The 64,862-nt window shown below is 59.1% G+C and overlaps 4 protein-coding genes and 1 pseudogene across 4 annotated transcripts; 4 read left to right on the forward strand and 1 right to left on the reverse strand.

The window, feature by feature from the left end:
* Positions 1–1,443: 1,443 nt before the first annotated feature.
* Positions 1,444–6,681, forward strand: QRICH2 (glutamine rich 2). Its single transcript, XM_054171102.1, has 12 exons — positions 1,444–1,749; positions 1,919–2,110; positions 2,365–2,487; positions 2,713–2,787; positions 3,021–3,185; positions 3,342–3,460; positions 4,408–4,473; positions 4,733–4,834; positions 5,629–5,776; positions 5,913–6,000; positions 6,121–6,228; positions 6,599–6,681. Exons 1-12 carry the CDS (start codon positions 1,537–1,539, stop codon positions 6,679–6,681), a joined length of 1,482 nt encoding a protein of 493 aa, XP_054027077.1. The 5' UTR covers positions 1,444–1,536.
* Positions 6,682–10,462: 3,781 nt separating this feature from the next.
* On the reverse strand, positions 10,463–15,984 carry UBALD2 (UBA like domain containing 2). Its single transcript, XM_009898040.2, is given in 4 exon segments — positions 10,463–10,522; positions 10,524–10,784; positions 15,091–15,153; positions 15,809–15,984. Coding segments are annotated over 4 exon segments (504 nt in total). The 5' UTR covers positions 15,929–15,984.
* A 4,123-nt stretch (positions 15,985–20,107) lies between these two features.
* On the forward strand, positions 20,108–42,726 carry RNF157 (ring finger protein 157). The gene is made up of 20 exons (XM_054170725.1): positions 20,108–20,359; positions 25,748–25,866; positions 29,626–29,714; positions 30,268–30,414; positions 30,918–31,035; positions 31,141–31,207; positions 31,329–31,372; positions 31,773–31,820; positions 32,081–32,152; positions 32,971–33,130; positions 33,895–34,007; positions 34,306–34,547; positions 34,637–34,745; positions 34,935–35,046; positions 35,573–35,763; positions 35,880–35,945; positions 36,273–36,321; positions 37,804–37,914; positions 41,746–41,786; positions 42,234–42,726. The coding sequence occupies exons 1-19, from the start codon at positions 20,272–20,274 to the stop codon at positions 41,784–41,786; spliced, it is 1,986 nt and encodes a 661-aa protein (XP_054026700.1). The 5' UTR covers positions 20,108–20,271; the 3' UTR covers positions 42,234–42,726.
* LOC128898214 (uncharacterized) lies at positions 38,144–40,186 on the forward strand (annotated as a pseudogene).
* A 6,405-nt stretch (positions 42,727–49,131) lies between the features above and the next one.
* FOXJ1 (forkhead box J1) lies at positions 49,132–53,585 on the forward strand. The gene is made up of 2 exons (XM_009898042.2): positions 49,132–49,631; positions 52,681–53,585. The coding sequence occupies exons 1-2, from the start codon at positions 49,152–49,154 to the stop codon at positions 53,506–53,508; spliced, it is 1,308 nt and encodes a 435-aa protein (XP_009896344.1). The 5' UTR covers positions 49,132–49,151; the 3' UTR covers positions 53,509–53,585.
* Positions 53,586–64,862: the final 11,277 nt, after the last annotated feature.

Here is a 64,862-nt window from a genome sequence, read left to right on the forward strand (position 1 = left end):
TGAAATGACGCCACAGACACAGAGATATCTGAAGGGCTAAGGGGTCCTGAGGGGGCTCCACAGGGTGACCAAAATCTTTGCCTTTGAGTTCAGCTCCAAGAGCTGGGATGTCTGGGGACAGGGCAGGGGGCCCTGAGTCTGCCCTTGCTGCTGCACTTCTGCCATAAACCTTCTCCCTTATCCCTCCTCTTCCCAGGAGGGCAGTGGGGCACAGTCTGCCCCCGCTGAGCCCATCCCTTCAGACGTGGACACCCCTCGGGGGGCAAGCTCAGACCCGGAGCTGAAGGAAGGAGGGACACAGCCTGCACACAGGCCCAGCAAAAGCACCAGCAAGAGGACTCCAGGAACGCAGCCTGGCTCCCTGGGGAAGCAAGCAGGGGTGCAGAAAGCACCAGTGACCCCTGAGAAGCAGCCAGCTGCTCCCTCGGATCAGACACGGACTTCTGATGCCAGTGCTGCTACCCCGGGGACACAGCCGGGGTCTCCTGACACCACGACCACCGCCCCAGGCACGCACCCAGGGTCCCCTGGCACCAAGACCGGCACCCCAGGCATACACCCAGGGTCCCCTGACATCCAGAGCACCACCCCAGGGATGCAGCCAGCACCTGCAGGCACCCAAGAAGCCGGAGGAGCAGGGGTTCAGCCAAGCCGCCCCTCCCCGGAGCCCAGCCTTCCGAGTGCTGAGAACGTCCCTGCTGAAGCCACCCCCGGCGCCCTGGGGACACAGATGGGTGCTACAAGCCTCAAGGCAGGAGGCAAGGCTTTGTCCAGCACACAGCTTGCCCAGCCAGGCCACCCAGGGGTGGGGACCCTCTCCCCGCCAGCCCAGGGGGTGGAGAACGTCCTTGGCGCCGGTCACAAGGCCGTGCCCCCTGCCCAAGAGCCCGCGGTGCCCGGGGCGGGCGCGGGCTCCGTCTGCGCCCCCGAGCGCTACGCGGAGACGGTGGAGGCTCTGCGGCAGATCGGGCAGCTCACACACCTCTACACCGCCCTGAAGGAGCAGGTGGACCACCTGCAGGACACCAAGCTGGAAGCCACCGAGGCTGAGAAGCTGCACCTGCTCTTCCCAGAGGGAGGTGAGAGCCCTGGGGGAGCCTGCTGGGGGCTCGTCGCACCCGCAGCCTGGCCCCAAGGGTGAGGCTCCCTTCACTGACCCTGTGTCCTCTTGGATCATGTCCCTCTAGGCCAAGAGAGCGTCACCAGCATCCTGGCTGGCCTCCAGGGACAGGTGGCCTCCCTGCAGGGCCTGGTCAGTGACCTGCAGGATGAGAAGGTGAGTGGTGGCAGTCCCTGAGGGGGCTGTGAGGATGCCAGAGGGGGTTGGACAGGGAGGGAGCAGCTGGAAAGCCTCTGTGCTGGGGTGACACAGGGACCATGCCCTGACTGCCAGCACCACCATTTGCAGATCAGGCAGCTGGAGGATGCCCTTGGAAAGATGGAGGCAGCTGGAGCAGATGCCAGTGACCAGCTCACCCTGAAACTGGAGTAAAAGGATGGGAGAGGGTTTCCAACCCTGTGGGGCTGCAAGGGATCATGGCAGGGTGGGAGAACCCCAGTTTGGGGAGCAAGGGACATCCCACGAGTGGCCCCTCAGAGGCTAAGCCTGCCTTTGTCCCTGTCTCACTGGCCAGGTCTACACTGGAGGAGATAAAGCGGGAGCTGAAGGAGCTGAGAGAGCATCAGGAGATGACCAAAGCCATGCTGGAGCAGTTGGTGACCAAGACATCTGAGCAGCTGCAGGAGCAGGTGAGGTCTGGAGGGAAGACTTCCACCACCCCGCAGCCCGGTGGAGGGTCCTGGTGGAGGTCTCAGCTGTCTCTCCCATCCGGATGGGGCCATCGAGCTCCCACAGCACCCAGGTCTGTTGGCCACATCCATCCCATCTCAGAGCTGATTCCTCTGCCCTCTCCTGCAGCTGGACAAGCTGAGGGAGATGGTGGAGGGCATGGGGCAGGAGCAGGCAGCATGCCCCATGTGCAGCACAGACATCAGCGTGCAGGTGGCACAGCTCCTCCAGCGCTATGAGAAGCTCCAGGAGCTGGTGGACTCCTTCACGTTGCAGCAGCCAGTGGGCAAGATGATGAAACAGATGCCAGGGAGGAGTCAGGTAGGGAGATGCTGCCATGGGGGGCTTGGGAGTGGGTTAGTGGACTGCTCCACCTGGGTGTTCCTTGCTGTAAGATGGGGGAGCTCCTCACTGCCCCCCCGTTGGCTTGTACAAGTCAGCAGCACGCAAGGAGGCTAAATGCAAACGTCCTGCTGGCACCTGTGGCCACCAGCTGAGCAACCTGGCTCTGTCCCCATGGGGCATCCAGACTCTCCTTGCATGGCACCACCTTGTCATCTTCCTCCTGGAAACAGGATGAGGAGCTGCTGAAGCACATCCAGGCCACCATTGTGCACCTGCAAGGGGACTATGAGAAGCTCAGCTCTATCACAGGGAACCTCCTGGATGACCATCACCAGAAGCAGAAAGATATTGAGGTAGGTGGCTAAACCCCCCACGGGGTCAGAACATCCTCCAGGCAGACCCCAGCCTAGGGACCACAAGGCCTTTGTCCCCTTGGCCACATTCTGGGAGCTCTGTAGATGCTCAAAGTACCTTTCCTGGAGGATTTTGGGGTGGGAGGGGGAGCAGGGGGTGCTGGGCTGGTGAGGAGGCAGCTCCAGCCCCGCCGTGGTGTCATGAGATGCTTTCTCTGTTGGAAGGCTCTGTTCCAGTCCCTGGAGAGGCTGGAGAAGGAAAAGGTGGACAAGGAGGACCTGCTGCTGGGAATCGATGTGGTATGGCCTCAAGGGACCCCAGCACCAGCCAAGGGGGCCCTGGGCAGTGGCAGAACCAGCCTGGGTGGAGGGAGGATTTGCAGCCTGACCACGGGGCCCTCGCCAGGTCCCGTCAGCTGGTGGAGCGAGCAGGGGCAGGTGGCTACTTGTCCCTCTCCTCCTGACAAGAGCTGTCCCTGCCCATCTTGCCTCCATCCCTTCCCCACCCTCCTGCTGCCTCTCCCTGTGGCTAGAAAGCCGACAAGGGCGCCCTGGCCAGCAAGGTCAATCGCAGCCAGTTCGATGCCAGCATGGAGCGGCTGAACCAGGTCATCCAGGAGATGCTCAGCAGGGTGACAGGCCAGGAGCAGGGCTGGCACCAGGTCCAGCAGCAGCTCACTGAGGAGCTGGGCTCCAAGGTGAGGGGTGGCCGGTGCCTGCCACACGACACTGGCACCTTCGGGCGGCAGCAGCCTGAGGCGGCGTCCCTGCCAGGATCGATGCCCAGCCCCTGGCTTTGCCCTGGGGATGCCACGTCCTGAGGGGGGCAGCTGCCTGAGGGGGTGTGCCCACAGCTGGACCGCCTGGAGCTGGGCCCATTCCGGCAGCAGCTGGAGGAGCACTGGAAGAGCAGCCTGGAGAAGATCAGGAAGGGCTCAGGACCAGAGGCAGACGATGCAGCTGGCATTAAGAAGTGAGTGCGGCGGGGACAGCGACGGCTTTAGGGACAGCACTTACCCTCTTCCCTCCAGCTACCCTGGCTGGTGCCCACAGGGTGCCCTGGCATTGGGCCACTTTAGTCATTGCCCTGTGGGGGTGCTGGGAAAGCAGCTGTGCTTTCTCCTCCCACCAGGAGCAGGTTCAGTGGCACAAGGAGGGGACAACCGCAGGACAGAGCCCTCCTGACCCAAACCTGGGGTGTGGAGCAAGGGCTAGGGACACTGGCTCCTCCCCCAGGGAAGGGTGCCACACGGAGCTGGGGTGTGACCTGCCCTCCTGGCAAGGCACAGGGGGGTAATGAGTGCTGACACAGCAATAAAGCAGTGCCAGGGCTGGCTCAGCTGGCAGGCATGGGCACCTGCACCCCCGTGGAGGTGCCAGCAGGGCCAAGGTGAGCGTGTCCCAGTCCTGTGGGCAGCTGCCACAAAGCTTGTCCTCAAAACCACGGGAATACTGCATCCCTCAGGCCTGCCATTTGGTGCCAGGCTGGGAGCAGCCCACCCCAGCAAGAGGTAGAGGGACCCCTCCCCCATTTGGTCCTTGCCGGCACTCCCAGTTCCCATAGAGCTGGGGTGCTGTGGGTGCCCATGGGAGCAATTCCCACAGTGGTGATGGATTTTGGGGGTGATCTCTCCTGTGGATTCTCTGGTACCTAATACAAGGTGGAGGTTGTCCTGGGTGGGAGCCCACAAACGACTGCTCCCCCCCATCATACCCCCTGTGCTCTGCAGGCAGCCAGCAGGCTGCCATCATGCTGGGGTGGGGAGAACAGCCTCAGCCCCTCATGGCTCCCCTGCAACCACCATAACTCACTACAGCCAAGTGCCCAGCAGCTTGCTGCTGCCCACCAGCTGTCTGCATGCTGGCAGTGCCCTGTGCCCCACCCAGAGCTCACCCAGCCCTTCTTTTTACCTACCTCAGGCAGCTGCTGAACCACTTCCACTGCGTGTCCTGTGACCGGCCCCTCAACATGCTGGTGCCTGGCCCGTGAGTAGCACCCACCGCTGGGTGGCACGGGGGGATGGGTGCTGGCAGTGCCCTGCTGTGCCAGGCACGGACCTTAGGGTGCCTGCCTAGGGGGTCCGACCCTGCCAAGCCCCCTCTGCAGTCCTGGCTGCAAGCCAGGGCACAGGGACCCTCCCTGGCAAGGGGGATGCTGTGGGGTGCCAGCTCGTGGGGTGCCAGCTCCTGGGCCTGCCCCAGGCCAAGGTGGGTTGTTCATCACCTGTCCCCTTGCCCTCCCCAGGCTTGCAGCCACCATCCCCTCCATGCCCTCGCTGCCCTCCCGCCTCACTGGGGACCTCCAGGCCATCCTTCAGCAGGAGCAAGGACAGCAGCACAGCCACAGGTGAGGGACTCAGGGACCCAGGGACCCAGCCCCAGCCACGGCAGGGCAAGGTGGTGGCCCTGCCCCAGCGAGGGTGGGGGCAGAGGGGCCTGGTGAGGGCAGGGGGGCAGAGATGTGTTGTGGAGGGCCACTCGTGCTGGCCCCAGGCCTGTGGGGTGCTCCAGCCCCACCTGTCTAGCCCAGGTCAGTGCCAACATGTGATGAGTTGTGTCTGGTCTCAGCCTGACCCCAGGCTTGGGGGGGTGTTGGATGCCTGCTGTGAAATGAGGCCTTGAAGTGAAGCCCTGCAGCTGGGACAGCTCCTGCCTCCTGCTGCCCTTTGCCTAGGGAGTAGGGACCTGAAGGAGACCTACAAGAAAGCTGGGGAGGGACTGTAGGGAGGGGACAAGGGACAACGGTTTGAAACCAGAGCAGGGGAGCCTGGGACTGGACACCAGGAAGCAGCTCTTTACTGGGAGGGTGGTGGAGCACTGGCACCCGCTGCTCAGAGGCCCCATCCCTGGAGACATTCAAGGTCAGGCTTGCTGGGGCTCTGAGCAACCTGCTCCAGCTGGGGATGTCCCTGCTCACTGCACAGGGCTTGGGCTGGATGACCTCCAGGGAGCCCTTCAAGCCAAACCCTTCTGATGCCCTTCAGTGGCCACGGGGGTGGGGAGAGAGCAGATGCAGCCAGCCTGGCCCGGCATGGGCCCCCTGCAGCTGTGGAGGGGAGCTGGGAGGGACATGCCCCCTGGCCCCCTCCCCTGGGGTGTGAGGGCGCCAGGCACTGAGCATCCCTGTGCCCTGCCCCGCAGGGAGCAGGTGGGTGAGGGCAGGTACCCCACCGTGCCACGGCACTGCGGGGGCCAGCACACCCTCACCCAGCGCCTGCAGCGCTGCCAGCCCCTCCGCAGCCTGCCCCCTGGCACCCCACAGCCGCTCCACGCCACGCTCCACGCCAAGGTAGGGCTGACGGCGGCCGGGGTGAGGCCGGGAAGGGGATGCTGAGCACCCGGAGGTGCTCCGGCCTCAGTTCCCCGGGGCGGGGGGGTGCCGGCCCGGGCCCCGCCTTGCAGCCGGCTCCTTCTCTCCTCCCCAGCGCAACCAGACGGAGCTGCTGGGGCAGGATGGACACATCTACAGGGGCCAGCAGGAGCCGCAGCTGCCGCTGCTCGAGGGCAAGGAGGGTACGGCCAGGGCACCCGGGGGGGGGGCGCGCAGGGCACACAGGGGGTGCCAGGTTCACCCCCACCTGTGCTCCCCATGGCTCTCCCCACTTCGGACCCCTCTGCCCTCTCTCCTGCCAGGCTTCCAGAGGGGCAAGGCCAGGCTGCCCCCGAGGCAGGGGGACACCCAGGACACCGTTCGCCTGCTCTCACGGCCCCAGAGCGCTGGGCCCTTGCTCGGCCGGGCAGGTATGGCCCTGCCAGGGCGCTGGGCTGGGCGAGGGCACCCTGCGGTCACCCCGTGGGTGGGCATGGGCAGGGGTCTGTGCCCGCTGCTGGGCAGGGTGCGATAGGGGTCCGGGGGGGGATTGGGGGGGGTGGATCAGGATGGAGGGGTGGCACTGGCAGATAGGGCAACTGGTCCCTGTGCTGGAGCAAGAGGAAGGTCCTGGCCGGTGTGGGACAGCAGCCTGGCTGCCTCAGGCTGGGGACCAGGAGCCTGGTTCTGGCTGTCTCTGGCTGGGCAGTTGCCTCTACTGCCTGCCCCAGGCTGGACTGGCAGAGCTGCCCACAACCAGGGCCTGCCTGCAGGGGGCTAACGTGTGCCCCTCGCCCCCAGGCACCCCCTCCTCAGCGGAGCAGCGCCCAGCCTCGTCCCACGGACACCTCTCCCAGGCATCAGGACTCTTCCCCCAGGTCTAGCCCCCACAGGATGGATCCAGCACCACAGCAGCCTGGAACTACCCCAGCCCCTGCCACCAAGCAGGCAAGCAAGCAGCTCCAGCCTGTAGCAATAAAGGGCAATAGGCAGACAAGTGCCTGTCTGGCCTGAGTGGGGTGGCCCTGGGTCGGGATCTTCCCCTCATGCGGGGGGGGGGGGGGGGGGGGGGCAGCAGCCCTCAGCCTGCAGCAGCTTGGCACCAGAGGAGCTGAAAACAGCCCCTGCCCTACCCCCCTCCCCTCCAGGGTCTGTGCTGGCCCTGGGCTACCCCTGATACCTCTCTGGCCACCACAAGCCCTACTTGGCACCAATGGCCACTGAGCTTGTGGCCCCACAGCTGATGTGGAGGAGCTGGGTGGTACAGCTTGAGGGTGATGATGCCCAGCTGCTGCTGAAGGTAGTGGGAAATGGGGACCTGGGTGGGAAGGGCAGCAGCAGGACACAGCTGCCACTCTAAGCCCAGTGGTTTGCTGTGGCTGATCCCAAGGGATGAACATCTCCAGGCTGATTTCCTTGTTTTCTAGTGGATTAACTCCCTTTGTCACCCCCTTGTCCCTCTTCCAGTGCTGCCCAGCTCAGAGCAGCTACTTCTTCCCACCTCTGGAGCAGAGCACCCCCAGCCCTTCCCTGTCCCCAGCTTTGGGGACACACTTCCCTTCCTTTCCTCGTGCCACCCTCATGGTTTGGGGCTGCTTTTCCTCTGCCCCCTATCCCCTCACTGTCAGATGCTTGCTCAGATCTGCTCTGCTAGGTGAACCTGCTCTGGCAGGGGGGGTGGAGTAGATGGTCTCCAGAGATCCCTTCCAACCCCTATCATTGATTCTCTGAGGCCCAGCACAAGTTGAGTCAGGAGAGGTGCTGGGCAGGGAAACTGCAGCCCCTGAAAGCAGTGGGGGAGGACCTGGGACTGTCACAGCTGGAAACGTGGCTGTGTGCAGCGGGGGAGCTGGGGCTGTCCCCACTGAAGCCCTGGGGGATGTGGGAGAGCCCCAGCTGCCCCATGAGCAGAACCCATGACACGTGGTGGTGGGGCACAGCTTGAGTGGGAGGCTGAGAAACCCCAGGGGAGCCCGAGGGGAAGCCAGGCATTGGGGGAGCAGCCCCTCAGCAGCACCCCCAGGGTGTGTGCCTGCTCTCCTGGTGAGCCTTCTCCCTAAACTGAGAGGAGGGAGCCCCCAAACCACCCCCTCAGCGGGGTCTGTGTGGCAGTTTTCATCCCCTTTGGCTGCAGCAGGGACTGTGCCTCCGTCGAGGCCAGCAGAAGGCTGCTGGCACAGGGAAGGGCTTGTGGGGGTTGAGCAGTGCCTGGGCTCTGCCTGTCCTGGGGGGGGGGAGGGGATTGAGGGCTGGCAACCCCCCCTCCAGGGAAGGGCTTGTGGGGGTTGAGCAGTGCCTGGGCTCTGCCTGTCCTGGGTGGGGGGGAGGGGATTGAGGGCTGGCAACCCCCCCCCAGCCAGACTGATCCCCAGCTGCAGCTGGGGACGCCCAGGAGGCACCAAGCCCAGCACAGGGCTCCCCTGAGGGCTGGCAGCACTCAACTCTCAGGTGGGACTGGGGGGAAGGGGAAGGAGCACTTAGTCCTGGGGGGCTCCTCACAGGAGTTGGCAATGGGTTGAGGGTGTTGCAAGGTGTTTTGTGGGGGTGCAGGACGGGGTTTTGCCTGCACCCTGGCACATGGGGGCCCCATTAGGATGGCACAACACCACCACCCCCCACCCCCACCCCCAGGGGCTCCCCTCTGCCCCCTCCCACCCCCCTTAGGGGGCTGCAGGCCATGCGGGGTGGGGGGGCTCAGTGCTGCTCCAGGGGCTCCCCTCTGCCCCCTCCCACCCCCCTTAGGGGGCTGCAGGCCATGTGGGGGGGGCTCAGTGCTGCTCCAGGGGCTCCCCTCTGCCCCCTCCCACCCCTTAGGGGGCTGCAGGCCATGCGGGGGGGGGCTCAGTGCTGCTCCAGGGGCTCCCCTCTGCCCCCTCCCACCCCCCTTAGGGGGCTGCAGGCCATGTGGGGGGGGCACTCAGTGCAGCTCCAGGGGAGCCCTGTCCCCACTGGTGACACTGTGGCATGTGGCAGGGGTGGGGGTGGGGGGGATGTCACCCCCATTCTCGAGGCCCTGCCAGGGGGGAGTCCTCCCAGCAAAGAGAAAAGCCAGGGACAGATGGTGTTTAAAAAAGTGATATTTTTTTTTTGTTTGCTTGTTTGTTTGGTTTCTTTTTTGTTTTTTTTTTTTTTTTTTAATTATTACCATTTTTAAATTAATAAAAAACCCTTCAACCTCTTTTTGTTGTGTTTTGTTTTGCTGTGGTTTTTTTTTTTCCTCTCTTTTTTTTTTCCTTGGTTTTTTTTCCCTTTTTTAATTTTTTTTTTTAATTTTTTTTTCTTTTGGTTTTTTCTTTTTTTTTTCTCTTTTCTTTTTTTTTATCTTTTTTTCTTTTTCTCTTTTTTTCTTTTTCTTTTTTTCTTTTTCTCTTTTCTTTTTTTCTTTTTCTTCTTTTTTTTTCTTTTTTTTAAGCAAGTTTAATTTGAAAACTTAAAAAAAAAAAAAACCAAAACCAAACCAAACCACCTCCCAGCTCCCCCCCCCTCTCCCTGGGGAAGGGCCATGAACAGCAGTCACAGGGACAGGAAAAGCAGGGAAGGGGGGGGGGGGGCGGGGGGGGGAACACATATCACTTTGAAAACCTCCCCCTGAGGCCTTGGGGGTGCTGAGGGAGGATGGGGGGCAGACAGCTGGGAGGTTGGAAGGGGGGGGGGGGGGGGTGTAGGGGGGGTGTCTGTGCAAGAAGCCAAGCTGAAGTTTGGAAGCCAGAGGAGAGAGTCACCTTTGCTCTGGGCACTGCACCAAGCGTCCAGGAAATCCAGAGCTGGGGGGTGGCAGGGGGGGGCAATGGCTGTGTGCCCCCAGGGCCACGCTCCAGGGCACTGACAGCCACCTCCATCCATTTGTATTTTGTTACCTACCACCCCCCCCCCCCGAAACCTGCCCTCTCCTGCCCCACTGCAGAGAAGCTGAGCTGGTTGTGGGGGGAGCCACAGAACACTTCCCCCTTCCTTCTCCCCCACCTCACCTCCCCTTCCTCAGAGAAGCTGAGCTGGTTGGGGGGCAGAGCCACAGAACACTTCCCCCTTCCTTCTCCCCCACCTCACCTCCCCTTCCTCAGAGAAGCTGAGCTGGTTGTGGGGGGAGCCACAGAACACTTTCCCCTTCCTTCTCCCCCACCTCACCTCCCCTTCCTCAGAGAAGCTGAGCTGGTTGGGGGGGAGGAGAGCCCTAGAACACTTCCCCCTTCCTTCTCCCCCACCTCCCCTCCCCACCTCCCCCATCTGGAAGCCACCTCTGCACTGCTGGCTCCTTCTCTCTGGCTTTCTATACATTAGATATATTTATATATTATAGATTTAAAACCAAAACCAAACCCAAACCCAAATGAAAAACAAACCCAGAAGGACAACAACAAAAAAAAAACCCCAACCCCCCCAAACCAACAACATGGGATGGGGGAAGCCAAGCCCAGCTGGTGACTCTTGCAGAGGCTCTGGTGGGTGTCAGTGCCCTCCCTGGCAGCGTGGGTGTCCTCTGTGTGTGTGTTGTGTGTGTGTGTGTGTGTCCCCCACCTCCACCCCCCTTAAAAACAACAATAAAACCTAGAAAATGCTTCCAGTGCGTCCCTCAGGGAGCCCCTGCTCCCCACGCCCTGGCCCTCACCCCTCACCCCTCCCCACATTCAATCCCCTCCCCTCCCCCCCCCCCTTGCCAACCCAGTCTTATCTCTGGCCGTCCATGGTGGCCATGGCTTTCTGTGGGGGGGCTGAGGGCGGGGGGGGCCGGGGGCCAGGCGGGCTGCGGGTGGTGGAGGTGGTGATGGAGACCGTGAGCGGTGGGCGAGGAGGGGGGCAGCCAGGAGGGCTGGTGGCTGGGGGGCGAGGAGGCCCAGAAGGGGCTGAAGCTGCCCGGGGGGGAGCAGGCCATGGAGGGGATGGGGCTGTTGCTGCTCTGCAGGCTCTCCGAGGTGCGCAGCTTGGAGAACATGGCCAAGGCGTCCGGGAAGTTGGGCGGCGTGGCCGGCGTGTTGCTGGGGGTGCACATCTGTGGGGGCAGAGCAGAGGCTTGTCAGGGGGGGTCCCAACCCACCCACAGGCTCCCCATCCCACCCACAGGCTCCCCATCCCACCCACAGGCTCCCCACCCGTCACTGCAGACCACAGAACTGAGAGGTTGGAAGGGACCTCAAGGCTCAGCCAGCTCCAACCCCCCTGCCATGGGCAGGGACACCTCACACCGCAGCAGGTTGCTCACAGCCACATCCAGCCTGGCTGCAAACACCTCCAGGCAGGAGGCTTCCACCACCTCCCTGGGCAACCTGTGCCAGGCTCTCACCACCCTCATGGAGTGGCAAAGAGTGAGATCGAGGCAAAGGGTCCTGGGGAGAGCTGGTGGCAGCCTTCCAGCCAAGGAGGCCTCCAGGAAAGCTGGAGTGAGACTTCTTGCAAGGGTGGTAGGAGGAGAGGGAACAATTTCAGCTGCCACAGGGCAGGTTCAGATGGGTGAGAAATTCTTCACTGTGAGGGTGGTGAGGCTGGCAGGGGTGGTGCAGAGAAGCTGTGGATGCCACATCCCTGGAGGTGTTCGAGGCCAGGCTGGATGGGGCCCTGAGCTGGATGGGCTGCTGGGGGGACTGGGTATCTCCAGAGCTGCCTTCCAGCCCTCACCATCCTGTGAGCTGTCCCTGCCCGTGGCAGCAGGGCTGGAACTAGGTCATTGAAGTCCCTTCCAACCCAAACCACTCAATAATTCTGCATCTGCCACCAGGAGCCCCACGGGGGGCTCTGAGCATGGCTCTGGCTGGTGCTGGGGCTCCCAGTCCTGCTGCTCTGGGTGGCTTCTCTAAAGGTGAGGGCAGCTGGGGGAGGGGCTCCAACCTAGTCTGGGAAGGATGTTTTGGACCATCCAGCGTGCTCAGCTCCCAGGCAGGTTTGTGGAGGGGGACCCTGCTGATGCCAGATGCCCTACAGAGGGGAGCAGCAGGGGTGGGGCTGATGCAGTGGGGTCCAGGATGGTGGGGAGGCTGCCGGGATCCCATTCGGCCAGCTCCCTGACCCTCTGCACTCTGTCAGGGCAGGGACAGCCGAAGGCAGCCGTGTGGGGGATGAGAGGCAGCGGCTGGGCCCTGTGTGGTTCCTGGTAAGGCTCCTGCCTTCTGTGTACCCAGCTAAATTTAGCACCTTGCCCTCCCCTCCACGCAGCCGGGGTCGGATCCGGCCCCTTTCACAGCCCGCAGAGGCAAAGCCGGTGGGGGGGACCTGGCCCTGCGCTGGGGTTCAGGGCTGGCAGTGCCTGCTGCCCCAGTGCTGCAGAGCTCTGGCTACACTCTGAGAATGGGGGGGTGCTAAAGCCCCCCAGAGGGCATGTTAGGGGGTGAAGGCTCACCCCAGCAGTGCCACGTGGGGTGGGCACTTGCACCCTTTATCTCCAGCAGGGAGTGGTGCTGTGCCATGGGCTGCTCTGAGCACATGGCTGGGGGGGAAGGGGAGAAGGGATATGGACAGAAATAGCAGCATTTTGCCCCAAGAACCGGGGAGAGGAACAACCTTAGGGGCACTCCTTACCCCCTGGAACCACTCAGTACAACTCCCGTGAGGCTGCAGGGGGTGCATGCGAAGGGAAGGGGTACAGGGCACATGCACAGGTGAGGGGGTGGGCAAGGGGGTGTACAGACACAGAGTGGGGCTCCAGCCCTCTGGGTCAAGTCCAGGCTGAATCCCTGTCACCTTTGTGGAGCCACAGCTCCCAGCAGAGCCTGCTGAGCAGCACATCCCCCTGCTCGTGGGGGCACCGAGCAGCGCCGGGGGGCTGGGGCAGCATCTGCTGCCTTCAGCAGGGGGGGACTGGGGAGATGCCTCTGATGGGGCACAACTGCTGCATCTCCCCCTTCCCAGGGCTCATCCTGGCATTTGCACCAGGCAGCCACAGATATTCCCCAGCACAAGCAAATGCCTGAACCCCACTTACAGGCTCCTCCTCATCCCCATCCTTAGTGACTGCCAGGATGAGAGGAGCTGCAGGGGGGCCCTGCTCCCCTCTGCTACAGCCAAACCCCCACCTGGGGAGAGGTGGTCCCAGTTTGAAGATGGGGCACTCCCCCAACCCAGGGGGTAGTAGCAGCCAGCAGAGCCATGCTGGCAGTGGGATGGATGAGTTCCCAGCAGCATGCAGAGCTGGAGCATCCCAAAACCAGAGTCACAGCCAGGCTGGCACCAAACGGGTCTGTGGCACAGGGTGGGATATTCCCCAGCTTGCTGCAGGTAGACTTTGGGGGAGCTCAGTTCAGGGCTCATGGTAAATCTGCCTTTTCTTTTCAACAGCCTCTAAATTTGGTAGTATCTGCAAAAATGCTTGTTGAAAGAGAGAAGGAAACTTCCAAGTGGCAGTGTTAAACCAAGCAGCACCACAGACCCCCCACACCACACATGTGCCAACCACCAGCCCTTGGGCTGAGCCAGGCCACCATGCTGAAGGAGGGGGCACAGCTCTGAGCTGCTGGGGGGGGTAGGGGGGTGGGGGGGAGGGGTGTCATTTGCCTGGGCCATTTAAAACATTAATTAAAACTAAGGACTGCTGGGGAATTCTCACTTTTCTCCTCCAGCACTTTTTGTTATGGCTGCCAAGAGGCTCAGTCCCACTGTGCCCCTAGGGACAGTGCCCCCTTCCCCACAGCCCACACCCACGAGGGGTGTTTGGGGGTCTCCCCATTGCAGGGATGAAGGTGATGTGCACCCCACACTGTAACAGCACAGCACTCCCTGCCTTGTTCACCACTGCTTGGAGAAGAGACAGAAACCACCATGACCATGAAGCCCCTCATCCTGCACCCCTCCTCTGCCCCCCCCCAGGCTGTGCAGGGGGTTTTAAGCTGCAGAAGTCAGGATGGGGGTAGGTGAGGGAGCAGCAGGAAAAACATGCCAGAAATACGAGGTGAGTGTATTTAGGGAGAGGGTGAAAGGGGTTCTGTCACCAGGTGGAGAGTATGGTGTTGGGAAAACAGCACTGGGAGGGGGAGAGCTGTCTAGCTCTGGACTTGCCCTCTGGATCTGGAGCCTCCCTGCTGGGCTGGCTGGGGGCACTGGGGCCGGAGCCTCCCTGCTGGGCTGGCTGGGGGCACTGGGGCTGGAGCCTCCCTGCTGGGCTGGCTGGGGGCACTGGGGCCGGAGCCTCCCTGCTGGGCTGGCTGGGGGCACTGGGGCCGGAGCCTCCCTGCTGGGCTGGCTGGGGGCACTGGGGCCGGAGCCTCCCTGCTGGCCTGGCTGGGGGCAGGGGGGCTGGAGCCTCCCTGCTGGCCTGGCTGGGGGCAGGGGGGCCGGAGCCTCCCTGCTGGGCTGGCTGGGGGCAGGGGGGCTGCTGTGGCGCTTGGGGTGGGAGGTGGGTCGAGCTCACCCCCAGGGAGCACAGGGACAGGGAGCAGGATGGGTTTCATCAGAGCTGTTTTGCATCCTGTTTCCGGCAGCCGCCCGGCGGGGATCGCTTTTGGTGTGAAAACACAGCCAGGCCCGGATCCGGCCGGCGGCTCCCAGCCCCGGTCCCACCGGGAAAGAAGGTTTTCCATGAGATGGGCCTCTGCAAGGCCCCCGAGGCAGCGAGAGCATGCCAGGGCGGGGAGGAAAACGCCAAGAGCTTTCAGCGGGGGGCGGCCGGCAAAGTGACTTTCTCCGAGCGAGCACCGCTGGCTGCCGGCAGTGCCAGGCTGGCTGGAGATTCCCTGGCACGGGAAAAAGGGGGGGGGGGAGCTCATCCCTGATGGTCTCCTTCCTTCCCCCGTGCATGGCACCTTTCTGCCCCTCAACAGGGGAGGAAAAAACAAACAAACAAACAGACATTGGGGGGGGGAGGGGGGGAGAGGGGAGGAAAGAAGCCAAAACACAACCACCCCCAGCCCCAGAGAGGGGGCAGCTTCCTCCCCTCGGCCAAGGGGATGTGCCCTCGGCCAAGGTCAAACGGTGTTCGGGGATCGAGGGGGGCAGCAGCCGGGCCCCCTCGCGAAGCCCCAGCCTGGGGAGCCCCAAGTTGCAGCGCGATGCTCGCAGAGACAAACTATTTCCTGGCAGACATTTTAGCTCCGTGTTTACATTCGCCGGCTGCGTGCTCCTCCGGGCGCCCAGCAATATGGCTGGCAGGGGAGCTGACAGCTCGGCGGCCGCCGGGGGCTGCGGACCCCCGCCCGGGAGGGCAGGGTGAGGGGGGTCCTGTGCTCGGCGTAGAGGGGTTAGCGGGTAAAGGGGATCGGGGGCGTTTGGTAGCTGCTGAGGTGGGGTTAAAGGTGAGTTTTGGGGATTCGGGGTGTTGGGGAGGGCATGCGAGGGGCGTGGGGGTGTCGGGGAGGGGTGCAGGAGGCACTTACCATCTGGGGGGGGTGGTGGCTGCTGGGAATGTTGGTCTCCTGGAAGAAGGCGCTCAGGGCCGTCTGTGGGGACAAGCCGTCAGCCCCGGCCCACTCGACACAAAAGAGGAAGGCAAAGACGGCGCCCCCAGGCCCATCAAACGGCACCCTCCCCCTCGCCCCCGCTCCCCGTGGGACCACCCGGGAGGGAACGTCCATGGGCGCCCCCCACCCTCATCCCCCTCAGGCCTAAGGCCGAGGGAGCCTGGTGTTGCCCTTCCCCAGACCCACTCGGGATCGTGTCCCGCCCCCACGTAGGGACTCCCCACGGGTGTAATTGTGGTACAGCCCACCCCCCCTTGTTTACACGGGGTTCCCCCCGTGGGCCCCGCTGCCCCCAGCTTGGTGCGGGGAGGGCGCTGGGCCGCAGCTCGGGTTACGGCCCGGTATAAATAGACTGGGGGGAGCGGAGCCGGTTCTCCCCCCTCCCCGAGTGGGTGCTGGAGAGAGGGTGCCCAGCGGCCTGGCCACGCGTGTCGGTGGGCCGCGGCTGGGCCGGTCTTCCCTTCCCTCCCCCCGCATCTTCCGCCCCGTGGATCTGCGGGCAGTGGAGTTGCAGAGTCTCCCGCTTTGAAGTGTCCCCTTTTTTCTGGGTGGGTGGAGTGTCCCGGTTGAGGCTGTCCCGGTTGAGGTGTTGGGGGGGATGTCTCGGTTTGGAGCGGAGGGCCCGGGCCCGTACCTCGAACTGCCAGTGGGCCGCCTGCAGCAGCTGCTTGGCCTGGTCGGCGGCGCAACCGGCCGCCAGCACGAACTGGTTGATCATCACCTGGTGCCGCAGCTCCTCCATGTTCACCGACATGGCGGGGGCGGCCCCGCCGAGCGCTGCCCGGAGCGCGCCCGACACCGACACCGACAGCGGGGGGGGGCGCGCAGGAACCGACACACGGCCAGGGCCCTCCCCCTCGCCCTGATTGGCCAGCGCCGCACCGCCCGCCCCAACGGGCGTTCGCTTCGAATCTTCCAGCTGCCCCGGCGCCTCGCCCCGCCCCGCCGCCTCCCCATTGGCCAGCGCTTGTGTTTTGGCTACAGACGGCGCCTCTATTGGGCACTGAACCCCGGAGAAGGCGGGGCGACTGGGAGACGGAGCGGCGCGGCCGCTGATTGGGTCCGCTGAGAGGGTTTTGGGTGACGTCACGTTCATTGAGGAGGTTCATTGAGGAGGCGAGGGATGGGGCGGGGCCTTGGCAGCTGCGGGCGCCCGGGGCGGGGAGCTGCGAGTCCCTGGGGTGTCCTCAACCCTCACCCCCAGCAGGGACCCTTGCAGCCCCGAGGGAGGGACCCTAGCCTCAGGCCGGGGGCAGGAGAGGGGACCCGGCCTGAACTCAGCCCTGTGCCCCTGCCCGAGCAAGACTTGGGCTGGGGGGGCCCAGGCAAAGCCCCCAGGTATGGGGTATTTTGGGGCAGGGACAGAGCCCGCAGGTTTGGGATGATTTGGGGCAGGGGGTGGGGGTAGGTAGGCAGGACCCCCAGGTTTGGGGTGTTTTGGGCCGTGGTGGGGGCAGGCAGAGCCCCTGGTTTGGGGGTCTTGAGGTGGGGGTTTTGGTAGTGTTTACAATCCTTGTGATTCCAGGCTTCAGCTCCAGCCTGCAAGAGCAAACAAGCTCCCCTAGTACATGTTCCCCAGTACATGTTCCCCTCCTCGGTTTGGGAATCAAGCAGGGCTGGTGTGCAGCACTCGTGGAAGGGCTTAAAGAGGGAAAAGTGACGTTTGAAACTCAAAGGAATAAGACTGGGGACTTGGCAAATGGATGATACAGAAATAGACTGAAGTGAGAAGAGGAGATGTGGATGTGGTGGTGGTGACCAGAGGGAATAAAGCACAGGAATGGGGATCTGAAGCAGCATCTGCACCCAGTTACCTGCAGCAGCCGGTGTGTGAGGACCAGCCTGGGGTTTCTGCAAGGTCCTGGTGGTGCCATGGAGGTGGGGTCTGGCAGGCAGCAGCACATGGTGGTCCCCAGCCCGGTCCAATGGCAAAGTGGTGCCAGTGTGTGGTTTCCCTGGGCTGGGTGTCACCCCAGGGTGTTCACAGGGGTCCCACTCACTGGGATGCAGCAGTGGATATGGAGGGTCTTACTTGCCCAGCTGAGATTTTGGCAGCTTCATCCTTCTGGACCAAAATCAGCCCTAAGGTAAGCGGAGGAGTGAGAGGAACAATCCCAGAAGCCAGGACCCCCAAACCCACCTGCTTCCTGCATTCAGCCTCTTCACACAGAGCTCCAGAGTGGGCTGGGGATCTCCTGCCTTCCAGAGATGCCCATCTGTGTGCACAGTGTGGCTCTGGGCTGGGTGAGTGAAGCTGTGAGCAGCCAGCCTTGGGTAATGCCTGCCTGTGAGCAGTGGGGTTCCACCACAGTGGGGTTCCACCGCAGGCTCATGCAGGAAACCGGCATCCCAAGCTGTCATCAAGCACAGTGCTAGTGACATTTGGGAGAGCAGGCAGGACCTTCAACCCTCAAAAGTGGCACTGTGCCTACCTGGCTGCCCAGCCACAGGGATGCCACCTTGGCTTTTCCCACTGCAGCAGCCAGCTGGTGGGAAAAAAGCAAACCTTAGGGTGTAGGATTTGCCATCAGCCCTCTCTGCCTGAGATGTACTCCCACCCTCTCACAAGCCATACTGCCCTGCCACTCTGTGTGGGGTCCCAGCACCCTGTTCCACCCTCCTGGCCAGGAGCTGCTCTGGGAGCCAGCCTGGGTGGCTAATGATGCAGCATCCCTCATTAAGGCTCAGCACCCACTAATGAAGGGGCTATCCTCTCTCCAGCTATTGTCACCCTGTACAGAGATCAAAAGCCAACCAAGGAGTAGGTTGTTGGTTCTGCAGCATCTGCCAGTGACTGCTGGAGGAGCTGGGAGTGGACTGTGATTACTGGATATACAGAGGAACGTTTGCTGCTGTGGGAGAGCTGCTCACTCTCCTGTTTAACCTCCCAGCAAACCACTCTGCCCTCATGGGCCTCTGTTTCCCTCTTGGCACAACAAGGCAGGAGCAGGATTCCCTTTCCCTGCAGAATGCAGGCACCAAATCCCACGTCAGGGCAGCAGGAGCGTGTCAGACCCGGGTCTTGCCCTGCAGCAGGTGTGTTTAGGGGTTAGACACTGCTTTTTCGGTATGCATTGGTTCCCTTCCACCCACAGCCCTGCCAGGTCAGCCCCAGCAGGGTTTCTCCTGGCTTTCCGTGTGCTGGGTGCTGGCAGGGATGGAGGCAGGCAAGGCCTGGGAGGAAACCTGCCCTCGAAGCCACGTTGTCACCCGGCTCCCGCGCTCCACTGCGGCACTGTCCTACAAAATCCTCTGCTGCAGTAATCGCTGAACAAAAAAAAAGCCCCAGCCCACCCCACCCGGCGAGCAGGCAGGCAGCAGCTCTGCACGGAATGACTGCTGGGCTCTGGATCTGCACGGGGATAACTTTGAATTATTATCTGCACTAAAACCCTGCAGTCTGTTGTGCTCCGGTAACGAAATGCGCTGGCTGCCTCCGCCAGGCTCTCCATGCTCGCTGCCGGCGCTGGCTGGAGGGGGGCAGTGCGGCAGCTCGGCCCGCCCTGGGCTCCATCTGGAGAGGTCCTTGTGCAGGAAGGGGATCCCCAGAACGGGCGCTGAGGGCGGCAGGGATCAGCCCCTGCGATCCTGTGGCTCCCAGCTGGGTGCTAGCGCTGAGAGATGGGGCAGATTCCTGGTGCTGATGTCTCCTTCAGATCCTCTTTGGCCAAGGCTCCCCTTGGCACCCAGCCCAGGTGGGACATCCAGCAGCGTCCTGGTGTCACTGCCAGGGCTGAGGGTGCTGCTGTGACAACAGTGGGCTGACAAACGGGGTACAAAGGAGGCCCTGGGCTCACCGTGCTGGTGGCTGCGTTTTGGGTTGGCTTTTCTCAGCCACCCTTGGCAGAAGGCAAGGGGGGCGAGTGTGTCCCATTGCGGGGAGGGTGCAAAGGGGGAGTCCCCGCGACGGCCTTTGCTGTCGCCGCCGGGTGGCCGGGGCCATCGGGTGGCCGCTCTGCCTCCCTGCACAGCTCCACTTGGATATTTATAGCGCTCGTGTTATCAACTCAAATCAAAATCAGCTGATGCTCCGCTAACTCGCTCTGCAGGACTAATTAGTCACCGGGGTCTTAAATTGAGCGGTCAAAGGGTGCATCCTTTACCCTCCTTCCCAAAGGGAAAATGTGAAGGTGCCCAGTGCCTCCCAGCAGCTTAGCTCGGGGGGAACTGGGGCAATCTGGAGGTGCGCTGGTGCGCACCGGAGCGGACAGACAGCTTCTTGCCTCCAGAGGCTGCTCCCAGCAAGCGCAGCTGCGCCTGGTGCGGAGCAGAGCCGGGAAGGCCGGATGGAGAAACTGGGGGTGTGCAGTGTGTGTGTGTCGGAGGGGGGGGGTTGTTAATCTGACTCCTCCCTGCCGGCGCTGGGTTGCTGCCAGAGGGACTCAGCTATATCTCCATCCCTCTGCTCCAGGTGATACGTTGGGAAAAGCCGAGGGCTTGGCCTTGTCCCAGGGGACACCCCAGCAGCTGGGGGGGTGGTGGGGTAGTGGTATGGGTACATAGGAGCCATGCTATGAGGCAGCTTGTGGGGACCCAGAATGTTCTTGGGAGCCCCTGGGGTGGGGTTGCTGCTCAGTGTCGTCCAGCTGGTGGGGCTGGGGCAAGGGTGGGAAGAACGTGACATAGATGGGGATAATGGGGTGGGTGGGGGTCACTGGGGTGTGTGACTCGGGGCTCAGATTAATGCTTCAGAGCGCAGGTGATGGCAAGGGGGGACCAGGGGAGACAAGTGGGTGCCACAAAGGTGGTATTGGGGGGCACAAGTGTGCCACGGGGGGACACCGGGGTAGGGTGATCCTGGGGACAAGGGCTGCGTCTTGTCCCCCAGCCCCGAGGCACCCCCAAGCCGTGCCGCGCCGTGCCGACCGGTGCCGCGGCGGGCGGTGCCGGGAGGGGCGGACCGGGGCGGGCCGGGGCGGGGAGGCCCGGCCCCGCATTGGCGCAGCCCCGGCGCTAGCGCGGAGGCGGTACCGGGCGCGGCGCAGACCGGAGGATGCTGCGGGCGGGGGCCGCCGCCAGCCCCGGTCCCGGAGCTGGTCCCGGTGCCGGGCGCGGGGACACCCCACCGCATCCCGCCCGCTGAGCCCCGGCCCGGCCATGGGGGCTCTGACCAGCCGGCAAAACGCAGGGGTGGAGGAAGTGGATGTCCCCGCGAATTCCGTCTACAGATATCCCCCGAAATCCGGTGAGCCCTCCGGGAAGGGGTTCCCGCATGCCGGGATGCTGGGTAGGGGAGACGGGGACCAGGAACGACCTTGCTCCAGTCGGGAGCGTCCCTGCGCACCCCAAAGCAAACCTTGACCGCACACAGCCGGGGAGCGGGCGGGGGGGAACATCCTAAAAATACAGCACCCTGGGTCTGTGTGGTGCGGCAGGGCCGGGGTCACCCCTGGGTACCCCCTCTGCGGGTGCCCTTTCTCCCGGTGCCCTCTCTCCGGGTGCCCCTTTGCCAACCAAACCCGGCACCCAAACTTGGCCGAGTTGATGTGACTTTATTATTAATATTATTTGTATGACAATTATTTGTCCCCCCGCCGGGAGCGGCAGGCTGGGAAGGCTGCAGCTGGTTGCTCCGGTGCTGTCTGCTTGGGAAAAGCCCGAGTTTAAATTCCCGGGAGGATGAGGGAGGCTGGGGTGGGAGGGATTGGAGGGGATCCCTCCTTCCCAGGGCCCTGCCCCACAGCAGCACCCCAGCTTCTGCCCCGGGGAGACTTCTCCTCCTTCCCGAGCTCCTCGCCCTGCTCAAAGGTCGGTGGCGATGTGTTTCCTTTCCCGGCCCTGACTCAAACCTTGTGCATGACCTTGGAAAATCCGTCCCTCCCCTCCACGCCTCGGTTTGCCCTGCAAAGGGCCGGGATGGAGGGGAGGGGGGGGGCATGTGGGGGTCACGGTGTGGAGAGGGAATGCAGCCCAGCCCTCGGGTGGGCAGCGGGTCAGAGCTGCAGCAATAGCCATGTGGGGTGATGCCCCAGCAGCACCGTGGGGTATTGCCACAGGATCCTTGCAGCACTGAATATTATTAATAGGCAACTATTTCGGTAGTTAATAGGATAAAGTAAACGCCTGGATCGTTAGTGCTGTGACAAATTACTTGCTAATTACAAATAAAGACCTCCTTAGGAAGAATTACAGCCAGCACAAACCCTGCTCTTGCCCCGAGGAGCCGTGCTTGGCTTTATTTTGTTGATTTTAACCCAAAATCGGTGGCACATCTGTGGTGGTGGTGACCTGGGGCACTGCAGGGTGGGGGGGACTGGTGCTTGGCAGCCTGTCCTCCTGCAGGGCTCCCCCCAGCTCCCCCCTTTCACAGGGTTTCAAGGCCTTTGTCACCTTGATGCCAGCTGAAGCTGGACTGCCTCCTCCATGGGTTTGTCCTCTGCAGGGGCTGCAGTCCTGTGCAGCAAGGGATTTTTGTCTTGCAATTGCTTCTTGTTTAGGGGCGTTTGAAATAGCTGGGCATGAAGAGGTGCCAGTCCTGTGCCCTGCTCTGCAGAAGCAAGTGCACCCAGCTGAGCAATTCCAAACTCAGCTGGCAAGGGACTCCAGCTCTCAGGGGGAATTGGGGGGGGGGGGGGGTTGGGTGCACTCAGCTGGGCTGGCCCCCCCAGCATGGCCTGGGCAGAGCTGGAGGGGACGGTCCTGGTGCTGCCCTTAGCGAGAGGGGCAGGAGGTACCCAGGTGACACGGCCATCTGTACTGGGATGAGGGCAGGCTGGTGAGTGTGGGAGATTATGGCTGGTTTACTTTTAATCCAAGAGGGGATTTGCCTTCAGTGCTGCCAGCAGGAGAGGAATGACGTGCTGGGCAGCGGAGCTGATTCCTCCGTGGCAGCAGCACTTCTCTCTCCTTCAATGCCTCCTGGAAACAGCCTCTGGCTTTGGAAACGTGGCTCTGGGAGGCTCTTGTGGGACCTTGGGGCATTTCCCTCTCTCTGCAGATGTGGCTCTGGCTGTTTGGCTGCAGGCTCACTCGGGATGGCCATTGCAGCCTGTGGGGGTAGGACACCCCCTTCAGAGGTTCTGAAGGAACATCTCCCCTTCCCTCCCTGGGGTCTCACCCGCTCCAGGCAGGGTGTGAATGGGATTAGTTAAGCCAGGCTTTGAAGCACAGGCTGGGATTTACTTCAGTGGCTCTGATCTCATGCTGGCAAAGGCAATGGGAAGGAGAGCAAGTGGGGACTGGTTTTGGACCCCACTGCCTGGCTAGTGGGATGGCTGTTGGAGCAAGCCCCCAGCTTCCAGCCCCTGTCCCTGGCTGAATCTGGTACCCAGCTCCCCTGGAGCACACAGCAGGGGCGACTAGGAGCGGAGCCCTGTTTGGAAACAGGAACAAAGGGTTTAACCAGGTGGTGACAGCTGCAGTCCTGGGGGCACAACCCCACAGTGGTGGCACTGCTGTGGCACAGGGAGCAGGCCAGGGGGCTGCTGGGGTGGCAGCAGACGAAGGCTGACGCAGCAGCAGCATCATGACTGGGGCTTGGCTTTGCCTCTGGCTGGCTCTGGCTGTCTGCTTTAGAGCACAGAATTAAATAAGCTGCAGAGTGCCAGCTCACCAGGCAGGACACCCCCAGGGCAGAGGCACCCAGTGCCTTGCAACCAGGTCAGGCTTGTCCCAGACAGTGCCACGCCCATTGCAGCACCATGTGCCAGCACCCACTGCCATGGGGTGTCCCTGTGCCAGCACCATGCCATGGCCAACCAGTGGGATGACCTCAGGCTGTCAAAACCCATGGTGTCCCTCTCTGGGAGCATGTGGATGGGCTGAGATCTGCTTTAGCTGCTTTGGAGAGCAGGGCTCTGATGCTGCCAAAACATCCAGGCTCTGACACTTGAAAGCCAGAGACTGCATTGCCAGAGCTGAGCCAGGCCCCAGCCAGACAGTGATGGCTTAGGAGATGATGCAGGACATGTGCCAGAGCCATGGGCATGGCCACAGCACACACTAGGATTTGTGCCCCTAGGGTCATTGCCCATCTCGGGATATTTGGGCAAGGTGGCATCCCTGGCACTCATGGAGAAAAGGAGCTAACAGCATCATGAGCACTGGCTGGTGCTGGATATGTCCCACATGCAGGACACACTTTGTTTGCCAGCATCCTCAGGCAGTTTTGGGTTGTTCCTCCTCTGCAGCAGCAGCTCTGCTCAGCCTTCCCACTCCCTTGCCTCTGAAGTTTAAGATCTCATTAATCCCAGCTTTCCCTCAGGGCTGTGACCATCCTTGCTGGGATCTCCTTCCCTGGCAGTAGGTGTTAGGTTAGCCTGTAATAAGGTGGTTGTGGCTGGAAAGGTGCTGTCCTCCTCTGTCACCCAGCTATGCCCACGGGGTCAACAGCACTCAGTGGGTCTGGCACACTCCTGCCAGTGCCCTGGGCTTTGCCATGCTGGTGCTTCCCTGGCAGAGCCCAGCACAACTCAAGGCCCTTCTTTAATGGGAAGGGTTTTGGAGGCCCTTCTCTGGGAGGGTGAACAGGTCCAGTGCTGCCTGTTGCAAAGGGGAAGCTGAAGCCCCTGGGCCATGCACAGGCTGCCCTGGGAGCCTGCAGCTCCCAAGGGTGCTCCCAACCTTCAGCAGGGAGACAGGCTGACAGCAGCGTGGTCCTAGCCTGCTCTACCCATCCTATGAAACCCACAGCAGCCAGGAAACTGCAGCTGGAGCCACTGCACAGAGCCTGTGCTCTATCTTTTTTCCCCATGTGCTGGGGGCAGCATCTCTGCAGGTTTAAAGACCACTTTTTACCTGCTTCTTGCCCCAAGTTGGTGCCAGGAAAAGCTCTGGGTGGCCCCATTCTTCCCGAGCTGTGCTGCTGCAGGCAGCTCTGAAGGCACTTTGGGCTGGTTTTTCTCTCCCCTAACGTGGCCACGTCCTTCGCTGGGGAGCTGCCTATAAATTATGTACGTGGAAAATGGGACCAGAAAGCAGCAGGCATCAATAATTGATGGTCGACGTTTGCTAACGGGCACGCAGCATCCGGGCATCCCTGCGCGGCAGGGCCAGCCCTGGAGCTCTGCAGCCCTGCTCAGCCCTCCTGCCCCGCTCTTGGCTCCCTGCTCCTCCCCTCCCCTCCCCGCTCTGAGCGTTGGGCTTTAAGTGCAGCGTTAAGGGCTGATCTGGCCCCGGACGGTCGCTGCACCTGCAGGGAGGTAACTGCAAGCTCTGACTTGAGCCTCCGCAAGCAGAGCTGCAGCTCAAGCTTGAGCTGCTTTTTCTCTGCAGATCCCAAGGGTTTGGTTTCAGGGTGTCCCCAAAGGGTTGTGGATGACTCTGTGCCGGTGGCTTTAGGGTTTTTGCACGCTGGACCCAGTCACTGTTGCCAGCAGGACACAGGGTGCAGTGTCTACCGTCCATCTGGAGCCTCTCCTGGTTCCTGGTGCTTCTGTTCACCCCAGGCCATCCCTGGCGTTTGCCTCTCCTTCCCCTTCACTTTCCCACCTCCAGAAGTCCTGATCTTCTTACCCCCAGATCTCACAGACAAGGAGCAGGCACCAGTCAGCTCCTGGCTGGGCTGGGAGGAAAATCTTGTTGTAGAAAGCAACCTGACCTGGGGGCTGCTCCTGGACTTGGGGATGGGACCTGCCAATGCTTTGCCCTGCAAGGGAAGAGGGGACACTGGTGATGGCCTGGTGTTCATCAGGGCAACGTGGAACAATTTCTGGATGGGTTGCTGCTCTTCCAAAGTGTTTGCAGCCCCCCCAGATCTTCCCTTCTGCCCTTCCTAGGGAAGGCTGCAGGCTGAGAACTGTCAGGACTCAGTTCAGTTGTGCTTTGCCTACCTTCCCAGGAGCAGCTGCAGCAAGTCTGGGCAGGTGTCTGTCTGTGGGCACACTGCTGTGAGCGGCACACAAGGCCCATGGCACAGGACTTAGGGCAGGAGCAGCCCTGGCTGTCCTGAGGGCTGCGTGCCTGGTCCATGCTGCCCCTTCCCAGCAGCGTCCGTGGGGGTGCAGGAGCCAGCTGGGAATTCTCTGGTGTTTATGCACCATAAAAGATCAGCACTGCTCTCCTGCTCTGCCACCCCGGGAGCCATCTCCCCTTCCTGCTCACAGAGGATTTGGCCACCCCTGCCAGCGTGGAGATGGCTGAAGGTCAGGGTGACCTTGGGTGGCTCAGGCTGGGCTGGAGCTCGCAGGGATTGTTCAGGCAGGAAAAAGGGAGCAGGCAAAAGGAGATGCAGCTGAAGCCCCGAGGTGTGAGTCTGCTCCTGTTAAATCCCACTGGGTGGAGCAGCAGCCATGGGGCTGGACACCTGCACCAGCCTCTCCCCCGTGCCAGCTGTCTCTGCCCAGGCCATGGTGGTGGCCAGGCAGGACCAGGGCTGTGGGCATGAAACGGGGAGGACAAGGCAGGCAGCCAGAAGGCAGCCAGGAAGGGTCAGTTCTTGGCCAGCTCCTCCTTTGTCTCTGCTTGCTTGGGGGCTGGCAGTGTGTGAGCTCAACCTGAAAGGCTCCCAGCAAGGTGACCCTGGGGACAAAGCCACCTCTAAGCCATCGATCGGGTGGCTCCGTGCCGCTCCATCACCCGCTCGCAGCCTGCCCTCCCCCTCCCCCAGCTCAGGCAGTCTCTGTTGTCTTTCCAGGGAGCTACTTTGCCAACCACTTCATCATGGGCGGTGAGAAGTTCGACTCCACGCACCCCGAGGGTTACCTCTTCGGCGAGAACAGCGACCTCAACTTCCTGGGGAACCGGCCCGTGGTGGTGGGCACTGGGGGGAGCGGGGCTGGAGGGGACGTGGGGCTCAGGGATGGATCTGAGTCCCAGGCATGCCCCTTCCCAAAGTGGAGGCTGAGCAGAAGCTTTGTGTTGCTACAATTCCCTGAAAGGAGGCTGGAGTGAGCTGGGGGTTGGTCTCTTCTCCTGGGTGACAAGTGACAGGACGAGAGGAAATGGCCTCAAGTTGTGCCAGGGGAGGTCTGGGTTGGATGTTAGGAGAAAAATCTGTATTGAAAGAGTGGTCAGGCACTGGACCAGGCTGCCCAGGGAGGTGGTGGAGTCACCATCCCTGGAGGGGTTCAAAACATGTGTAGACACTGCCCACTGGGCCATGGTTTAATGGCCATGCTGGAGGCAGTTCAATGGGTGGACTCATTGATCCCAGAGGTCTCTTCCAACCAAACCCATTCTGTGATCCTGTGTGTGTCATGGGGGTATGAAAGGGTTGGGGGGTGACAGCCAGCAGCCTTATACCCCAAGGGCAGAGCAAGCCAAGCACACCTGTGGTAGTCTGAGTGGATTCTCTGCTGTCTAATATAAGAGTTGACTGCTTGCTGCAGCCTGTCCTCCACTGGGGACCAGCCTGGGAGTCAGTGTTGTTGCTGCATCTCTCACCTCACAGCCAAACTTGGGCTGTAAGAGGTGGCTGGGAAGGAGCTGGGTGACTGTGTGAGGGCTGATTTGGGTGCTGCTGGCCATCAGACCTGCACTTACCTCCTGCCCTGCAAAGGCTGTTCACAAACCCACCAGCTAAAAACATCAGGGGGTGATGGAGATGGTTTGGGGTGATGGGCTGAGCTGGCCCAAGCGCTCCTCTCTTGCTCCTTCTCTGAGAGCTGCTTTGCCTCCTGCCGTCTCCCAGCCCAGTCAGGAGCTATCTCCAAGCCCAGATGGAATGGGATGGAGACCATGCTGGGAGCAGTGCTGGTATGGGGCAGAGTAGCTTGGACAGGAGCAGGCACCATTACTCCCCAGACTCTTGGAAAAAAGAGGAGAGTTGGTGAGGGCTGTGTGCAACCCAGATGGGGGCCAGGAATTAAGGCACCAAAGCTTTTCAGTTGAAACTGGGCCAGTTTATTCCACTGAGCTGAGATGAACTTGCTTGGTGCTAACAGCTCAGCTCTCCAATGCCACCTGCTTGGTGTTGGGCTGGTGAGGCTGCTGCCCTCCCAGTTTGTGTTTCCTGCTTGAATTGGCTCCAGCAGCATTTTGGCAGCACAGTCTGGTCCTTCAGCAGGGAGCTGCCCTGGCCTGCACCTGGCTAGCCCTGCCCAGCCGTCCTGGGCTGTGCCAGAGTGGGGATCCTAGCAGAGCTAAGGGCCAGGAGCAGCCCCAGAGCTTGTGAACATTGGGTGGGCAAAGCCAGTGCCTTTCTCTGCATCTTCTGCACTCCCCCAGAAAGTGAAAAGCCATCGCTGGGGTTCTGCCTCCAGCAGTGAGGGCTCACAAGACCTCCTGATTCCAGTAAAAGCTTCTAAACTGCCCAGCAAGCAGTTCCCATCAGAGCCCTGGCAGCAGAAGCAGCAGGGAAGGGAAGGAACAGCTTGGGAACAGCAGAGTGCAGCATGGCAAACCAAACTGCACTGCTGGGCTCTGGGCTGCAGAGCTGTCAGCAAGGAGCCAGCTCCCTGGGGAGCAGGGGCTGGTTTGGGGCTGGGGGTTTGGGCAAGGCCAGTTTTGGGGGGCTCAGGGAGGGGTCAGGGAGGACTCCTGTTGTTTATGGTCCAAGCTGGTGCCAAGGCACCACTTGGGCATCCCTGATGCTACCTCCAAGACCTGTCCTGATGCTGCTTGGCTGCAATGGTTTCACATTTTGGCACGCTGGGATTGCTCTGGCTGGGCTGGGAAGGTTGGGGATGGGCAGTGATGCTTGGTGGAGGATTTATTTTGGGTTCTCAGGGTGCTGAGGGCCAGGAGCTCTTGGAAGACTGTGTCCCAAGTCTTTTCTGAGCCAAGTGCCTTGGCTGAGCTACATGCAAAGCACCCAGAGGCTGTGCAGACTCTCCCCTCCATGGGTACGGGATAATCTGGAATTTCCAGCTTGGGACTGGTTCCCAAGGGGCTGGGAAGGGTGGTGCAGGTTTAAGTAGTTGGCCACCATGCTGGAACACCTCTGCAGGGGCCAGGGAGCCAAGAAGCTGCTTGGGGCACCTGGAGAACGTGAGGTGCTCCGGGGAAGCCAAGGGCTGTTGGGTTGTGCCACCTGGATTCCCTGCCCTTGCAAACCTGCCTGGGTCTGCTGGGGGGGGTGGGGAACACAAGAAAGACTTTTTGAGGTTTGGGGTTTTTTGGGTGGGTTTGGGGGGGTTTTTTGGGTGGGTTTGGGTTTTGTTTTGTTTTGGTTTTTTTGTATTCACATTTTTTATTTCACTTTAGCAGCAGCCAGCCTGGACTAAATGTCACTACAGATGCGTGGCTAACGGTTGCAGGGAAGGGTTGCTTGGTTGGTTTGTTTTCTGTCGCTTTTTCAACCCGATTTAAATCGAGGAGCTGCCGAAAGTCCTTCAAACAGCTCCTTTCTGATGTGCAAATCCGGCTTGCAAAATTTCATTCAAAAAAACCCCACCCCAAACCCCACAACCCCTCCCCTGAAAAGGACCCAGCCGTGGGTGTCAAAAGAGCCCAACCGAGACGGCAAAGCTGTTTCTGCAGCGAGCCATTTGCCTGCGGCGCTTCCCCCTCCCGCTCAGCCCAGCGGCCCCCGGGGCTGCACCCAGCGCCCCCAGGTGCCCCTTTCCTCCTCCGTCATCCCACCCACCCCTGGGTGTTGCTGGGGTCCCGCTGGGGTGAGCTCCGCTCCTCGGCGCAGCCTGGTTTGGGTATGGCTCGGCTGGGCAAGGTGCAAATGAGCCAGGCTGGATTGCTTCGTTAGTTTGGACGGCAGAGGGTGTGGCGCGATGTGGCGTGGCATGTCGTGACATAGCATGGGGTATGCCGTGACACGGCTCAGCTCCAGCCTGGAGGTCTTTTCTGGCTTGCTTTCTTTCCAGCTGCAAGGGATGATTCTGCAGGTGCCAGCTTAGTGCTGCTGGTTAAACAGCTTATTAACAGCAGATTAATGACTCAGCTGCCCTTTTCTGCTCCCAGGGAAGAGGCAGTGGGAAGCAATTCCAAGGTGGATTCATCTTCAGAATCCCCCAGCCATGCTGGCTGACCGAGGCTTTGGGTACAGGGGAGGGGATGAAGGCTTTGAGCACAGGGGGATGTTACAATGGTTTGGGGGGCAAGGAAGGTGGTCGTGATGGCTTTTGGGGGTGCAAGGAAGGTGGTGGTGATGGCTTTTGGGGTGCAAGGAAGGTGGTGGTGATGGCTTTTGGGGGGCAAGGAAGGTGGTGGTGATGGCTTTTGGGGGGCAAGGAAGGTGGTGGTGGCTTTCCACCTGAGGGCGCCAGGGACATGAGAAATGGCTCCCCACAGGGCATCCCCCAGTGCCATCTGCAGTTCAATCTTGTCCCCTCAGTAGCAAGGTGCAGCAAATGCCTCGCCATCCCTAATTCCCTGTTCCTAGAGGAGGAACTGGGGGAACAAAGGGACCCAGGCAACCTCTTCCTTCTCCCAAGCCCTTTGGCTCTTGTGAGCTGTGGATGCTCAGCACCCATCTGGAGACACGGCCCAGGGCCCAGCTCCCTGCATCATATGGGGTGTCAGGTTGAGCACAGGTCACTGGGGCTCTGGGGACAAAGCCTGTGGCCACCATACCCCCCCTGCATGCGTCTGCCTTCACTGGTGTCTCTCTCGTCCTAGTTCCCTTACGCTGCTCCACCTCCTCAGGAACCTGTGAAGACCCTCAGGAGCTTAATCAACATCCGCAAGGACACCCTGCGCCTCGTCAAGTGAGTCCTGGGGGCAGAAGATGGGGCCAGGCCCCCCATGGCTGTGAGCCAGAGGGAGGGAAGGGTCGGGCTGGTTGCTCCCAGGGGATGCTGAGCACAGGGATCCTGTCGCCCTGGCGTGGGTGGAGGGAGAGGGGACGAGCCACTGCCGTCCAGCTGTGCCCCTGCCGGCGTGCTGGCACCGCCTGCGCCGGCTCCACTGCGGCATTTAAGGAGCTTAGAGCTGCCTTTGAAGTGCTTTGGATTTTTCTTCCTCCCCCACCTTCCAAAGGCTTTGCTGGAGGGAGGCTGGGGATGGTGGCTGGGCTGGGAGATTTGGGCTTAGGCTGAAATCTGCCTGCAGCACTTGCCAGGCTGCAGACACGACCTTGAGCCTGCCAGGCGCTCCTGACGTGCCTCAGTGTCCCCTGGAGGTGGGGACAGCCCTTTCGGGGGCCGTCGGTGCTGAGAGGAACCTCGCACGGGGGGAGCTGCCTCTGCTGGGGGATGGTCTTGGGACACCTCAAGCTGTCCCTGAGGGCTGCTGATCTCCCAGACCTTCCATGCTCACCAGGTGCTCAGAGGAGGTGAAGACCCCAGGGGAAGAGGTCAGCAAAGCCAAGGTGCACTACAACGTGGAGTTCACCTTCGACACGGACGCCCGCGTGGCCATAACCATCTACTACCAAGCCACCGAGGAGTTCCACAATGGGGTGGCAAGGTGAGGAGCCCCTGCCTGCCCTCTGTCCCTCCAAGCCTGGTCTGTCCCACTGCCAGGGTGTGGGGCCTCTGCTGCTGGACATGGAACTTCCCTTCCCCAAAGCCTCTCCTCTCCTCAGGGCACAAGGCAGCTGCTGGTGGGACTGAGGATGGAGGAGGCTTCCTCCCCAAAGTGCCACCACCAAGACCCCGCCAGTCTCCACCACTCCCTTTCTCCATCCCATCCTGCTCCCTCTTAATGACCTCCAGGTCAGAGCAGAGACCAGAAGAAACCATTGCCCCTCCTGGTCCCTACCAGGTTGCCTGTGAGGTTGTCCCTGTCACCTCGTGTCCCACCTTGGCTGCCCTGGGGTTATTTTTGCCCTTTAAAGGACTTCTTGCTTTAGCCCCAGGAGCCATCCAGGAGGAGAGGGGAGGAGTGACCTCTTCTCTCCCAAGCCATGAGGCAGGGGGGCCAGGAGGAGCATGGGGACACCCTGACTCTGTCCTCTCTCCACGGGACAGCTACTTTCCCAGGGACAACAGCCTGCAGTCGGAGACAGTGCACTACAAGCGGGGGGTGTGCCAGCAGTTCTGTGTGCCCTCCCACACCGTCGACCCCTCCGAGTGGAGCGAGGAGGAGGTGGGTCCCAGGCATCAGCCCTGGAGCTGGGAACAGTTAGGGGTGTGGGATGAAGCCTGCACAGTTGCTCTGTCTCACCAAGCCTCTCCTCCTGTCTCTCTCCAGCTGGGCTTTGACATGGACCGGGAGGTGTACCCCATGGTGGTGCAAGCTGTGGTGGATGAAGGAGAGGGTGAGGAGGGGGTTCCTCGCTGGGTTGGGCTGGCCTAGTTCTTGGCACCAACCAGGCAGAGCCTTTTGCTGCTTCTTGCTGCCCATCCCCTGAGCCCTGCCCATCCTTTTGTGTCTTGCAGAGCACATTGGGCACTGCCATGTGCTGCTGGCCACCTTTGAGAAGGTAAGTGCCAGGCTGGGGCTGTCCTTCCCCCTCCTGCCCCCTCACCCACGGGGTGCAAGAGCCTGGACCAACCCCATGGGGCTCATGATGGTGCTGCTGGGCTGGAATTATTTTGGGGCTGCTCCTGAAATTCTGGGACTACCCTCTAATTTTCAGCACCTGCTTTTGAGGTGTTTGGTCTCAACACCACCTTCCTTGCTCCAGCAAGTCTCCAGCCTTATGTTGTGTGCACATCCCACACCTGCCTGGTACTGGGGTGTTGGGGATAAGCCAAAATTGCTGACATAGGGGCAGAGGGAGTGAGGTGGCAGTGGTGACAGCTCCAGGGTGGGTGGCTCAAGCATGGCAGACCCTGGGCTGCTCAGCCATGGAGCCCACCTGTGTGCTCTCCTCCCTCCAGCACAGTGATGGAACCTTCTGTGTGAAGCCCCTCAAGCAGAAGCAAGTGGTGAGTGTCTGGGTGTCCCTGAGGCAGTGGCAGCTACTGCCCTGCACATCCCAGGGGAGGGTGATGAGAGGTTGTTGGGCAGCAGCAGCAAACCTCAGTGCCCCTGTCCTGCCCCTGCCTCCTGGGGAGCTTCTCGAGGGCAGTTTTGAGTGCATCGATGCAAGGAGGCACTGTGGACACTGGGGCAAGGAGTGGGCTGGGAGCCACAACAACTGAGGGGGGATGTCTCTGCTCCTCACCCCCTCCCCATGGGGCTGCAGGTGGATGGTGTGAGCTACCTTCTACAGGAGATCTATGGCATTGAGAACAAGTACAACACGCAGGACTCCAAGGTATCTGCTTCCATCTCCCAGGCCTTCCCTCAGCCCCTTGCCCCTTCCCCTACCTAGCACAGGTCTGGCCACTGAAAAATGTTCAAGACAAGAGTCTGCAGCATGGCACAGAGCTGCCAGGGGCATGCATGGATTTGGAGGGGACTTTGCTTTGGCATCAAAGCTGCCAGAGGCAGAAAGATGAATAATTGAGCCTTTACCTCTGCAACAATCCTTTGTGGTCCCTTGGGATGGATCTTACTGGTTCAGGAGGGGGTCAGAGGCTGGAAGCATGCCTCCCCCAGCTCTGTATATCACAGGCTCACAGGATATTAGAGGTTGAAAGGGACCTCAGGAGATGGAGTCCAACCCCCCTGCCAGAGCAGGACCATAGAATCCAGCAGGTCACACAGGAACACATCCAGATGGGTCTGGAAAGTCTGCAGAGAAGGAGACTCCACGACCTCTCTGGGCAGCCTGTTCCAGTGCTTCTCCTCACAGAGAAGTTTCTCCTCATGTTGAGGTGGAACCTCCTGTGCTGGAGTTTCTATCCACTGCCCCTTGTGCTATCACAGGCTGCAGCTGGGCAGAGCCTGTCCCCTCCCTCCTGACCCCCCGGAAGAGCTGGGTGATGGATGCATCCCTCCGGAGGGTGCCTGGTGCCAGCCTCTCCTAGGGATAAAGTCCTGGGGGGAAGTATTTCAAGAGCAGGCAGCCCAGGGGCACAGGCAGGACCCCGCGGGACGCCCAGCTGGGATTTTAGGGCACTCACCGTCGCGCCACGTGGGGGGCTGGGGTCCTCCGAGGCTGAGCAGCTCCCCCCTGTGCCCCGGGGGCAGGTGGCCGAGGACGAGGTGAGCGACAACAGCGCGGAGTGCGTGGTCTGCCTGTCGGACGTGCGCGACACCCTGATCCTGCCCTGCCGCCACCTCTGCCTCTGCAGCACCTGCGCCGACACCCTGCGCTACCAGGCCAACAACTGCCCCATCTGCAGGCTGCGTGAGGACCGGCTCGCCCGGGGGGGAGGGGGCTGGCACCCCTGCGAGGGTGGATGGCATCTCCGGGAGGGGGCTGGCACCCCTGCGAGGGTGGATGGCATCTCCGGGAGGGGGCTGGCACCCCTGCGAGGGTGGATGGCATCTCCGGGAGGGGGCTGGCACCTCTAGGAGGGTGGATGGCATCTCCGGGAGGGGGCTGGCACCTCTAGGAGGGTGTGTGGCATCTCCGGGAGGGGGCTGGCACCCCTGCGAGGATGGGTGGCATCTCCGGGAGGGGGCTGGCACCCCTGCGAGGGTGGATGGCATCTCCGGGAGGGGGCTGGCACCCCTGCGAGGGTGGATGGCATCTCCGGGAGGGGGCTGGCACCCCTGCGAGGGTGGATGGCATCTCCGGGAGGCGGCTGGCACCTCTAGGAGGGTGGGTGGCATCTCCGGGAGGGGGCTGGCACCCCTGCGAGGGTGGGTGGCATCTCCGGGAGGGGGCTGGCACCTCTAGGAGGGTGGGTGGCATCTCCGGGAGGGGGCTGGCACCTCAAGGAGGGTAGCTGGCATCTCTAAAGGGGTGACTGGCATCTCTGGGAGAGAGCTGGCATTGCTAAGGGAGTGACTGAAATCTCCAGGCAAGGGCTGGCATCTCCTCGGGTGTTTGGGTGGCTCCAGCCCCACGCGCAAGGGAGCAGGGTGGCGTTTTAGGGGTTCACGTCTCCTTTAGGCGCCCAGTTTTCACCCCTTCCTTTCCTCCCTTCACCACCCCTGCTGCCGCAGCTTTCCGAGCCTTGCTTCAAATCCGAGCCATGAGGAAGAAGCTGGGACCCCTCTCACCCACCAGCTTCAACCCCATCATCGCCTCGCAGACCTCCGACTCCGAGGAGCATTCGGTGGGTTGGGGCAGGGAGGTGTGGGGCTGTGGGAGGAGCTGCCCGAGGCGGGGCCAGGGCCGGGGGGGATTTAGTAGATGCCAATTCTTGCTGAAGAAATGCAAGTTTGGCTCTGCAAACAAAAGGGCCTTCAGCTGGGTGGAGAGATGCTGGATTTGGGGCTTTCCTTTGCGCAGGTAGTTTGTTCTCTGGGGTTTGGCTTCTTCCCGGGGCGTCCTGATCCCCTTAGGAGCAGAGGTGGGAAGGGGGGGCAAGGAAACGGTCTGGGAGTGACCTGTCTCACCCTGCTTCTCCCCAGTCCTCGGAGAACATCCCCCCAGGTTATGAGGTGGTGTCGCTGCTGGAGGCCCTCAACGGGCCGCTGACGCCCTCCCCGGCTGCCCTGCCCCTGCGAGCGCTGGGGGATCCTCCCCCGGGAGCAGGGACCCTGCCCTCCTACGGCAGCGAGGGCCCCCTGCCCCCCCTGAGGGCCCTCTCACCTCTCGAGCGTCTCCCCGACTGTGGTCCTCCGGGGGTCAAGCTGAAGAAGAGCCTCTCCAAGTGAGTCCTGGGGTGGGCACAGGGGTTCATGGAGGGCTGGAGGCTGTGGGCAGGGGTGAAGCTCGCTGCTTTTTGCACCCTCTGGGCAGGTCTGTCTCGCAGAACTCCTCCGTCCTGCCCGAAGAGGAGGATGAGAAGTCCTGCACCGAGTCGGAGCTGAGGGTCTCCAGGAGGAGGTCCCCTGGGCGGTGTGAGGAGGTGAGCGCTCTGAAACGTGCTGCTGAGGAGCTGCTGGGGCACAGTGTCTCAGGGAGGCATGGGACCAGAGGGTCTGGCTGGTGTTTGCCCCTCCTTGGCTCTTCCTCCATCCATAAGGATGCCCAGGGGAGATGGATTCATCCCTGCTGAATGTCCCCCATGCATCCCTCCCCTTGTCTCTTCTTCCAGGAATGTGGTGCGACACCAGAGAGTGAAAACCTCACCCTGTCGTCCTCGGGCGCCATCGACCAGTCCTCGTGCACCGGGACCCCTCTCTCCTCCACCATCTCATCCCCAGAAGGTAGAGCATGGTGGGGCTTGCTGGCCTTGGCAAGGCAGGAGAGCAGGGCTAGCTCTTGTCTTTGTCTGGTGGCAGAGGGGGTGGTGAGTGGCTTGGCATGGCCCCTTCCTGCTCTGCCATGGATGCTGCATGAAGACTCCGGGTGTCACTTCTGCTTTGTCACCCAGAGAGCTGGAGGGGGGGGTGTGTGTGTGAAGGCACTGGCTGCCTCTGCTTCCTCACCCCATACACCCACAGATGGCAGTATGAGGGCCCCAAGCAGCCCTGTTCCATCACCCCACAGACCTGGCGATGAGAGCCTAGGGGCAAACAATTCCCTCTGCCTCATCACTCCACCCACCCAGAGATGGAGTCTGCTGGCAGCTTTCCACCCAGCACACCTCCATGGCATGTGGCTGGTCCTTGCTCTGTGCCCTGGCCCTGCTCATTAGCTCCTCTGTCCATCAGCTGGTGCTGGGGGAGGGCGACTGGCCCCGGTGGGCTGGGGGGGGTCCAGCAGCCCTGCTCAGCCCCTGCTCTCCCCCAGAGCCCGTCAGCAGCAGCCTGGCTCAGTCCGTCATGTCCATGGCCTCCTCCCAGAGCCAGCACTCCCAGCTCAGCACTGACACCGTGTCCTCCATGTCTGGCTCCTACGTGGCTCCTGGCACAGAGGAGGAGGAGGAAGGGGACATGCTCCCTTCACCTGTGGCTGCCAGTGCTACAGCCTCTGATGGAGAGGTAGGGACTGGGGGCATTGGTGATGGTGGCCCCTGGACTGTGGCTGCTGCTCCAAACCCGCTGGCACTGCTCTGTGTTGGTTTGATTTCCCCTCCCTCTTTCCCACCTCCCTGCAGTCAACACCTGTGGAGTCCCCAGACCTGAACTTCGTCAGCATCTCGGCGGAGGAGCGCGATGCAGAGGTACCCATCACCACCCCACGGGGCTGCCACACCTGCTGCCCCCCAGCCTGGCAGGGGCACCCCTCTTGTGACCAGCCCCAGGTGCCTGGAGGGAACCAGTGCCACATTCCCCTACGGCTGGGCTGGGAAGGGGCTGCCCAGGCATCCATGTCCCTGTGGGGCTGCCCTGGGGACCGATGGGGTGGTGAGGATGTGCCCTATCCAGGATCCACTTCCTGGTCCATGGACACCCCCTGGGGCTACAGACATTGTCCTAAAGGGATGTGGGAGCAGCTCCTGGCACGGTGCTGGGGTGCTAACCCTGGCTGCCTCTCACCTGTGCCGCAGGGCAACGACGTGCTGGAGGATGAGGACGCCTCTCCCACGCAGGAAGACGGTAAAAGGCCCCAGGCTGTCGCTGTCCCCTCGCTCTCAGTTTGGTGTCACTGGTGGGCAGCTGAGCCAGTGGCAGATGCTGTGCTGTCCCCAGCTCCCCTGCCTGCCAGCTGCTCTCAGGGAGAGCTCTGGGTGACTCTGTGGTCACTGGGGCTAGGAAAGCATCTGTCACAGTGGGGTCATCTGTGGGAGGGTTGAACAGCAGTGGGTGGGGGGAAGCCAGCCACGGGGACCCCAGTGAGCAGGGAGCAGAGCCAGCAGTGGCTGGTGTGCAGGACCTGATGGTGTTTCCAATGGGTCAAGTAAGAAAGAGGCTCTTCTCTGGTTTTCCTCTCACCATGAAGGTCTCTCCTTGAGTCTGTGAAAGTCTCTCCCTTAGGGACTCCTGTCTGGGCTGGTTCCCATGTGAAGGGGCTGCCAAACTCTTCCCTTTGGGATACTTCCCTCAATTGTTGTGACCCCTCTTCAATGTGCTTTCCCAAGCTAACATCTGCACATTGAGGGCTGCTCTCCCCTTCCTCCCTGGTGCTCAGAAGGCACAGGGGTGACCGTGTCTCTCCTTGGCTATCATCCACCAGCCACTTTGGGTTTCTTTTGGGTGACAGGAGGCCACTCCCACATTTGCAAGGCTCTGCTTAGCAAAAAAGTATGCCAAAATTGTTCTCCCATCCAATCTGGACACTCAGCCAAGCTGGAAAGCAGGAACATTCATCCCCAAATCGTGATCTGTGCCCTGTGGGGAGGCTCTTTCTGATGGATGACAGCTGGGGGCTGTGGTGGACATCCATGGGCACCCCAACAACTCTGGGAGCAGGACAACCTTTCCCTTTAGGACACAGCCCTGTGCCCGTTCTCAGGGGGGCTGCTGGGAGCATCCCTCCTGTGGTTTAGCCACCTGTGTCTGATGGACGCAGGGAGCAGCCTGGGGCTGATCTCTCCTACAGGTGATGCTAAGAAGCAGAGTTCCCTCCCTCAAGCCCCAAAAGCCTCCATCCCCGCCTTGCAAAGCTTGGCTACAGCTTCTTTTGCCCCCACACATCCAGTTGCTGCCTCCTCCTGGCATCCCCACATCTCCGGGGCAGGCACCGTCAGCGCCGGAGGGGCTGCGGTGGGGCGGTGGCAGGTGCCCACCCCAGCCCCGGCTCTGCCACGCGGGGCCAGCTCCGCCGTGCCGGGGGGGGAGGTTTGGCAGAGGAGCAGGTTGACGTGTGCCAGTGCCCATCGCTGCATTGTTGCTGGTTTGCAAGGACAGGGGCAGCTTGGAGGCTGTGCCCAGGCATTATTGTCCGCTCCCCACCCGCCCCCACCTCGATGCATCGTTTTTATCTCGGTGGTTTTGGGGGTTTTGGTTTGGTGTTTGTGGTGGTGGCGCTGAAAGAGGGTGGGGAGGGAGAGAGGAGCAGAGCCACAGCAATGCCCCAGGCCAGCAGTGAGAAGGCAAAGCCCCGGTGCCTCGGCGTTAACTGCCTTAACTCCCTTCCAGGCCCGAGGACAGGCGCCCTCCTCGGTCTGAGGTGTGACAATAACAATGACTTGGGCATCGCACACGTGAGGGCGCTGGACAATAAGCTGTGCTCTGAGGCCTGCTTACCTGGTGAGTGGCCGTCTGCTGAACATGAACTTGGGGTGGGCGGGGACAGTGCCACCCTTCCCTGCATCACCCCAGCCCCCTGCATCCATCCTTCCGCCCCCATCATCATCCTCCCCAGCCCCCCCGCCACCAGGTTGTCCTCGCTGCACCCCAGCACACGTCCTGCTGTGGGGCCGGGTGCCAGGCATGTCACTCACAGCTCAGGGTGACCTGTCTCTGCTGGCACGTCCCTTGCTTTGCTGGGATGTTTGTCCCTTGGCCAGGGGGGCTGCTGGCACCTTTGGGGCGTCAGCCCTCCCTCTGTAGGCTGTTGTGTGGCATGACTGTAGCCTGGTCCGGACTTGTGGTGGGCACAGCAGTATGTTGGATTGGGATGTGAGCTCCAGCCAGTCCAGCCTTATGGCTGGGGCTGCCTGCCTCCCCCTCCTCTTCCTCCAAGACCAAGGAGCTGGGGCGTGTCAGGTCCAGCTGCCCTTCTGCACAGTCCCAGAGTCCATCTTCCCATTTCTTCATGCTTTCTGTCCCACCCTCTTTCCACTTCTGTTCCTCCCACCCCTTTTTTTCCCCTTCCTCCATCCCTTTTTTCCTCTCTTTCTCCCCCCCAGGCTCTTTTCTCCCTGTGAAAGTTCATGTTCACTCTGTGCCAACACGGTTTTCTCCACCTGTGCTTGTGTCCCTCCTCCTTGCCCAGAGTTGCCCAAAGGTGATAAATGTATTGGTGGCCCCTGGTCCCTGTGCAGGCAAGGGAGGCAGTGGGCTGGGGACTTTGCCCAGTGCTGCAGGCTCCCTTTCATCAGCCTGTGGTGTGGGGAAACAGGCAGCAAAAAGCCAAGACAAAGCTCTTTACGAGCTAGATGAGTGTCTAGGTCTCCATCAATACATTTGTGGATAAGCTGAAAGCAACTCTGCCCCTGCCTTGTCCCTTCAGCTAAATTTGTGGCAGGTCCCAGACCTGCAGCAGGTGCTGGAGAGGAGAGTGTGGGTGAAACCCACCAGAGGTAGGAGAAATCCTTTCTTCCCCCTCTTTCCCTCCAGGAAAGCTTTCCCTCCTGCTGCATCACCTGTTCCTGGCAGTTTCTGCACTGGAGAAACTCAGCTGAGGCTCTTGGGGAGGAACAGGCACCTGCCACAAATGCCCCATGTCCCCTCCATCACCCTCCAGCAGCAGCTGGCAGAGCCCCACCACCCTGGGGGGGCTGAGGAGGAGGCTGGGGGGTGCCTAGCAGCACTCATGCCTTTGCTGGAAGTCCTGGCAAAGCATCCCCTGGCTGTGACACTGGCCAAAGCCATCCCTGACTGTGTCCCCCTTGGTTGTACCGGGAGGAGGATGAGGAAGGGGGAGCTTTGCAGCCCAAATGCCCCCAGCATGGGGTCACTTCCTTGCTCTGCTGTGAAGAGTGCCACGGCCTCGTCCCCTGCCTGGGCTGGGGTGCAGAATCTGGCTCCTGGGCCGAGCCCAGCCCAGCCAAGGATGTGCTCTGCATCCTTTGGCCACCACGTCTGTCCCTGCGTCCTGCGGCTGCACTGCTTGGAGCCCTGGGCATGAAAGGGGCATCCGGCCCTGGCACCGCTGGGAGAAGTGGAGGGCTGCTGCTTGTGTGGGGACAGGGAGGTGCAGAGTGGGGTGCTTTGGGGCTGACTGAGGGGCCAGAGGAAGTAACTCCAGGGATGAATAATTCCAGTACCCAAAGGAAGCCTACGAGAAAGCTGGGGAGGGACTTTTACGAGGGCTTGCAGTGACAGGACGAGGGGCAATGGCTTTGAGCTGGAAGAGAGCAGATTTAGACTGCAGGTTAGGAAGAAATTCTTTCCAGTGAGGGTGGTGAGACACTGGAACAGGTTGCCCAGGGAGGCTATGGATGCCCCATCCCTGGAAGTGTTCAAGGCCAGGTTGGACAGGGCCTTGAGCAACCTGGGCTGGTGGAAGGTATCCCTGCCCAGGGGGCTGCAATGTCTGGTTGGTCGTTTCTTGGTTGCACTCCGTGTTTTGCAGTGTTGGTTTTGTTCATTGGGCTCAGGGCAGGTCCCTCCTTCCCTGGCCCCATCTGCTCCCCCATCAGCCACCTGCTGTCAGGACTGGGCCACTTTGCAATGGAGACCATTTGGCACTGGTGGTGCTGGATGGCAGCGGCAGGGCTGGTTTGTATGTGCTGAAAAAGTCCTCTTTTGGCAGAGTTTTTTGCAGGGCTGGATGTCATTACATCCATGGGGCCAGCAAGAACAGGCTGAACCTTTTCTTTGGGGCCAGCTGCTGTTGTCTTGCAAGCCAGAGATTCGATTCGATTCGATTCGATTCGATTCGATTCTATTCGATTCTATTCTATTCTATTCTATTCTATTCTATTCTATTCTATTCTATTCTATTCTATTCTATTCACTATTCCTCCTCCCTTGGTTTCTCTCTTGGGGAGGTTTTGCTGTGAACAGTCCCAGGGCTTGAGTGTTGCCCTCTCTGCAGTGGATGAAGGTGCAGGATGTGGTTCCTCAGAGCAGAAAGGGTTTTCTCCTCCCCAGTGCTGGTGTGACATCTGTGCAGAATTCAGTCTGGTGGGAAGGGGCTTTGGGAGGAGTTGAAAATTCACACCCCAGGGATTTCAGGACACATGTTTGAATAAAACCCACAGACCCTTGTCCTCAAGGGGATCCCAGGGTGTGCAGCAGGTTGCAGGGACTGACCCTGGGGCTCAGAGCATCCTCGGGATGCAGGCACAGTGCTTGCCAAGAAGAGAGTAATATTGGAAAGAGAAACTGGGGGGGGAGGGTGACACCTGCAAAAAGGCTGGCAGCACGGTGGGGGAGGGTCAGAGGTGGCAGAAAACCTGCAATCCCCCGAGGGCTTTGGCTGGTTTCAGCCGGTGGATGATGGGAGCTGTAAGTGATACCCCAGTGGGCTGGGCGAGCTGGTTGGGTTTCACCACGGTGCTGTCCGGGAGCTGCTCTCTGCAGGGCAGCTCCGATGGTGGCTAACAGTGGTGGGCAGCCACATCCTGCAGCCCAAGGGGAGACAAGGCAGGTGGGCACGGGGTCAGGTCCCTGCTGTGGGGCTGGGCCGTGTCCTGCTGCCTCCAGCCCCACTCTTTGGCAGCCTCCAAGGGTGTGCTGAGCTGTGCTGGGTCTTGGTGGGATTTTGAGGGAAGGGGGAATGTGTGAGGGGGTGTATGATGATGATTAATTGTCTGTCCCCTCGGGGACCTGCAGACCAAACGTGCCTTGCTCTCCAGCCTGAGCTCTCCGTGCAAAGCCAGTTGGAATGGCAGCTGTCAGCTCCTGTAAATCAGCAGGCAGCAGGGCTTTGTTGCTCCCTTTCTGAGGAAGCCTCAGTACTTTGCCCTTGGCCTTGGGGTGCCCTTGGTATGGCCCCCCCACCCCCCCGGACTCCGAGCTGTCCCCCCACCTGGACATGGGGCTTAGCATCACTGGTGGGAGCAGCTGCCCGGCTGTAAGGGTGCACCCCCTTCCTAGGGGCACCACATAGCCTCTGATGGTTTGGGTGGTGGGACACAAGCCACGGGCAGGCACGTCCTGAGCTCTGCCCATCACCCTGCCCCAGCTGGAGGGCGCTGCCTGAACTGGAGACGTGCAGGGACCCATTTTTCCCCCGGCCACAAGCATGCCCACCCCTGAAAACCCTGGGGGGCACCTCGCATGACAGTCTCCTCTCAGCGAGCCCACCGGCAGCTCCCCGTCCTCGCCCCGGCCCCACCGGCAGGGGGCGAGTCCCCCCAGTCCTCCACGGCCGCCCCTGTTTGCTCACTCGGGTGCATGCCTCCCACTGCCAGTGCCAGCTCTGCTCTTGCCTTCACCATGTGCCTTCTGGTCTCTCCTGCCACGCAGCCGCCGGGCCGGACTCCTGCCCCATTAACATTGAGGAATAGGTATGAGACCCCCAGAGCCCGCGCCCGCCTCGCGCCACGTCACCCGGGGGAGGTCGGTGCCCCCCGCCCCAGCCGTGCTGGTGGTCCCCTTGCCGTCCTGGCCAGGGTGGCATCTCTGCAGCCCACACAGGGCATCTGCATGTGCCTTCTCGGTGGGCATAGGGGGCAGAGGCCAGCCCCTTCCCTCTGAGTTACCGAAACCCGGCCCTGGTGCACGGTGCTTCCCGGTGCCCCTTGGCACTCCCAAGGACTGGGGCTTCTGAGGGGCTCCCCAGCCCCACAGAGGTAAGTGCAGGTACCAACAGCCCTCGCTGCAGCCAAAACCCCAAGTGGGGCTGGGCAGGTGGGCATTATGTGGGGAGACTGAACTGCATCCCCCCGTGGAAAGATGAACCAAGCACACCAGTGGTCTTTGGGAGCCCCTAACCACCTGTTTTCTCCCCCCAGGCTCAGAGGCAGCCAACAACAACGTGCTGCTGCAGCAGGCACCCTGACCCCGGCACCCCCCCAGCACCTGAGTCCTGGAGCAGGCAGCGGCCGCCCTGCCCGTGTGAGGGCTCAGCCTCGGTGGGGCTACACACCCCCTTGCCCACCTGGAGGGACCCTGGTCTCTGGGCACTGTGGGCATCTCCACCCCCTCCCCTCGGCTGCAACAGGACTGATTTTCAAAAGACAAGATGGTAACCTCCTCCCCAGCCCCCTGTGCTGAGGGGGGGACAAAAGCCATGTCACTTTGCAGGCCCCCCATCATCACCTTCCTATCCTCCAGCCTTCACAGGGATGGGCTGGGGTCTCCTCTGGCCCCCAGCCCTTACACTCCTGGGCTCCTTTCCTCCAGCATGCAGAGCAGATAGGATGAGGTTGCCCCACAAAGAGGGGCCCTAGGACATAGCCAGAGGCAAGTGATGGGAGGGGGGTGGCCAGGGGTGTGGGTTGAGTGTTGGCACTGGCAAACTTGGTGCATAAGCCAGTGACCTCCATAGGTGCCAGGCCTTCCCAGGTCTGCTAGCCCATGGCCTGCCGTGCTGTGGGGTGTCCTCATTGCTGCACTGCTGCTGGTGGTGTCCCCCCATTCCCTCCCCACTCTGCTCTTCACCTGGGGAGCAAGTGGGCCCCTGGGAAAGGCCATGAGGTTGCTTTTCTCGAGGGGATGGAATGGGGTTGCAGGGGTGGGCAGGGGACTTGCTCCCCCCTGCCCAAAGCGCCAGTCCCTGGGGTGTCACTGATTGAACCTCACTGTCTTCCGCCCCGCTGTGAGCCTGGGGCTCGGGGCCGTGCCCTCTCTCTGGACCAAGTGCCAAAAGTGTCACCTCCTGTCCCACCCTCCCTGCCCTCTCCCTCGCACTTTGTAGCAGGGGGTGGATGAGGGTGTGGGAGCTGCCCACAGCCCCTCCATCCCCACCCCTCCATCCCCATTTCTCTGGCCAGCACTGGGCTGACAGTGTAAGCGGGTTTTGCTGCAGGGGACAGGCACACAGGGACACCACTGGGGTAGGGATGCAGCCACACACCTTGGGGCTGTTGGCAGAGACTAGACTCCGCTCCAGAGAGCGTCAGGGACAGTCAGAAGCCACTTCAAAGAGCATCAGAGCAGCGTCCTAATCTAACAAGCTCTGTAGCTGGTTGGGACAGCCCAGGGAGGTGGGGGCTGAGCCCTCCCTTTTCCCCCTACTTGGTTTTCTCCAGCATGAGCCCAGGGACATAACCTTGACACAGATGTGATAGCAAAGGCACCTCCTGCTTACAGGAGAAAGCCACATTTCAGAGCTATGGTAGGAAGAGAAGTTCATGCCATGAAAGCAATGTCCCGCTGTGGGGTGTGTGCCAGGAGCCGGTCCCCACTGCCCATCCCCAATGGCCATGGCTCCTAAAGGGGCATAAAGCCCTTTTTTGGGCCAGGGAATGTTTCTTCCACCTGGTCACAGCCAGGGCCATGGTAGCTGCTTGCTAGGTGGCCCTGGTGTGAGTCCTGTTGGGGGAGGGAGTCAGTCATGGCCACCCCATGGCTCCCTCCACCCTACCATGTCTCCCATTGGCTCAGTGCTCCCAGATTTCTCCATGGGTGCTTGATGTGGGGTGACATCTGTGAACTGACATACCCTGACAGCAGAGAGAGCCAGAGTGGTGGCCACAAGCTTTGTGCCCCACTCAGGGGCACACTTCCAGACGGGAGTAAGCCCCTGCTTTGGGTGTCCCAGCCCTGAGGAGCACCAGGCACAGGGAGAGCTTTGGGGGTTCACTGTCATGTCATGCTGAGAAAACCAGGAGGGCCCCAGGAGGCCAGCTGCTCCCCCAGCCTCCAGCATGGGCAGGGGAGGCAATATTGAGCTGATGCTCCAGGATGGTTCATCTACCAAAGTCCAACCTTCCTTGTGGTTCTGAAGGGGACAATGAGAGCTCTCCAGGCCTGGCAGGCACCATGGCATGCGGCTGTGCTTCTGGCTTCCACCAGGTCAGGGCAGAACAGGCAGGTCCTTGCTCAGGAGAGTTCTGGGAGGCAACCAGGAAGGTTTTCTGGCTGCTCCAAGCTGTGTCCCCCCCAGGGCTGCAGGAATGGCCAAGCAGGCTCGTGGGGTGGCTGCAGAACAGGGTGGCTGCGTGCGGGCACCTGCTGCTCACTCAGAGGGACCACAGCTGCTGGTGCAGAGCATGGGAGCTGGGAGGGTGCTGCAGCTGAGTGATGTGCTGTTGCCTGAGTGTGAGCAAAGAAATGCTCCACCATGGCATGGGAGAGATGTAATTTGGGCATGGGTGAGCCACCCAGAAGGGACAAAGCGTAGGCAAAAGCCTCCAATGCCAGCAGCGTGGGGTGAAAGGCAGCAGCCTCATGCCTCATGGGCAGCTCCTGGTTCCAGAGCTCCACCCATCAGGGATTTAAGGAAGGAAACCAGATTGCTGCTTATGACTTTGCTTTGAGCATGTTTTGGATTTTCAGAGTATGTTCAATAAAGGGTATCTTACCTTGACAAAGTGTCCAGAGTCATTTTGAGCTTACAAGGGGGAGAGCGTGGGGCTCTGTGGGTGGAAACCCTTTCTTGGCTGGCAGCATCCCCCCCATCATCCAGGCACCTCCCCAGTACCAGCCCAGCTGCTTTTCAAACCTCCTGAAACTCTCCCAAAGGTCCCTTCCAAACCCTACTACTCAACCACCCTCAATCCTGCCAGGATGGAGAAGGTGCAAATGCAAACAAAACCTCTGCAGGACAAGTCTGGCCTGAGGTAGTGGCATCTCCCCAGCATGGGCAGGCAGATGCCCCATGCTTTGTGGCCTATGGCACAGCTGGGATGCACAAGGACAGCCAGAGGAGACTTTTCTTGAAGAAGAGGAAGAGCATTGAGGAGTTGGGTGCTCATGCAGGAGAAATCCCTCCAGTGCTGTGGAAGAAAACTCATGCTGGGAGCCAATGCCCTGAAGGTGAGGAGGACTATAAGGGAGGTATAATTTATATCTAACAAAGGGGGCTGCTACATGGAGGTGGGGGAAGCACCTTTCAGCTGCAGGGAGAGGGCTTGCAGATGGCCAGACCCTGCCAAGAGGTTGATAGGAATGAGAGTTGAGGCCTGAAGTCATAGAATTGCCTGGCTGGAAAAGACTTAAGGTCATCCAGTCCGACCACAATAAGGAATTCTTCACAGTGAGGGTGGTGGAACAGGTTGCCCAAGTAGGTTGTGGATGCCCCCTCCCTGGCCAGGTTGGGCAGGGCCTTGAGCAGCCTGGTTTAGTGAAAGGTGGCCCTGCACATGGTGCAGGTTAGAACTGGGTTATCTTCAAGGTCCTTTCCAACCCAGACCATTCTATGATCCTATAACCTCGCATTTCGTTGTACACAACTGCTGGACCGTGTCCCTAAGCACTTCATCCCAAGCTCACATAAATGTACATAGAATTTTTATACATGTAGTGAAATTTCAGCTGTAAGGGAAAAGGTTTGAAGGAAGAAAATGTTTGTGCTGGCTTCAAGGACTTTCTTTAAGCTCCACTTGACAGATGCCATCATCTTTTGGGGCAGAGCTCAACAGCAGAGTATGTTGATTGCATGAGTTACATTTTCCTTAAGAACCTGCTCAGTTAGAGTGGCTCCCATGATGTGCAACACCATCCCTACAGATGGTTTTCAAATGTAACACAACTTGCAGTAGTATTGGCATCCATTTACATTTCAGTGCTGACATGAAAAATGACAGAACTACTTACAAAAGAACATATATACTTGGCCATTTATTACTAAGAAACCCCAGAGAGGGTCGTCAGTGATTCAGAGCTTCTGATAATTACTTTAAAAGATTAAGATGCTTTGGTTTCCACAAATTCCTGGCCTTCTGCAGGCAAACAAAACTACCTAAATCATTAGTGAAGAGGTTTACCTGGGACATCCTCTCTATAATATATTTTTATTAATAATATTAATATTGGGCTGCCTGGGGAGGTGGTGGAGTCGCCATCACTGGAGGTTTTCAGGAGGAGACTTGACGGGGTGCTTGGTGCCGTGGGTTAGTTGTTTGGGTGGTGTTGGACTGGTTGATGGGTTGGATGCCATGATCTTGAAGGTCTCTTCCAACCTGGTTTATTCTATGTATAAAAATTCTACGTACGTTTATGTGAGCTTGGGATGAAGTGCTTAGGTGCTTTGCCCCAGGCTGCTCAGGAAAGCCCTTGAGCTCTCACTGCTCTTGGGTGTGTTTTTGCAGGGGGCAGGTCCTACTTCTGAAGGAGTTGATGTGTTACAAGGGCAGAAAAATGATCTTTGGGGTTGTTTTCTGGCTATCAACCTGCTGAAAACCAGGATAGAAACTTCTGTTCCCCTGGGAGTTGCCTCCTTCCTCCTCCACACCCAGTCCCAGCACCTGCTCCCACTGTGTACAGGCACAAGCAAAGAGACACTTTCAATATCCAAAGGGGTCCTACAAGAAGGCTGGGGAGGGGCTCTTTCTAAGGACATTTAGCAATAGGACAAGGGGCAATGGTTTGAAACTAGAGCAGGGTAGGTTTAGATTGGACATGAGGAAGAAGTTCTTTATTATGAGGGTGGCAGAACAATAGAACAGGTTTCCCAGAGAGGTGGCAGAGACATTCAAGGTCAAGCTTAATGGGGCCCTCAGCAACCTCATCTAATTAAAGATCATAGAATGACTTGAGTTGGAAAGGACCTTAAAAATCATCTAGTTCCAGCCCCTCTGCCATGGGCAGGGACACCTCCCACTAGGCCAGGCTGCTCAAAGCCTTATCCAGCCTGGTCCTAAATACTTCTGGGGATAAGGCATCCACAACTTCTCCAAGCAACCTGCTCTAGTGTCTCACCACCCCCACAATGAAGAACTTCTTCCTAATGTCCAAACTAAATCTGCCCTGCTCTAGTTTCAAACCACTGCCCCTTGCCCTGTCCCTCTCCAGCTCTCCTGTATCTCTCTTTAGGTACTGAAAGATGTCCCTGCTCACTGCAGGGAGATTACACAAGATGACCTCCGAGGGCCCCTTCCAAACTGATGCATTCTGTGATTGATTCTAAGGACACAGGTTTGGGGTTTGCTGGGGCTGGGTTTGGTGTCTGGTGTGGTTCTGCCTCCTCTTTGCAAAACCCCGGCTCCCACCCCCCGCTGTGCCCCACGCCGGGGATCGCTGTTCCTCATACTGCGAGCTTGCTGTCCCCCCGCCTGAGGCTTGCTGTCCCTGTGCCGGGGGGTCGCTGTGCCCCATGCCGGTGGGGCCGTTGTCCCTATGCCGGGAGCTGGCCGTGCCCCACACCTGCGGGGACGCCGTCCCCAGCCGCCAACTGGCAGCCCCAAGGGGGCGGGTCCCTGCGGCTCTCCATGGCAGCGCGCTGGCCAATAGCGTGGCCGGAAGCTGTTGACGGGGCGGAGCGTCGCCATGGCAGCGCGCGAAGCCGGTGGAGCAGCTACTTAACGGCAGCGCCGGGGCTGCGGCAAATCACGGCGGCTCTGCTCGGCTCGGGGGGCCAGCGCTGACCCCAGTGGGCACAGCATCGATCCCCCCTCACCTCCACAGCCCCCCTCCGGGCTGTTTTGAGAGCTTTTGCTGTGTTGTGGTTTTTTCCTCCCTCTTTTTAGTTTTATTTTTTTCCTCCACCATCTTTTTCCAGAAGCTTCCTGCTCTCTCGTGAACTTTGGGAGTTGGGGGACATCGCCGGGACGGGGTAAGGGATGGCAGCGGAGGGGGGAAGGCGGTGAGGTGATGGGGAGGGCGGTGGAACAGCCCCCAGTCTTGCTCAGCACTGCCGAGAGCTCGGCAGGGGGGCTGGGACTCGGCTGGCTGTCAGGGGCGGCAGGATCGCAAGGCTGTGTGTGTGAGGGGAGGGATGAGGATGTTAATGTCATTTAATTTTAATTAGTATTTGAGTTCCTCTCCTGCCCCCGCCCCTCCCCCCGTCCCCTGCAACGAACGTTGCTGGGCTCTCCCTCACTGCGGGCACAGGGTTTGGTGACACGGGGACCAAGCATCTCTCCAAGCTGTCGTTGTCCTGAGCCTTATTTTGAGGGGATAACAACACGTTTTGCGCGATCGGGGTAGCTGGTGTCCGTGTTTACATCACTCCCAAACCGTGCCCCTCCGGGTTGTTGAGCGCGGGGACGTTCAAACGGCAGAGCCCCCGGTGCAACCGGTGCGGGACTCCCGGCGCCGGCTCTCCGCTCGCCAAACCCGCGGGATTAGAGACCAGCAGCGAACCCAGACGCCGCATCCCCATCCCGAGAATAACCCAGACGAGAATCTGCCGGCTGGCTGAGTGAGGGTGGGCTGGGGGTGGGTCCCGTTCCCCAACCCCGGGCTGCTTTGGGGCACCGGCTGATGGGCGGAGCAGAAACAGCCTGAAACGGACAGATACTGGTACCGGAGGGAGGACTTTTAAGATATTTTATTCTGTTAGCAGCTGGGGGGAGAAATGCCCTGGCAGGATTTCGGTAGTTTGAGGGGTTTGGTGGTGGTGGATTTTTGTTTGCTTGCTTGTTCGGGTTTTTTCAATTCCTTCTTCAGCCAAGGGCTCACTAGGCAGCGCCGCCCACGGCTTCCCTCCCCACCCTGCTCCCCCTAGGGTTTGGGTGCTTGAGGGAATGTCTCTGAGGTTTAAGGCTGCTAAAGGACCGGGATTTGGTGCCACCAAAGTTTGGTGCCACCAGGGCACAGTGGTCTGAGGGAATGCCCCCGAGGTTCAGGGCTGCTACAGAATCCTGGGGAAGATGTGGTGGTCCTGGTGTGCAGCACCCTTGGGATGTATCTCACCCAGCAGCACCAGGAGCACTCAGGCTCAGCCCTGCCCAGGTGCTGGATGGAGAGCAGCTGCACCTCCCGGAGCCTCAACCCTCTCCCTGTTGTCCGTGCAGGATCTGCCCCGTCCTTTCCCTCCACAAAGCATGGCTGAAGAGTGGCATGCGTGGGCAGAGAAGCAGCGAAAGCTGAAGGACATGCTGGACATCGATGACACCCTGCCCAGCCTCACGTGGCTGCAGGACTTCTCCATTAAAAGCACTGTCATAGGCGAAGCCTCCTGCTACCCCAGCGGCCCGGACCCTCAGGACAAGCTCACCAGCTTTGCTGCCCCATGCTCGCCCCTGGCCGCTGACCCAGCATGCATGGGCATTCCCCACACCCCCTGCAAGCCCATCTCCTCCTCCACCTCAAGGACAATACACCACACCATGGCCATGCACCCTCACCTGGCAGAGGACATTGACTACAAGACCAACCCGCACGTCAAGCCGCCCTACTCCTACGCCAACCTCATCTGCATGGCCATGGAAGCCAGCAACAAGCCCAAAATCACCCTCTCGGCCATCTACAAGTGGATTACTGACAACTTCTGCTACTTCCGGCATGCTGATCCCACCTGGCAGGTAGGAAAGCTGCAGACCTCTTGCCTTGCCCCCTCCCAGTGCATGGCAAGGTCCTGGGGATGCTGGAGCAGGAGAGAACTTGGGTGTGTGGAAATACCAGGGCCAGGAGGGCAGCAGAGGGAAGGAGCCTTCACAGGGGAGAGCCCAGGGTCATCCTGGGAGCAGGGAGGTACCTGTTGGGCTGCTGGTCCCTGCAGCTCCTCTTGGCTCCGGGGTGAAGACATCTCTGTCCTCAGCTGCACCTTTCTGGAGCTCTTGTGGGGTCCTGAGTCCCTTAGAGCTGCAAACACATGAAATCACCAGGCTGATTATCTCTGAGTGCTGAGGACCAGGCACAGGAGTGGGATGGAGAGGACCCCCAGGGAGATGCCACTTGTTGCTGTGATGAGCTGGTGAGGCCTCAGGGGGAAGGCCAAATAGGGCTACTGTCCCCAGCTAGCATGAGCATGCCCCCAGGTTCACCAGCTTTGGGGACAGCCTGAGGCACAGAGGCTTTTCCCAGCCACCTTGGCTCACTGCCCTCCTCCATCACGCCAGGGGACCTCTGGCACGTGAGGCTTTCAAGGATGGGGCAGGGCAGGAGGCACCTGGGTGGCTCAGGTTATTCCCAGCCCAAACCCACCCTGTGCCAGAGATCCCAGTGGCAATCCCAGGAAGGGTTGGGCAAAACCCACCTCAAACCCCCCTGCCCAGACACTGCCCAGCGTCTCTCCAGGCAGGTGGGTCTCCAGCGGCCATCACAGGGTTTCTTTCCAGGGCCACCTGCCTTCCCCCAGCCTCCCCTGTGCTGGGAGAACCTATGGGAGCAGTCTGGGAGGAGGAGCTGCGTGCCAGCTCGTGGCTTGCCTTTCTGCTGCAAACTCACGGCTGGATAATCACGGGTTTAATTAAAATGTGTTTATTAAAAAAAAAAAAGAGAGAGAGAGAAAGAAAGAAAGAAGGTTTCCAAGCCCTCTCTGTGGAGATGCAGGGGGTTCACGGGGCTGCTGCGGGCAGGAATGATAAATATGTTAACTGCCGGCTAATAACGCAGGGCAGCCAGGCTGCGTGAGGGCTGGGGAGACGGGGAGCAGGGAATTCAGCTGGTGAGTCCCTGACCCTTGTAAAACGTTAAACTGTAAATCTGGAGCTGCCACGGCCTGGAATGTTTGCAGGGAGAGCTGTGTTCCTGCTGCTCCTTTGCTTGTCCTTTGGGTTTTTCCCCTCTTTTTTTTTTTTTGCTTTCTCTCTTTATTCTCCCCTCCCCTTCTCCCTCCTTTTCCCTTCCCCTTCTCCCTCCTTTTCCCTTCCCCTTCTCCCTCCTTTTCCCTTCCCCTTCTCCCTCCTTTTCCCTTCCCCTTCTCCCTCCTTTTCCCTTCCCCTTCTCCCTCCTTTTCCCTTCCCCTTCTCCCTCCTTTTCCCTTCCCCTTCTCCCTCCTTTTCCCTTCCCCTTCTCCCTCCTTTTCCCTTCCCCTTCTCCCTCCTTTTCCCTATCCTGTGCTCTCATCCCCTGTCCTGATTCCCGTATGTGAAGACAGCCTGGAAAGGTCATGCCACCCGTACTCCAGGGGGGAGATGGATATATTCCTGTGGGAGCTGAGTGCTTTGGAGAGGAGCCAACACACCCAAGGAGCTTCAGCCCAGCGAGGGTTTTGTTGTGTGTGTGTGTGTGTGTGCATGTGTGTGTGTGTTTTTCAACAGCTCCAAGCATTCAAGCCTTGTTTTTCCCTTTTCTGCACCACGGATTATGGATGAATAAGCATAAAGATATCCAGGCAACATTAAAAAAAGCCAACCCTCTACCATATCCAATCTCTTCATACAGCCTTGGCTTTGTGGAGTCCAACGCTGGGTTATTTACCCAATAACTGAGTTTCCTTTCTGATTATTCACATCACTCCAGGCACATTCAGGGTTTCAGAAACAGCTTGATGGCAGCAGAAACTCCTCTTGTTCTTCCCCCCCCCCCCCCCCCTTTTTTTTTCCTCTTTCCTTTCCCCTCAGCTTGCTTCTGCAGTGGGCTGATGAAGATGCAGCAATTCCACACCGAGCTTCCCCAGGCCAGGAGGCACCTCTGGGGACACACAGGGCTGTGTTGGAACAGCCCTTGTGTGTCTCTCTGGTTTTGCCTGTCCGGTTTGTGTCAGCCCAGCCAAGGTGCCTACTTATTGGCCAAATATTTTCCCCTCAACATTAAGCAATAGGCTCAGAAGGAGGTGCAAGGAGGGCCCTGAGGATGCCCTCCCTCATGGTGCTGCCATGTGTTGCCACTTGTAACAGGGTCATGGTAACCTCAATGTAGAGACCCTTCTCTTCCTCCCGAGCCATGAAGGAGGACACAATCTTGCCTATTTTAGCTCCATACCTAGAGTGAGCCTGGCTGTTTTTTCCCAGTAGTCTGCATGATATTCATGCAGAAGGACATGGACCTGCTAGAGGAGGACTACAAAAATGATCAGAAGATGGAGCACCTCTGCCATGAGGACAGGCTGTGAGAGTCAGGGGTTGTTCAGCCTGAAGAAGAGAAGGCTCCAAGGAAACCTTATTGCAGCCTCTCAGTACTTAAAGGGGCTGATAAGAAAGATGGGGACACACTTTTAGTAGACTGTAGCAGAGCTTCAGTAGGGCTCTGAGCAACCTGCTCCAGTTGAAGATGTCCCTGCTGACTGCAGGGGATTCAGACTAAACAACCTTTAAAGGTCCCTTTCGATCCATTCTATGATCCAAGACGCCACGGTCCCAATTTACAGCAAAGGAGAGTTGCCCAAAAGCTTTCCACGGGCTGGCAAGTTGTAGCTTGAACCCCTTGGCTCCTGCCACCTCTGGCTGGATTAGACAGGAGCCAAGAACACTCTGCTGGTGGCTTGGGGCAGAGGAGTTTCTGCTGGGCACGTAGCCCAGGGTGTCTTGACATTACCGTTTCAGCTTTCTTTTTCCCAAAGGTCCTGGCTGAAAACGTGCTTTGCCTCCAGCTGCCTCACACAGGTAGGTGCTGTGGCAGCAGACAAGCATTCAGCCTTGGGTTTTGTGTTTTTTTTTTTCCCCTCCTCTTTTCTCTTTCTGGGTCTAGAACTCCATCCGGCACAACCTCTCCTTGAACAAGTGCTTCATCAAGGTGCCTCGGGAGAAGAGCGAGCCGGGCAAAGGAGGGTTTTGGAAGCTCGACCCCCAGTACGCCGAGCGGCTCAAGAACGGCGCCTTCAAGAAGCGGAGGGCGTCCCCAGTGCAGATCCACCCAGCCTTCACCAAGAGAGACCAGCAAGAGGCACCCTGCCTTGCCAGCTTAGCCACTTCCACTTGCACCACCTCCACCAGCATCCTCAACATCAACAAGGAGTCGCAGCGGCTGCTGAAGGAGTTTGAAGAAGTCACCGGCAGCCAGAAATGGAACACGGTGGAAGGCAGAGCAGGGCAGGAGGGCAAAGCAGGGCAGAAGCGCAAGCAGCCCTTGCCCAAGAGAACAGCCAAGGTGCCTCGTTTCTCCAGCTGTGCCTTGCTGACCCAGGAAGAGCAGACTGAGCTGGGCTCCCTGAAAGGTGACTTTGACTGGGAAGCCATCTTCGACACCAACCTGAACGGTGACTTCTCCACTTTCGGGGACCTGGAGCTTGTGCCTCCAATCAGCACCACAGCACAAGACCTGGACTTGGCAGCACAGAGGCACAACATTGACCCTCCCCAGCAGCTGGAGCAGGAGCAGGTCCTCACTGAAGCCAACCAGGACAACCTGGACTTTGAGGAAACCTTGATGGCCACCTCTTTCCTGCAGCACCCCTGGGAGGAAGAGACAAACGATTACCTCTCCAACTGCATCAACATCGAGCAGCTGTTCGAGTTCAGCGACCCCTCTTTGCCAGTGGATGCCAGCAACTGGAGTGACCTGACAGCCCTCTTGTAAGAGGCCAGGCACTCATCAGACTTTAGCAGGATGCTTCCCTCCTGCTGCTGGGACTTACAAGGGACAAGATTTTTCTAAGGACAGAGACACCCACAGTGACTTTTAACCAGCTTCAACTGTAAACTATTCACAGAAACATTGGGGATGGGGGAGGAAGGAAAAAAAAACCAAACCACCACCAAGGGAACTGCTTGATACATCTTTAAAGGAGAAGTCTCTAGACCACAAGCTTAACTCAAGAGAAGAAATATACTACTACTTATTTTTTTACTTTTCAAAGGAGAAATGTGAACTATTTGGGGGTGGGGGGTTGGGGTTGTTTATTTTCCATGGCAAAGGGCATGGCATATGTTCCTTCCTGGTAGTTTAGGACTTGATAGGCTAAGTGCAATTTCCTCACTCCTCCATCTTTCTGTTTCTCTCTCTCTCTCTCTCTTTCCTTTCTCTGCCTAGGGTAGTTGGTAGGTCTAGTGTGATAATTAGCTAGCAAGTAAATAGAAGTCCCTTCTGGCTTCTCTGAGTTCACCCTCCCTCCTGATTTGTGCCTAGGGAAGAAGGAAAGGTTTATAAATTCAGTCAGTGTGCCTCTTTTAGATGGTTTTTAGGTGATCTGCTCCACGTTATCTGTTCCCAGTTTGCCTCTTTAGATGTTGGGGTTTTTTTTTCCCCACATAATCTGTTAGATGTTATCCAAAGTTTGCCTCTTTTAGATGGTTTTTATCTCATTGGTTAAACGTTATCTACGAAAATCTGCCTCTTTTAGACGGTTGTTATCTCATCTGTTCAATGTTATCTGTTCCAAGTTTGCCTCTTGTAGATGGTTTTAACCTCCTCTGTTCAATGCTAGCTCTTAAAATTGGCCTCTTCAGGTGTTTTCACCTCGTTTGTTAAGCTCCATCTATTAAAATTGGCCTCTTGTAGGTGTTTTTTATATCCTCTGTTCAATGTTATATATGCAAAATTTGCCTCTTTTAGGTGGTTTTATACAATCTGTTAAATGTTATATATTCACAAAGTTGGCCTCTTTAGATGTTTTTATATAATCTATTAAATATTATATATTTTAAAGCCCTTCTGTCTTCAGCCCTGGCATTTTTTTTTCCCATCCTGAGGGGAGAGGGGAAATGCCAGCTGGGAGTTGCACTGGGTTTGGGTGATGGGCTTGCTTTTGGGGTGGTTTACAGGGATGGCTCCTGTGAGAAGCTGCTAGAAGCTTCCCCAGCTCCAAGGCCAAGATGATTAGTGCCACAGCTCTGCAGCAACCTATTTGAGAAGGGGAAAAAAAACCAGAAACTTCTGGAAAATCAGCAGTGGAGAGGGGAGGGGGATGTGAGAGAAACACCTCTGAGGTGTGCAGTCACCGGAGAGGGGAGGGAAGGAGGTGTGCCAGGGCAGAAATTACCCTGCAGCCCCTGGTGAAGACCATGGTGAGGCAAGCTGTGCCCTTGAAGCCCATGAAGGTTGGAAGGTTGGTAACCTCCTGCAGCCCATGGAGGTTAATAGTGGGGCAGATGTCCCACCCACAGCACATGGAGGTTAGCTGTGGAGCAGGTATCTCCCTTGCAGCCCAAGGAGCTTACCTGTGGAGTCAATATCTCCTTGCAGCCCACGGAGGTTACTGGTGGAGCTGATATCCCCTCGCAGCCCGTGGAGGATGCCACACTGGAGCAGGTGGCTGTGCCCAAAGGAGACTGTGACTCTGAGAGCAGCCCATGCTGGAGCAGTCTGCTCCTGAAGGACTACACCCCATGGAGGGGACTCATGCTGGAGCAGTTCATGAAGAGCTCATGAGAAGGACTCGTGCTGAAGTTTGTGGAGCACTGTCTCCCATGGAAGGGACCCCATGCTGGAGCAGAGAGAGTGAGAGGTTAGGTGGAGGCCAGAAAAGAAGGAGCAGCAGTGATGAATTGACTGCAACCACCATTCCCTGTTCCCCTGACGAGCTGGGGGCCAGGAGGTGGAGAAATCAGGAGCAGAGCTGAGCCCAGGAAGAAGGCAGGGATGGGGAGAAGATGTTTTCAAGATCCAGCTTTAGTTCTCATTACCCTACCCTGCTTTTATTGTTAACAAAATAAATTGACTTTTCTTCCTCCCAGGGCAAGTCTGTTCTTCCCATGACCATAACTGGTGAGTGTTCTCTCCTTGTCCTTGTCTCAACCCATGAGCTTTTGGTTCTCTTTGCTCCTCCCTATCCCACCGGTGGGCAGGAGACAGCAAATGGCTGTGTGGGGTTTAGTTGCTGCTAGGCTTAACCCAGGACAGAGCTGGTTTAAATTTTCACTGCTCAAAGGCTTGTGTTGGCTGCTCTGTAAACCAAGACCAAGCAAGGGAGGACTCCTGCAGGAATCCTGTTAAGCATCCAGGCATTTGCCCCAGCAGGAGAGGAGCTGTGGGAAGTGGGGTGCTCCCAGAACTGTCTTGGGGGTTGTTCTCTTGTATTTTCCTGGTTCAGGGCCCCTCTACTGATGTTGAAGAACTTCAGAGCTACATCTGCAGTTTAAACTTTTTCATGTAAAATTATCCATAAATTGAAAAGGAGGGAAGGAGGGAAAGAAGAAAGAGAGGGAGAAAGAAGGAGAAGGAGGAAGGAAAAGAAGGAGGGGAAAGGAGGAGAGAAAAGAAGGAAAGGAAGGAGAAAAGCCCTTCTTCTGCTTCCCCCAGCCCCACCTGGCTCTGCCTGACCCTCTTCCCTGGGGGCAGGGGACATGCCACCAGCCCAGCCCTGGCTGTACACCCAGCCCTGGTACATGGGTGCTATCAATCACCTCGTTCCATGCTGGCACAGCAATTCCCTATGGGGAAACTGAGGCACAAACCACTACCTGTTATGGCAATGGTTCCACACAGCCTGTGACACACAAGGGTGGCTATGCCTCAAGTCCTGGGAGCTGCTCCCAACCTCTGGATCATCCTTCCCTGCCCACCTGAGGAGTTCCTGGAAGCAGCATAGTGTGAGTGCCTGGGACTACCTCCCTGCTTGCGCCACGTCCCCACCTGGCCCTGGAGATGCCCTGAGAAACACAAGTGGCTTGGGAGCTCTCCTGGGTACAGGGTGGCAAGAGGAGCTGCGCAGGAGCTGCAGGGGTAGCTGAGCCCTCGCGAGGCCAATTACGCTGAGGAGCAGTTGGGCTCTGCCGAGGCAGGCAAGGGAAGAACAGCAGCACACACTCAGCTGCCAACCAGCCCACAGCAGCCAGGGAGGGGGCCAGTGGGGATGGGGGTCACAGGTTTGGCCTGAGCCAGGCTGTGGGTACCTCCCTGTGCCCACAGCTTGGTCTGGCCCCTGCTTGGTGGCTGTCCAGCATCCCTTGTCACATCTGAGCATCTCCGGGGACAGAGATCCCCCTCCAGACTCTCCTTGCTGATTTGGAAGGATCCACTCCAAGATGTCTCTTACACAACAGACAGCTCCTCTCATCTTTGCAGCACTCAAGGAGCACCCCTATCACCTCTCCAGTGATCTGTTGGATCCCATTGGCAGCAAGCATTGCCTGTTTGCCTGGTCACAGCTGCTTCCAATCCAGCCAATCTCAACCCAAAATAAGGGCTGGGCTCACTACAGAATCTGGCCTTGGCTCCTGTGTGCTTTTAGGAGAGCAGGATGTATCCCTTGGGATGAGGTAATGCTATCCCTGTAGGGGAACAGCTTTGATATGTCTGGAGGGGAGGGAATTTTGGGGGCAGAACCGGGCTCTCCTTTCAATTTGGGGGCACTGGGGACAATGAACCCCAAAAGGCAACAAGGGATTCCTTGTCCTGTCTTCTCCTCTCAGCTCCCCATTGGTAGCACTGGGGGAGCTGCTTTCTGCTTCCCCCTAGGAGTGGTGGCACTGGAAAGGCTGGAAAGAGATGGCAGCCCCCTTGTCCCTCGGTCCACTTACTGATTTTGGTTTGCCAGGCACAGTTTCTGCTTTTGAACCCCGGGGAAAAAGAGGAGCCCCCAGCAGCTCCACCCTGCCAGGGGAGTGAAAAAAAAAAACCAACCTTGCCAGGAAAAAAATATTCCAGCCTGCTGGAGCCAGTCAAGGGCTTTAAAGTGAGAAAGGCTGAATATAAAGGAGGCAGCAGGCGAGGCCTGAAACAACCTTGTTTTGTTCAGCTTCTGAAAGCAACAAAACCAACTTGGACGTGATTCTCTTTTTTCTTTTTTTCCTTTCAATGAGATGGTTTGGGGCGGGGGGAGAGTTGTTTTCTAAGCAGCCAGGAGGTGCACCAGTGGGGGTGCTGTGGGGTGGAGCATTGGTTCCTGCAGGCGTGGAGGCAGGACGCCACGCCGCCGCCGCTGCCCGCACAAAGCCTGTGTGTGCCCGGGGTGAAGTGTGGTGCCAGGAGGGAGGTCAGGACCCGGCACTGCTTGGCCTGCCCGGGCTTGCCGGTGGCAGTGGGGTGGCAGCTTGTGGCTAGGGCTGGTCCAGCTCTGCAGGCTGCCCCGGCTCGCCCAGCACAGGGGTGGTGATGGGTTGTGGACCTCTGAGCTGCTGGCATCTCAGCTGCTTTATCATTGCACAGTGAAACGAGGACCTGGCAGCGCTGGTTTGGACTTGATGGTCTTACAGGTCTTTGACTTGATGGCCTGAAAGGTCTTTTCCTACCAGAATGATTTTATGATTGTAATGAAGATCCAGACCGCTGCCGCTGGTTGTGTTCTGGGGCACTGCACCACCAGCACCCACATAAAGAGGGCCTGGGAAGCACCCAGCTCCACAAGCTCCCTCTCAGCCCGATCCGGGTCCTCTCCCAGCCGGTTATTAAGCACATGGCAATTATTCCTTCATTATCTATTTCTGCTATTCTCCCTCCAGCCATCCCCTTCATCCATCAATCCCTCTCTGATGGGCAAACATTGACACCTCAAACCAATCTCCCGTTCACAGAGGGGGAGAAAAATATACACATAAGCCCTTTTTTCCCTCTCCTTTTCTTGCCGTGCCTTTCTTTTCTCCTGCATTGAGTGCGGGGCTGGCACGAAGCCATTCTGGCAACAGCCGGCTTTCACTTGCTAATCATCCTAAATATTGAAAATCAACGCCTAGAATAAACAGCTCAAAGATTGGGGCCATCTCTGCTCTGTATGGAAATGCTAATCTCACCGCCTTTTGTTTTCCCGGTGTGGATTTGGTGCTGTGCAGTTTGGAGGAGGTCACAGCTCCCTGGGCTCTCCCTCCACCCCCAGATTTCTCTCTTTTTAAATTCGTTTCTTCTTCTTCTTCTTCTTCTTCCCCACTCCCCTCATCGTGCAAAATCCATCCCGTTTGAACATCCCAGGCTGGGATGGCTGGAGCGGTGAGGGGGGGGAAAGGGGGAGACACGATGGAGGAGGGTAGGGAATGGACTTGCCTTGCATAGCAATGAACAAACCTCCGAAGTTCCAGGTTCCCAAATGTGCTTCCAGGAGTTCACATGGATGAGAACTCTCATGGGAACTGCACTCGGGCAGGGATTTCCATCCTTGGTACTGCAGGTCCCTTGGCAGGGAAGGACAGGGATGGGGTTGGCAGCCTAGCCCTACAACGAGGGGCAGAGCTTGGGGACAGCTCGGGCACTCCCTGCCCCTGCAACATTGATGTTTAGCAGCTTTATGTTTGAGAGGATGGAGGTGCCACAGCAAAGCCTGAGCAGGCCCCAGAGCTGGACCCCCATGTCTGTGCCTGGAGGGATCAGGATGGGTGCAAACACCTTTCTGTGGGGTCACAGGGGCTCTGGAAAAAGTGGGTTTGAGGACAGAGAGGGCAAAGCCCCTTTTTGTCTTTTCCAGCAGTGACTGCTAGCAGAGTCCATTGGGACCTTGGATGGCTTACAGCATCCTTATGTGCAAGGCAGTGGTTTGATACAGACCAGAACTTGATTATCTGACCCAAAGTAGCCTGTGGAGAAAGCAGTACCACCTTAGGGACAGCTCCCATTCTCTGGACAATCCCCTGTGCCCCAACCCATGGTCCTGCTCCCAAGCTCATGCTGCTGCAGCTGCGTTAGGTCCCTCTATGGGGAGCAGGGCTCCGCCGGGGGCTCTATCCGGCCCAAGGCAATGTTGGAGCAGCACCTTGGGAGAGTGCCTGCACCCTCGACAGGTCAGCCGTGTTTTTAGGCCATGTGCAAGCAGCAAAGCTCCCTGCCTTCTTCCGCACCCCGGGCAGCCCCGGGACGGGTCAGTGGGCCGTTGCCAGCGGCCGTTCCCGGCGGCTCGGCCAGCACAATGCACCGGCAGGCCACGGCTTGCCCTGCGGCGGGGGGAGCCACAATGCAACAGCCCCTGCGTAAATGCCATCACAAGGAGACGCTCGGCACGCTGCCCTTCCTCCTCCTCTTCCTCGTCCCCGCCACCCCCACCCCCTTCCCCAGTACATGTCCAGGCGGGGGGAGGGGGGCTGCAGCCCTGCAGGGCTCCTGCTCCTCCAGCCCAGCCATGCCCATGCCATGGGAAGTAGCCCCCCGTGAGCAGAGGGCACACATCCAGCCCCCGCCGTGGAGGGGCTGAGCTGCGGGAGCCGTGCCAGCGCCGCCTCCCTCTTTGGGAAACCACGTCACGGCGAAGGCGAAACTTGGCCAGTTTGCAAACAAGCGCTGGGGCCACGGGGATTTCTTTACAAAGGCTGTTTCTTCAGGTGATTTATTTCCAGGTTTGGAGCGTTAGGGCCACCCCACCTCTGGAGATTCTCTTCTCTTCTCTTCTCTTCTCTTCTCTTCTCTTCTCTTCTCTTCTCTTCTCTTCTCTTCTCTTCTCTTCTCTTCTCTTCTCTTCTCTTCTCTTCTCTTCTCTTCTCTTCTCTTCTCTTCTCTTCTCTTCTCTTCTCTTCTCTTCTCTTCTCTTCTCTTCTCTTCTCTTTTTTCTCTTCTTCTCTCTTCAGTTTTCTGATCCCCACTGCCATGAGGATGGTGAAAAAAAATCTCGCTTTAGAAACCCAAACACCTTCCTTTGGTGGCTGGCTCCCCCCAGAAAAGGGTGCAAGCAGGGGCAGGCTGCAGGCACCCGTGGGGGTGGGCATCACGAGGGTGAGCAGGTGTGAGCAATGGTTCAATTTGGGGCAAGGTGGCCTCAAGTCCTAAATATCTGAAGGGTACAGATGGGGCCAGCCAGGCTGAGGGCTGTTGGAGACATTGGGTGCAGATCCCCTGGGATGCTCGGGGGTGACTGGGCTGGCAGCTGGCACAGGCAGCAGGAGGGCTCGGGGGCATTACGGGAGGTGAGTGTTGACCTAGAAATCACAAAGAATTTGGCCTGGCGTCGCGCTGGTGGGCACTGTGCCAGCCTGGCAGCAGAGGGAAGTGCTCTGTAATGGCACTCCTTTTCCCACTGCCTGCTGGGAGAGGTGACTGCGTCTGCCCTGGCAGCTCTGTGGGCATTTGGGGCTCGCTGGTGTTGAGGGGTGGGATGCTCTTTGCTCCTGGCAGCGGCAGCAGGAGTTTGGATCTGCTCCTTTGGGGAGCGCAAGCTCCCACCTGGCATACTTCCTGATTCCCAGCAGACCTGCAGGAGTACTGCTCCAGCCTGGTGGCTTTTGGTTAGGGGATGCATTAACAGGCAGGAATGTGCAAACACCCAAAGGCTGGAGCTGTACCGTGGCAAGGCAGCTGCAGTGGCTTTGGCAGCTCCAGATCTCAGGAGAGCAGCAGGCATAGGCAGGACCCCTGTGTCCTACTGTGGGCAGAGAGTGATAGTAGAGGAGGGTCCCCTCCAATGAGGGCTGTCGGACCTGCACCTCTCAGCAGCACCCATGGCCTGACTGGGCAGCTCCTTGCTAGCCCTGGGATCACTGAATGTATTCCTGCTGAGGGACTGGGCCAGCTGCAGCCCTGCATGGCCTCCTAGTTCTTGTCACGTCAGGGGCGATGTGCCTGACGCCAACCCACATGGCAAACATCCCCCCTTCCTTCCCCAGCAACGTGGCATGGAGAGAAAATGAGCAGCATCCCCAGCCTGGCCCCCAGCTCATGAAATACGGTGCCCTGTAGTTCCTCTGTACCCAGGACCAGCACTCCTGGTTTGTGAACACACATCCCACCCATCCCAAACCCATATGGGGACCTCCACTCCCACCCTGGGGAGTAGAGAAAGGGCTTGGCCATGTGCTGGGTGCCACTGTGTTGGGACCCAGTATGTGCCAGCTCCTTGGTGGCCCAAGAAGCTTGGCTGGAAGAGGGGGGTCACTGTCCTGTTTCCCCCCACTCCAGCAGAGTGCTAAATAAACAGTGATGAGGGGAACCTCGTTAATCCTGGCCATTCATTTACAAAAAGCCATTTAGAGCTGGCTATGCAGGCAGTTACCAGAGCACAGGAGAGGTTTTCCCAGCAGGACCTTAATTCCTTTTGCAAATAAAGCTAGAGAGCACAGCTTGTGTCTGCCATGGATGAAGGCTTGGGGGAACTTTTGGGGCCAGCCTTCAAGGGGCTGATGGCCATGAACCCCCTTCCTGCAAGGGGCAGGGATCCCTCTTAGGTGATTGCTGGGGTGCTGTTTCAGTGCAGCTGCTGCTGTGATACATGCTTTCCCTGCAGCAGCAAGGCTGGCATGGTCCTCAAGGTCACACAGGCAAGTTGGGGAAGCTGCAGGAACCCAGACAACAACCCTTGTCCCACATGAACTTTGTCTTCCGGGAGCACTGCACATCCCTGTGGCACATTGCAATGCTCTAGACACAGGTCAGGATCAAAGCAAAGCTAGTGGGCCTTGGAGATGTTACCAGGGAGGCAAAGCCCTTTGGTGGATTTGGTTCCTGCCTCACCTCTTCAAGTTCAGGGGCATGGTAACAGCCAGAGCATGTGCCTGGGTACATCCCTTGCCCTGTCTGTGAATGCTCGCTGCCTCTCTCAGGGGACTCTCTCCTTTTAATCTCACCTGGAAGGGAAAGTTGGGAACTTCTCAGCCAGCTCAGAGCTCCTGTTTCTTCTGGCTGAAGATTAATAACCTATTCTGTCCAGCTGACCAGAGGGGAGGCAGAATTGGCTGCCTCTGGGGAGGAGGTGAGGGCAGTGCCACCAGCGATGGTGCTCCCACGCGTTCTCGCAGCCTGGGGCACCAGTGGGTCACACCGTGGGGGCACCCAGCCCACGACAGCCCTTCAGCCCACTCTGAAAGTTTTGTACTTTTATGTTAATCCCAGCTCCTCTGCACTGATCTCTCTCCTCTCCCACATCAAATGCCCCCTTTCAGGGGCTCCTGGCTGCATTACTCTCATTTTGCCCTCACCACTGCACGCTGTGTGCCTTGCAGGCAGCTCCCGTGGCTCAGGGAGCACCACTGCCCTCTGTCCCCTCTGTGCAGGAGGGGGATTGACTCTGCTGGCAGGAGGCAAGGGCAGGCAGAATTCTTTCTTGGTTTTTTTTTGCAATGAAATGACTACTTTTCAAGCAGGAATTGTTCCTGGGGTGAACAGTACCAGGCCACAATGCAGGGGACAGAAAGTTCCTCTTTTCAGAGCTACTATTAATTCAATTCATCCCAATCTTGTCAAGATTACCCCGTTTGTGCCCTGAGCTCTACGACTGTGAAGGGGACAAGAGAAATGTGGGATATCTGGGTGATGGCAGTGACTGTGAGCCAAGCCCTGAGCAAAGCAAAGCCCCTCTCTGCCACGGTTTCCCCACCTGTAAATCAGGTGCAGCATTTTGGGTGACCAACGCCCTGAACACCTTGTCCCCAGAGAGAACTGACTGTCACGTCCCCATGAGCAGGAGCCACTTCCTCATGCCTGTGGCGGTGAAAGCTCCCATTGCTGAACAACAGGGCCATGACATTGTTCCAACTCCACAGCCTCCACACCCCTAAGGCATTGGGCTTCGATCTGACCCCGTTTCTTGGGTTTCAGAGAACTGAACAAGCTTTGCTTGCCCAGTGCTGCCAAAGGGACTCATTAGCTCTCTCCTTAGTGCCCCAAAGCCACAGCTGAGTATTTCTCTGAGGATGCAATCCTCAGTGAAATCACAGCAAACATCCAGTTGGAAGAGACCTCAAAGACCATCCAGTGCAACTCCTAACCCAGATTAGGGTCAATCCTAAACCATGTCCCTAAGTGCTGCTTAAACACCTCCAGGGATGGTGACTCCACCACTGCCCTGGGCAGACCATTCCAATGTTTGAGAATCTTCTCTGTGAAGAAATATTTCCTATCTCCAGCCTGAACCTCCCCTGGTGCAGCTTGAAACCATTTCTTCGAGTCCTGTCGCTGGACACCAAGGAGAAAAGGCTGAGTTGAACCACTTTGGCTGAGTTTTCCACCTTCTGTGCTCGTGCAGATAGTGAGCACAGCCACCACAGTATCACAGTACATTAGAGGTTGGAAGGGATCTCCAGAGATCATCAAGTCCAACACCCCCCTGCCAAAAGCAGGATCACTTAGGGTAATCCACACAGGAATGCATCCAGGTGGGTTTTAAAAGTCTCCAGAGAAGGAGACTTCACAACCTCTCTGGGCAAGCCTGTTCCAGTGCTCCATCAGCCTCCCTGTAAAGATGAGAATCCCTTCTGCTGGGGGCAGAGATGGTCTTTTTTCTCCCAGCTGTGTCTCATGGACGCACAGGGTGACTCGGCATTCCGCCACCGCCACTGCTGAGTCACCACATTCGCTTTGGCGTGGAACGCGATTCCTCCCGGGCCCGCGGGGACCCCGCGGCGGGCGGCGGGCAGGGCGGGAAAGCCGGCGGGAAGGCGGCAGGACCGGGATTGACTGGGAGCTGCTGTTCAGCTGGCCGCACTCGCTGCTGCAGAAACGGCCAGCAACGAGCTGGGGGGGGGGGATGGCGATTTTACAGCCTGGGTGTGCTCTGTGCCCTTTTGCACTGTATCGTAGCACATGCTCAAGCTGCGGCATTTCCACCCCTTCCCCTTTTACAAGGAATAACCCCTGCTGCTTGGACTCTGCGTTTGAGCAGCAGACCAGAGGTGGGTTTTTTTCTGCTGTCTCCCCTTGGACGTGGCATTGCCCCTCACGCTGGCACAGACTCTGGCAGTTTTCACACGATTTATTGGCAGGCTGGCTCTCTCTATGTTTATTCACTCTTTACCATCCCTCCCGGCAGCTGGGACACACTGGGTGCCTCTACCCCAGCTCCCTGTTTGCTCTAAGGGCTCTGAAGAGGTGAGAAAGCCTTTTTTTTACATGGCTTTTCAGGAGATAGACAGCACTGTTCAGGGCAGCACACAGAGTTATTCCCCCAGGCTCAGCGACAGAAGATTTCCTTTTGGCTCCGGCTGCCCTTTGAATGAGGGGCTGAGTGTTAGCAGAAAGAGCACGTATTGCTATAAAAAAATAGAGATGTCTCTGCTGTACAGGGTAAAAAATGTTCCTAATCACACCAGCCCAGTGGGAAAAAGCAGGAGACGCGCTGGGCACTGATCCCAGACAGGAATCTTCTCTCT

This window comes from Dryobates pubescens, chromosome 20 (genome assembly GCF_014839835.1).
Source record: "Dryobates pubescens isolate bDryPub1 chromosome 20, bDryPub1.pri, whole genome shotgun sequence".
Lineage (NCBI taxonomy): Eukaryota > Metazoa > Chordata > Aves > Piciformes > Picidae > Dryobates > Dryobates pubescens.

Coding starts and splice junctions, on each gene's coding strand:
- RNF157 (XM_054170725.1), top strand. CDS start 20,272: ATGGGGGCTCTGACCAGCCGGCAAAACGCAGGGGTGGAGGAAGTGGAT. Junction 31,036..31,140: donor CCGAGTGGAGCGAGGAGGAG/GTGGGTCCCAGG, acceptor GTCTCTCTCCAG/CTGGGCTTTGACATGGACCG. Junction 35,047..35,572: donor CACCATCTCATCCCCAGAAG/GTAGAGCATGGT, acceptor GCTCTCCCCCAG/AGCCCGTCAGCAGCAGCCTG.
- FOXJ1 (XM_009898042.2), top strand. CDS start 49,152: ATGGCTGAAGAGTGGCATGCGTGGGCAGAGAAGCAGCGAAAGCTGAAG. Junction 49,632..52,680: donor ATGCTGATCCCACCTGGCAG/GTAGGAAAGCTG, acceptor TTCTGGGTCTAG/AACTCCATCCGGCACAACCT.
- QRICH2 (XM_054171102.1), top strand. CDS start 1,537: ATGGCAGGGTGGGAGAACCCCAGTTTGGGGAGCAAGGGACATCCCACG. Junction 1,750..1,918: donor CTGAGCAGCTGCAGGAGCAG/GTGAGGTCTGGA, acceptor CCTCTCCTGCAG/CTGGACAAGCTGAGGGAGAT. Junction 2,488..2,712: donor AGAAGCAGAAAGATATTGAG/GTAGGTGGCTAA, acceptor CTCTGTTGGAAG/GCTCTGTTCCAGTCCCTGGA.